At 51.2% G+C, this 60948-nt stretch overlaps 1 protein-coding gene and 1 long non-coding RNA gene across 3 annotated transcripts; one reads left to right on the plus strand and one right to left on the minus strand.

The window, feature by feature from the left end:
- Nucleotides 1–3803: 3803 nt before the first annotated feature.
- On the minus strand, nt 3804–48135 carry LOC141994210 (uncharacterized). Of its 2 annotated transcripts, XR_012641039.1 has the most exons (5): nt 48081–48135; nt 47381–47522; nt 37660–37852; nt 36628–36738; nt 3804–4168 (listed from the first exon to the last, which is right to left on the minus strand). It is a non-coding gene; the product is annotated as an uncharacterized LOC141994210 (long non-coding RNA). The 2 variants fall into 2 exon arrangements; XR_012641038.1 differs by lacking the exons at nt 37660–37852; nt 47381–47522; nt 48081–48135 and adding an exon at nt 6082–6411 and having other exon boundaries at nt 36628–36638.
- LOC141994209 (glycine receptor subunit alpha-4) lies at nt 19534–59803 on the plus strand. The gene is made up of 9 exons (XM_074964402.1): nt 19534–19732; nt 28326–28459; nt 29690–29757; nt 35197–35420; nt 37687–37769; nt 39108–39248; nt 39716–39930; nt 43217–43366; nt 55623–59803. Exons 1-9 carry the CDS (start codon nt 19662–19664, stop codon nt 55911–55913), a joined length of 1377 nt encoding a protein of 458 aa, XP_074820503.1. The 5' UTR covers nt 19534–19661; the 3' UTR covers nt 55914–59803.
- The last annotated feature ends 1145 nt before the right edge of the window (nt 59804–60948 follow it).

The raw sequence follows: 60948 nt of genomic DNA on the forward strand, positions 1-60948 counted from the left end.
GCTGTCCACACCGGCGCTTTTCATCGGTAAAACTTTCGTCGGTCAGGGGTGTATTTTTTTCACATCCCTGACCGACAAAAGTTTTACCGACGAAAGTGCAGTGTAGGAATAGCCTAACGCTTTACATAAGGCTTCCCTTCAGAGCTCTGTCTCAGATCAGACACAAGGGCTGACATTCAGTGCCAGGATCCAGATGGACTGCAGGTCTCTAACTCTTTTATAAGCAAAGTGGGCACAGTTCAGAACTGCTTAATTTTATTCAGCCCCAAAACACTGTAGAGAGTAAATAATGGCAGCAGAGACCCAGAGAAGTAGAGGTGAGGGAGACAAGCTATGCCATTAGATGAGATGTGTGGAACTACCTGGAGAGCAGATAAGGCAGCGACATGGCCATAGCTGCACCAGAGGACAGGAGCTACAGAAGAAAAGGCTCTCATGCCAGCACTAGAGCGGTTGTGGGAAGAGCCTGGGGAGAGATTGTCCAATAAGCAGGCCGGAGCAGGTCCACAGTGGGGCTTAAGAAGAAAAAGAGTGAGTTTGAACTGGATACTAAAATGAATGAGGAGCCAGTGGAGTGGTTTGAGGAGGGTGGTGGGCATGGCTCTGGGTATGGGACAGGAATGGAAAATGCTACAGATGCTGGAGCCTAGCGAGCTGGGGCAGAGCCATTGCCTGGCTCCTTCCAACTCCCACACCGTGGTCAGTCCTGTCCTCACCATCCTTTCAAGGCTGCTCTTTGGTGACTTTCATTGCAACCAGCAACAGTGGGTGCCTACCAAATTCACCACAAGTAACACGACAGCACTGCTCCTCCCTCACACCACTGGGGGCTTTCCCCCAGGCACTGCTCCATGGGCCTTTCCTCAACCCCCACAAAGAGGATGAGCCCAGTCATAAGGACATAGATGTCATGTCAGAAACGGTGACAGGGATGGCCAGGCCTATGGACCAGAGCAGCGGCTGTCAAGTCTAGGGGTTGGAGCCAGAATCAGGAGTCCAGAGCCAGGTTGGAACAAGGCACGAGTAAGGCTGGGAACAGGGCTGGAGCAGGTTGAGGCCTGTGGAGTCTGTCACTATTATCAGGCAGGGGAGGGTTCCAAGCCCTGAAGTGACTGAGCTGCCGTTTCTCATGTGAAGCTTATATACCTGCCCGAGAGTCACCCCACAAGCTCCTGGCTTGTGCATGGCCTAGCACGGGATTGACTCATCACCACATGCAGCTTAATCAGGCTCTAGTTCTAGTGTGACTCATCTCCTTGCAGTAGGACAACACTTCTCACAGGCCTGTACCCCTTGATGGCACCTTGTGATTACCCTCAGCCTCTCCAGGGACAGACTATTCCAGAAGCTAATTGTTGTCCCGGTTAAGAAATTCCCTCTAATGCCCGGCCTACAGGTTTCCATGCACAGTCGCTAGTCTCGCTGCCTTGCTCTGTCATCTCAGCCCCTGTAAACAATCCCACCTCCTCTTTATCCTCACATATTTCAAGAGTTATCTCCAATGTGACCACATTCCCCTGCATTCTCGGGCCACTGGCTTCCTTGCCCACCTCCTCAGAGGCCCCATCTCCTTCTAATGCTTTAATCCTCTTTGTCACCCTTCTTTGGTTTCTCTCCAATTTCTCAAGGCCCATTTCACAACGATATGTCTGACCCCCTCTGCAGCTCTCCCACTGTGGTCCCCATACTACTGCTGTGTCGAGGGGCTGTTATCAGCTCATGTAGTTTATACCAATAACTCTGTACATACCACACAGCCCACAACAACATTTGCTTCTTGAGCAGCTGGCTGACATTGTGAGGTCTCAGCCCACGTGGTACCCTCTCACAGCCCCAAATCCTCAATTGCATTCTGCTGATCAACTCTTAGGATACGGTCAGGTCAGGGATGCTAGTCTGGGGACTCAGAGGAGTCCCCAGCAGCAGGAAGGAGTGCCTTGCCTGCCACAAGTTCCATCTCTCCTCCACTGACAAATACTCTCTCTCTTCCCTGCAGGGACTCCCCACACAACCTGCCTGCATGGTGCCACTCTGGCCTACCCTTTGGGCCAGGATCAGCTTCCATGGGGGTCAGAGAAGCAACAGGGCATCAGAGTGGAGGCATGTGATGAGGGCAAGGAAACAGGCCAAGGAGATGGGAAGCAGCTATGTTGGGGCAATTTGGGGGTGGCTATGGGAGGGTTGCAAAGCCGGGTAACTAGTGGGAGAGGGGAAGGTGAGATCTGCAGCTAAGCAGGGGTCAGTACATCCCTGAAGAGAGGAGCGCTCTTAGGATTAAACTTGACTCTTCCATTTTGCATCTGTGCTGGCCTTAGCTTTTGGCCCCAAGTGTTTTATTCAACACTTATCTAAATTAAATCTCCCCTTTCAGTGTGCCCATCTCACTAGGATCACAGGATCATCCCATAATGGTGCTCTATCCTTCATTCCGTTTGCAGTTCCTCCCAGTTTGCTGTCATCTGCAAATGTGATCCAGATACAATTTACTTTATGATGAGTGCAGTCAGTACCATGTTCTCCCCCACAGATCACTACAAACAAGATTTTTAAGCCCCAGGACTCAGAAAGGCATGTGGATGCATTTGTCCAAGCCTTCACAGAAGTGCAGGAGTTCAGCTGCTTGTACACAAATGCACACAGGGATGTCCAGATATATGCATGCCTATAGATAGTAACAACGAGGAGTCTGGTGGCACCTTAAAGACTAGCAGATTTATTTGGGCATAAGCTTTCGTGGGTAAAAAAACCACTTCTTCAGATGCATAGAGTGAAAATGACAGATACAGGCATAGATTTCTATCTATGCCTGTTTCTGTAATTTTCACTCCATGCATCTATATGGTCATATTTTAATCAGATAATGTCACACTGGTCTCCACTGAAAACTCACATTGGCATATCTGTGTCTCTCAGGGGTGTGAAAAATCCACATCCCTGAGAGACGGAGCTATGCCAACCTAACCCATGGTGCAGACAGCGCTAGGTTGACAGACGAATTCTCCTGTCAACCTAGGTACCACCTCTCAGTGAGGTGGATTAACTCCAACGAGGGGAGACATCATTGTGTATGTGTGTATACAGACAAAGATATATAGATAGGGAACCAGGCTAGAGCATGGCATAAATTGTCCTTATGCCAAAACTCCAGGTTCAATACCATACAGCTGTATTATTTCATAGCTGCAACTGGCTATAAAGACTTTTAAAGAAAACGTATTTGATTGTCTTCTTTTGAAATACACTGTAATGGATTGATTTCCAGGGTCAGTAAACTGTGTCTGCCACAGATTCATGTTCCAGGGCTTAGATGGATGAACTGCAGGTAAGGAGCCAGCATCCAAAAGATCTGAATCAATATTATACGAGGTCAGGGAGTAGGAGTAACCTCTCCTGACTTGGTAATGGTTTGTGAGATTATTGGGCAATTCCTTAGAGCATAGCTACGTTTGCAGATGTAGAGCGCTTTGAGTTAAACCTGCCTTCGGAGAGTGCAGTAGGGAAAGCGCTGCCGTCTGTCCACACTGACAGCTGACAGCGCACTGGCATGGCCACATTTGCGGCACTTGCAGCGGCATTGGGAGCAAGGTGGGGAACGGTACAATCACAGATTTGCATATGTCCTGTTATCGTACTCAGCCTTCCTGTCTGGAGTGCTGTGCAATGAGTGCTGCACTTCAGGATGGCTCTACTGCATGGAGATGGGGGTTGAGTGCAGAGGGTAAGGCTCATAGTTTTCAGGGCTGGGTGGTGAAGCTACAGGTGTTGGAGGCAGTTGGTGGCGGTAAGAACCCGGATGTTGGGGAAAGTGGGTTGGAGGTGACATGGGGGCACAAGGGAAAGAGTTTGGGGTCAAGGGCTGCGGGGAGGAGGGCGGGGACAGTAGTGCTCCGCCTGCATGGCTACGAGGGCCTGGAAAGAGTCCGCTTGGCGCTCCATTATGCTTATCAGCCAATCCGTGCTTTGGTGCCGGAGCACCGCGCTTTGGTGCCGGCGCTCCTCATTCTGCTGGCGGATCCTCCTTTCACTGTCCTGCCACTCCTGCACTTTTCAATGTTCATTACTTGAATGCTGCATTACTTCATGAAACATGTCTTCCTTGCTTCTATGTGGCCTCTTTGGAGTCTTTTGGCTGGTGATAACATGGACGGCTGAGATCTCAAGGTTGCATCTGTAAAGGCAAAATGCAACACTTAACAGAGGCAGCATTGTTCACACCAGACAGAGCAATCATTCCCCCGTACTTAAGGGCAAGCGCAGTCTACACAATAGCATAATTGGCCTGTCCCAAAGCGATCACATATAACCCACGGGAGCCCCAAAATGGTGGTAAGCACAGGCTCAAGCGTGACTGATTGTTTCACGGCTGTACTGTCCTCTGGGTTTCTGTGCCTTGGGGAGAGCCAACAGCAGCAGGGGGCCCCTATACTGAACACTGTCTCCACATTTTCCACACTGCAATGCGGCTTCCACCCTGGCCCATATGCAGCTTGCCTGTGTGCAGCAATGGTCCCCCCACCCCTCATGGCCTCTGTAAAATCTAGGCCTATCCCATGCAGCGTGAATCCCACCAGTCTAGTCTCCCTTGGCCACGGCCTTTGCAGGTCCTAGAGGTCCTCTCTGTCATTACTAGCGCCAGGGTTCATATTTGGCATGTGGCAGGGAGGAGGAGAGGGAGGAAGTCCACAGTAAAAAAAACAGAGACTAATCCTGCATTCCTCCCCACCCTGAAGCCTAAACTGGATTCAGCAGGAGCTCTGGGTGTGCCAGGCCAGGCAGGTGGGGCCAGGGCCTGGAGAGCTTTGGTAATTATCAAGGAGAATCAGGAACCGTAATGTGAGATGGGGCTGGATCCACCTCTGCCTGGGAGTTTTCTCCAGCAGGGCAGCAGCTCTTTGGGCAAAACCTGGTGCTCCAGTACAGCAGGTGTAGGGCCAAGGGCTGTGCAAACCGGAAAATCACTTCCCGAGAGGGGTTTGCTTTTTTCTTCCTGGCATTCCGCTCATCGAAAATGAAACACCCAAATGAGCCCCCAACACCCTCCCTGCTCTTAATCTTTTAAAAGACCGCAACCGAAAGCGAACATACTGCAGCAATCAGCAAATTAAAACAGGGTTATCAAGAATAAAAGGCATCAATTATAAAAGATGCCCTCTGGACAAAGCAATAGGCGAAGGATTACTGGGGCTTTGCACCAGCAGAGGTGGCGACTGGAGCTTCGGATTCCCGACTGGAGAAGGGGCTTTAAGAGGCTCCCTTTGAATGCTGCTGGTGCTGCGGCGTGCACTCGCTGTCTCTCTCCCGCCCCTAATGAGATGCAGTTGTTCGCTGCTTATCCTCACAGTCTGTGGACTTTTTGCTGAAAGAATAACATTGCATGGGTTTCCATCGCTGAATTATTCATCCCACAGCCTAGGCATGACAAACCACTCTCATTAGAAGCACAGGGTGAGACTGTCCTTACACTAGAAGGGAAGGGGGGCGTGGCATAGGACCAAACCACTAGGGCTTTCCACATGGCACATCACACCAGAGGAAGGCACCGGGGTCCCTGGTTCTCCATCGCCTTGTACCCGGTGGAATCATCTGCAACTGGGCAAAGGGGAGAGAAGATGCTCCCATGTCAGAATGGTCCTGATATCCCCTCAATATGCCCCAGACTCCTATGCCATGCCAGCTACAGGGGAATTCAGGCCCAGCAGGCCAGGGTGGGTAGAAGAGGGGATGTGTCCAGAACTAGAACTTGCTCGTGTGGTGAGTTAGGGGAATGGCACGTGGACATTTCCTGCTAAACAGGAGGAAGGTGTGGGGAGGAGGGGGAGGTGCCCCAGGGCTGTGATAAATAGGGGAGATGCCCCAATTCCCTGGGTGGACTCAGGCTACCCCCAGGCCTCTGTCGGCACCAAGAAGCTCATACCACCCCACATGGTACTGGAGTATGAGCAATAAACATCACCCCAGCATCTCCACCTGCCACTGGAAGGATGGGACACCCAGAACCAGGGCCCCCCACAGCAGCAGGTTTGTCAGCAATGTCTGAAACAGCCCTGGTGTGTGATGTCAGGGATCCAGGCTCAGCCATACCTCCGCAGGGAGTGGGGTCCTCACCAGGATGGGGAGCAGTGTGTCAGGGCCCACCGAAGACCTCCCGGGAACAGAGGGGAGCTGCACGACAGAGGGAGAGGTAGCCAGGCAGAGCAAGAACTGCTCAGTAGCAAAGAGCCATGTCCTGACTGTAGCACGTGGAGGGCGTCCAAGTCTTGAGCTCTCGCTTGGATCCTGCCCAGGTTTGGTTTCCTTCTCAGACCCTCCTCCCCTGAGCGGGGCAACAAGCTAGTATAAGCAGCTCTGCTTCCCAGTGCCTGCATGCGGCTCACGCTTTGCTCCCATATAAACAGCAGGATATTTTTAGCCCTGGAAAAGAGCCACAGAATTGGAGAGAGACATTTAATGCAGTTTTGACAAAAGTCTCCTTTCACCTTGCAATCTCCTCTCCAGGCTGACCTGCGCGTCCCAGCGAGGCCCGGTGCTATCTGCATGCGATGGGCAGGGATGTGTCTCCACAACTTCCAGGAAGAGTCCTGCTGGCTGAGGACCTGAGGCAGTTAGCACCCGCTCTGCAAGGCAGATATGCCAGCCAAAGGAGAGCAGTGGGAGGGGAGGGCCTGGGCTTACTGCAGGTTAACACACCCCACTTAGAAGTGAACAACACTTGATGCACCTTTGTAGGCTGCATGATAAAAAAGCTCCCCAGACAGCATCTCTAGCTCTGGCTCAGGAACTGGAGCCTGCATGGGTAGGCCCCAGATCCCGGGCCAGGTAGCTCACAGTGGCTAGGAGCCCTTGGGTTCCCAGAGGGAGGGAGGCACAGGACTAAAGACAAGTGCTGCCCGAGGTGTTTTGCAGCTGGTGGAGCTGGCTAGGATCAGAAACTGATGCCTTGGGCTTAGGAGAAGTGTGTGCCAATGCCCAGGCTAGCACACATGCTCATTGCCCTGTAGAGTGACACTCCTGTCCCTAGGCAGACTCGCTTACACTCCCCCCAGCACCCACCCCACCCACAGACACCCATGCACCACCCACACTTATGTGCCTCCATATGCATCTCCCACTTGCACCTACACACCTAGACACCCACTCACCCGCACACACACTCACACATGTACTTGGGTACACACATATACACTTACCAGGGTCTACACCCTCCCTCCCTCCCATGAATAGACCTTGGCCTGCTCCCGCTCCTACCCACCCGTCCTTGCACACAGCTATCTACACACATGGGACACGTAGTACTTCCATAACCCCCCTCAACACACTGTCACAGACGTGAATTAAATCTCAAGCCTTCCTGCCAGGCAAGGAAGTAGTTTTATCCCCACCTGTTAAACAAGACACAGAGAAGTGAAGTGAATTGCCGAGGGTCACCCCTCAAGTCAGTGGAAGAGCTGGGAAAAGAATCCTGGAGTCCCAACTCCCAGTCCCATGCTCTCACAAATAGACAGTGCTTCCTCTCAGCCGGTCCTCCTTGCCCTTGAACGATCATGCCCACTGCAGCTTTTCTGCAGCAGGGTCTGCTCCAGTATTTGATTGACTATGTTTGCCTTATGCCAGTGTTTCCCAGCCTTCTCAGAGCAGCTTTCCCCTCCCATCTAGCTGGGATCCGTCCCAGTGAGCAACAGAGAAGAGGAGGGTGTTCTTGTGACAGATTTTTGCTACCAATCTGCCTGGGGCCCTCAGTTGATCAGGCTGGGGCCACAGGATCTTTTTGGGGAGGAGATGACAAGGCACACCAAGTGTTTAAATTTTAAAGCTTTATTAATAAAATAATAAAATAACAGCAGAGAGTGTTGGGAACATGCCCATTTCACTCAGGGGAAGAAAGAAAGCATTAATGCCCCAAGCCCTAACCCACTTTCATACCCACACACGCACGACCCACACTGGCCAAGTCTGAGTGTAACATCAGAAGAAGTGGGGGGAAGGGGGGGAAGGTGGATAGGAGTGCTGTCCTGGGCCCAGGCCGTCCAAGGATCTGCTGTGCTCTCCGAGTTGATCCAGCTCTTAGGAGGGTTTTAAGTCCTGGGCTCCTTTGTGGATTTTCCATTTCATTACCTCTGTTCCTGGTCCTCTTTGTGCTAGTCCAAACCGGTTTTTTGTGGTCTCTTTCCCTTTCCCAAAACACCCGGTTTCAGGGCCGTGAGACTGTTCTGTTTGTTCCTGGCTGGCCTTTGCCATTTTGCTCCTTTTCCCAGCCCCTGCATTTTGTTTAACAACTTTCCTTTTTCACGGCTGGTTGGGGGGGTTGGACTTCCCACTTTTCTGTCTTGGCAGGTAGTAGCTGGCCTTGGACTGGAATCAGCTTCTTATCTTCGGACTGAGCTTGCTAGCTGCAGTGTTGAATTAACCCATTCTCTGCTTTCGTCTTTCTCTCCCCACTCTCAGCCTCTCGTACCTGCAAAGGAAACTTCCACTCCCCACTCATACACCTCTGACCCTCCCCAAAATGCTTTGCGATGCGAGCAACAGCATTAGCAATATACAATGCTGATCTGCCTTCCCAGGGGACTCCTTGAGGGAGGGGGCTGTCGGGGTGTGACATTCTCACCCACTCCCCCGCCGTCTAGAACCCCTGCCTTCTTCAGAGAGAAAACAGAGACCTCAGAGCAAAAGCCAAGGGGGGACAGAGTGTGTGTGAGAGAGAGAGACAACGTCTCCTAGGACTTTGCCGTCATCACTGTGCTTGCTACACGACTTCTCCACATAGGATCTCATCACAGCAGAGGGGACAGAACTCACATGCTCCTGCCTCAGCTTCTACCACCCTATAGGAGGATCTCTAGTAGCTCCTAGGAGTGTAGAGCTCATGACACACAGCTGAGCAGTTTGAAGCAAGAAAGAGGTTGGTGGCCCTGCCGTGGCACTCGGCGACTGGCAAATTCTCCCTTTCCACAGAATTTTCTGCTTTTAATTTGTTTCAGTGCAGCTGTTCATTTTATTTCCCTCAGTTGTGTTTAATATCCCAGCAACCATTCAGACTCTCCTCCCGCTTCCCAACACTGTTTTCCCAGCCGGGAACATTCCCCAGCAGCAAACTGAAGAGCAAGAAAGTCACACTTGTTTGGGTTTGGGGGGAAAAAACAAACCCAGTGTGATAGGTTAGCGCTCCACAGCTGGAGTGAAACAATGGCAGAGATGCAGCCATGGCCCCTGAGAGGCTGTCTCAGAAGATATCATAACTAAGTAGATAAACGGGGCAGTTGAAATCCCCCGCCTCCAGCTCTGCCTGGGCAAGGAGATACAACAATCTCTTCCAATCCAGAGGAGCCCCTGTATCTGGCCCGCAGTCTTCACAAAAATCTCTGGGCTCTTGTGACTGTCCTAGAGCTCACCTGTGGTAGGCCCATTGACTGAGACATTGAAAGGGGCTGGTTCTTCAGAAAGTCCAAGCCTCTGTCATGGGGTGCACCCACCGCTAGTGGCACCTCCTCCTGGCCATTCTGGGGATCAGCTCTGGCTAGGGGTTGTGCCCTCCTCCGGCAGCATCTCTCCTGTCATCCTCTCACCATCTGCCACTAAAGGGGCTTCCTCTTTGTGACTCAGCCCTCCAGCCAGATCACCACCATTTTCTTTCCAGGGGAGTATATCCAATTCCCTCTATTCAAAATGGCAGTCTTCTCTTTACTGCTCTGACCATGCCACTCCTCCAGTGACTGGTAGGGGGACCCAGGGCCACCCGCTACTCCAGGTCCCGGCTCAGGGGTCCTCTCATCAGCAGCAAAGGTCTGACTTACCCCATGCCTTGCTGCTTTTCCCCTGAGCCTTGCCTCTCTCTCTGGCTCTCCCCCTTGTCTGTATTTGCCCCGGAGTAACTGTAGGCTACTTGCCTCTAGCCCCAGACTTCCCCCCCTTCTCCCAGGGTGTGACTACAGGCTCCTTCTCTGCCACCTCCTCTGCTGCCAGCTTCCTGGCTTATATAGGCCCTGCCTGTTTCTGCCCAGATGAGCCTCTTCTAATTAAATCCCTGCTCCCTGTCTCCTTCCCCAGATTCAGCCTGGGCAGTTAATTGGCCCCGTTAGCCACTCCACGCCTTGTGTGGGGTGGACACCCCATCACAGCATCCTCCCTCCGAAAACTAGATTCTGGCAAGGTGTCTCCAGCTGGGCACCCAAAATCACTAGCCACTTTTGAGCACCGCACCTAGCACAATGGTACCCTGACCTTGACTGCGGTCTCTGAATTCTACTGTAATACAGAGAAGAAGAAATAATCAATATCTGGGCCTGCTGGTGGAGCAAGAGGATGGGGAGGAAGGCCAGAGTGAATTAACGTGGAGAACGAATGCCTCTGACTACCAGCCTCCAGTGGGCCTTGTGGAATGAGCCAACCCGGAGACCCATTGGTGGAGCAGCGTGGCTAAGCTAGGACTGGGCGGCAGGGAATGATGTTCTTGGTAAATGGCATTATTAGGCTAATGTTGTGGGAAGACTGCTGAATTTTACATAGTGTATCTGGCTCCTGGCTAAATATAACTGGATGGGCTAATCTAAAATAATTGGAGGCTTTGCCTTTTTAGCCGAAGATCTCTTTTCTTATACCTGTGAGAAAGTTCAAGGCTTCATCTTCCATGTCTATGAAATCTCAGTGTTGCTAAGGAGCTGTAGTGAGAGTTGGGGGGACAGGATATGATTTTAAGCAATACATTGAAAGAGGAATTTTTAGGTTTAAAAGTTATGCATATTTGAGATTATATAACTGTACTGCACGCACGTTTAATAAAAGGTGATGGACCATTCCTTCTCAAGAAGAGATGGGTTAGTGGTTTATTGATCAGATTAGGAGTCAGGACTCCTGGATTCTACTTCTGGCTCTTCCACCATCTCTCTGTGTGATCCTGAACAAAGTCATTTAATCATGCTGTGCCTCGGTTTCCCCATCTGTAAGATGGGGGATGATACCAACTTCACAGTGACATTGCGAAGCCCCATTCATTAATGAATGTGTGCAAAGCACTGCAAGATCCTCAGATCCTCTCGGAAGGCAAAGTAGCAATTACTCTGTATGTAAGCACTTACTCATCAGTATGTTACACTAGGATTATTTATTATTACCCATGCTGGGACGTTAAGGTGCACGCAGCATATCTGTGCTGTTTCTTCAGAGAAAACCCAGAGACCAGCACAAATCTGAGAAACCAGGAAAATAAATAAGAAATAAACGCCCCAGCACAGTACATGCAGAGAGCAAAGGGAAAGAGAAACAAACAAATAAACCCACAACCAGCCTCTAAGACTTCTTTTTCTGCAACATTAATTTTACACCCGTGACCCGACTGGATTGCTCAGATGTGTGCTTACTGGGAAGTCGCTTGCTATTATCTAACCCAGGGATTCCCTTGCATGGGGTGAGAAAAGACAGCAAATGGCTCTGTGCTTAAGGCTGCATTAGTGTGCTACAGTGTGAGCACAGGGGAGACACTGAGCTTGAGTTTCCCCTAACTTGCACCTTGTACAGTATTGTGCATTTACACTTGGGCAAAGTGAGTGTAGTGAGGGCATAAAATGCTCCCACCGTGATACCACTACACTGCCCACAAGAGGACATGTGTAAATGACCACAAGAGGCAAAACAAAGGAGAATCAGACCCCTGGATTCTACCCCAGACTCTGCCACCGACTCACTGTGTGACCTTGGAATGTCATTTCACCTCTCTGCCTCAGTTTCCCCACTTGTAAAATGAGGCTAAACGTATCCCCCTTCACTGTGGGGAGAGTCTGGAAGATGTTGTAAGACTTACAGATGTCAGTAAAGTGCACCAGATCCTCTGCTGAGAGGCACTAGAGAAGGGCAAAGGTTTGTTTTACTGCTTTTAAGATGGGATCTGTTGGGAGACACAGGGCATTGAGACCTGTGTTTCACATCACACTGCAGCAGTTCTGAAGGATAATTACAAACCTAAAGGAACAGTAAGAATAAAGTCCTCCTTTGCCACTGGCTACTAGACCAGTCTTGTATGGCTCAGAACAGCCCTGGGCCTGTTCTGTTCCTCCTGTGGTGTAAATCAGGTCAGTGGGGTAATGCAGGTGTAAACCCACACAAGTCTGAGCAGCATCCTGACCAAGAGCTGTAATGAGGTCATCGTATCCATGGCAGCATGATGTTCAGCTTGGGACTTGTTGACACAAACCCACTTTTCCTCTTTCCTTTTTAAAATAATGTCATGATTTATTAGAGACTGTCAGCACGGCAGAGTTAGGTAATTAGAGTTCAGCCCGAGTGGCTAAGTGGCTGAAGCCCACCACCCTTCCAGCCTGTCATGAATGACAGGGGAAGGGAAATAATTGGGGACCTATGCCCTTTTTTCCTCTCCTGTGATGTAAATCTGTTGGTTTTCTTTAGAAATATGCATAATATCAAGTTGGTTTTTCCAGTTTTGGAGGAGAAGTCCCATGAGGATTATGAAACAGCAGAGGGAGCTTTCATAGCCTTGGGGTAGAGTGAAGGCACTGAACCTTTCACAAAGAGGTTCTTTCCTCCTAATGGTTCATTAGGAGTTTGGGTTAAAATAATTAACCAGATCAACTCAAAACAGCATTTTAAATACTGCCTCAGAATCCTTCCCCCTCTCACTGACACAGGTTTCCAGCTCTTGTTTCTGGTAATAAAGTCTCAGTCCTCCAATAAAACAGAGAGAAGGGAGAGGTCTAGTGATTAGGGCACTAACCTAGCAGATGAGTGACCCAGGTTCAGTTCTCTGCTCTGTCCGGGTATGCCTCAGTTCCCCATCTGTAAAATGGGAATAATGGTTCTTCCTGTTGCCACAGGGATGTGGTACTGGTAAATATGTTAACTATTGTGAGGTGCTCAGCTCCTATGGTAGCAAGAGCCATATACATACTTTGGACAGGAAAGTCTACATACTTCTAATGTGAAATACAGCCCTTCCAAAAACAAGATCTTCTGAGCCTCCTTTATACATTGCAAAGAAGCAAACCAAGTCCCCAGCCAACTCTCACCTGTCATTGCACGGAAATGCCCTTGCAATTGGTTACTATTGTTTCAATAGAGATTCACATGCAGCGTGAATTGTTGCTGGGGGGATTTGACCCCTCAGGTGGCTGGTGCTCTGGAACCACAATCTTTTCAGCAATTGCGTCTGTGAGTCCTAATTAGAGATGAGCTCCTGCTACATAACTGGGATTTGAGTCTGGATTTGGGACACCCCAAAGTTCAGCCCCAGGAGTCTGGTTCTGGCCCCATCTCTAATGTTAATCTAAGCCTGAATGAAAGAGACTGAGCTTTAGCGTCTCTCTTACTGAGCACCTGATGCAAAATTCATTGAAGTCCGTGGAAAGACCCTCATTGATTTCCATGGGTTTTGACTCACATCCTGAATAGGGGATTCTGCGAAACTGGCCATTGGATTCAGCAGGAACACCCCTGAAGGGTAGTAGCATCTGGCCAATGCAGTGTGTGTCACAGCTGGCTCTTAGGAGCACTGCAGCTACTTGTTATCCCAGGATGGACTCCGAATCATTTAGCACAGGGGCAATGGCTGCTCCCTAGCTAACCTTCTCCAAGAGTCAGCATCCTGCTAATAAGGGGTTAATCAAGACTCCTCAGTGGCTATGACTGCCCAGTGTCAGAGTGGCAGGAGAATATCACTGCATGGCAGGCAATGGGTTCACCTGCTCGGAGTGACCCTGTAAAAGGGGGCTGGGCGGGTACAGAGAAGAGAGTTGTGGGGTTGGTTGTTAGACTCCCTGATGAAGGAAATTGTCCCATGCCTGCGACTCTGACATTTAATTAAAATAAGCCAACACTCTCCTGAAGCATCTGTCTCTGCCACTGATTAATGGCATAGCCATTATCCCGTCTGTGGTTTGCCTCATCATTTTGCCCTCTCTGGGGCCATTCCAAATGCACTCTGGTGCCATGTGACTTAGAATAAGGGTCTCTGTGAACTTTCTCCACAGCCTGAGCCATCTGAAAGAGCTGCATTGTAAATTGCTCTTACATTCTCTCCTCTCTAAGCTCAGCTCCCTCAGGCTGGGAACACTCTAATTGAAGCCATTTGAAATTCTCACTGCGTGCTGCTGTCAACCTCTGCAATTCTCAAAGCACCTACCCCTCCCACTCCAACCCTTTTGATCCAGCCATGTGCATCCAAGCTCCAGAGGTGGCTGCACTTCAGTGGTGGGCAAGGCTTAACTCTGGGGCTGTCCTTGCCTGATACTTCAACACCATTTATTTTAGAGATGGAGCCCTAAGTGTAAATGTGAATTTGGAATCAGATCAGAATCCCCAAAATTCAAAGGGTCTGTGGATTCATGCATCCAGTTAAATCTATTATAGGACAAAGGCTGAATCACAACATTCCCCAAAGTGTGTGTGCATGTGCATGCACAGAGCAAAGCTGGGATCTGGTACTGGAATTTTCCCCCCCTCTGGTTGGGACTAACATTTACAGCTTAGACAGCTTGTTTAAAAGCCATAACAAATCTGTGATCATCTAGGACTTCATGATTCTCACTATTCTGCACATGTAGAACTTCATAGCAGCAGCAGGAACAGAAGTCAGCACCTCCTTCTCGAAAAGCACTTGAACTACAGGAGAATCTCCATCAGCTAGTAGCAATATAGGGCCTATGACACACATCAGAGCAGTTCCCATTCCACCCAGTGGAGGGCAATAGTGACATATACATGTTGCTTCCTTTGAGAGAGTCAGGGAATTGCTCTTAATACTAGATATCAAAAGCAGTTTGCAGCCTAAAAATAGCAGGATGGCCAATGAGAATTTATGTCAGAGGAGAAAACAAAATGCACCCATGAAGTGTATTTCCAACCTGAAATGCACATGATACCTGTCTCCTGTGCATTCTGCTCAGAGGCAGTATGGAAACATTGCTAGCAGCAGCATGTTCTGACAAGAGCAGGAAACATAGAGAACAACAATACCCTGGGGTGGAGATGGCCTGGGGCTGAGCTCCCTGTCTATTCAGCATCCCACACCAGAACTCCCCCACCTCAGAGCTCTCTCAATTTCTGTCTTGGTCTGTAACTGGCATGGCTGACCCCCCTTATGGAAAGGTTAGATGGAGAGATATAAGGGTCTCTTAATTTGCCTAACTTTTACTCTGTCCTCCATCCATTGCAGCCCGTGGGAGTTCTTCCTTAGTAAAGGTTTGGGGATAGTTTATTCAATGAGCTGGCTTTTCGGGATCCCCCTGGATCTAAGGTGTTACATCAATGTAAAATTGGTATCATCCCACCTTGGCAACAGCCAGTGTTTCCCCTTCAAATTAATTCTCCCTCTAAGCTCAGAAAAGCCTGAGAAATCCCTACTGTTCGGACACCCGGCCCAGCCCGCACAAGACCTGAGTCCTGAAGCTGATCGCTCAGGCTGAGCATTTCCAACCTAGGTCTAGCACCTAAATCCTCTTTCCCTACAAAAATGACCTGTGGCTGAGAATGGGTGTCTTCCCCTCAACTGGGCTGGAAAGTGGTTTGGCTGCTATTGTGATCAGTTAACCCATTTCAGAAAGCAAGGGGACCGAGCAAGCTTCCTGCAGTGGGTGTGGAAAACAGCGTGAGTCTGACTACACTAAGGCCAAACTGCTTCCAGCCTGGTTGGGAAGGGGGAAGAAACAGGATGCGGGATCTGCAACCACAGGTCATTCAGCCCCTCGCCCAGCAAGGCCCAGCTCCTGACTGGGGTAATGCGTGCCATCCCCATACAAAGAGTAGCATTTGCCCGAGTGCACTGAGGGAGTTAGGCAGCTAGATACCTTCAAAAATCTGCCCCTAAGTGCTCAGTAAGGGGCCACTCCTGCCAGGCGTTTAGTCCCTCCTGGGAGCTGAGTCTCTTGACCCCCAAGCACACAAGCGTGGAAATCCCTCAGAGGGCTGCACCGCTGTTGGGCACTGAGCGCTGTCCAAGTGCTGAAGCCTAGTTCAGTGTGAAAGCTGCTCTCCACTGGCCCTAAACCCTATTCCGCAGCCTGGCTGGGAGAACCGCATCACCTTGAACAGAGAAAATTACCTGCAAGGAAAACCACAGCAGAAGGAGACAGCCTGCTCCTCAGAGACACGCCGGAGGCTTTGCCCTCCCTGTTAGCACATTCAGTAACAGGACTGAGCGGCTCTATGAAATCAGCTAAACTCCCTGTAATTTCCCCCAGGTGAAATAAACACACTGCCAGCACAGAGTGGCTCTACCCTCAGGGTCTCCCTGGAATCACTGCTTGCATAAAACATGCACCCGTCCTTTTAAATAAACCTGAGAGGAGCATGGGGCCAGGCCCCCAGCAGCCTGGGACCACAGAGCAGGGTTGAGGGCTAAGGGGAGCTTTCTAGGGAACTACTTGCAGCCATATATTGAGATCACATCCAACCACCTCCTCCCTGCCATAACACCACCACCACCACATTGATTGTGAAGCAATGGTTCACTCGGCAGCACAGTTTAAGTGCCCTGCCAACCTTTCCTCCAGAAATCATGGGTTTTCATCATTTAGCCACTTTAAACCGTGTTAGCTGAGCACTCGGTACACTTACCTGCCTGGATTAAAGAGATATACTCCAAAAAAAAAAAAAAATGGGTGAAGCCAAAAAAATATCCAGCCTAACAAAGGAGGTGGTTTAAATGGGCACTGTTTTGTTGAAAACAGTGTTGCTAGGCTGGTTTACACCGGCTAAGGATCTGGCCCCAGGGGGATTTTTTTTTGGTAGGGGTGACAGGGGCCTGTGCAGGAATAAAAAAATTGACAGCTTTTGGAGGGACATGTTCTGTGCCCCCCACAGCCCTGGGGCCTGAGGAGTTCTGTGCCCCTGCCGATTATGGGAGGGATGGGCCCATGCTTGCCCTGCCTTGTGCACGCCCTGAGGTGTGATGCTCTCTTCCTCCTGCCCCCATCAGCACCTTTCATCCTCATGTTGTGTTGACTCTCCCCTTATTAAAAGAATATGACAAATATCCTACCGTGATAGTCTGGAATTCTGCCCATTGGCAATAGTGTTATTAGGGGGGATGGGTCTTGCAGACTATTGCTCCAGTATTTTTTTTTTTAAATAAGGCTGTCTCCAAAAAAGGATGGCTCCCATTCTGCACAAAACGACAACAGTACAGCAAGGATCCCAAACCCTGCAGTTCACTAGAGCGATACTGCCAGTGCTTGGAGCTATTCCTGGAGAATTTTGTTATTAAGGAATACAGCTCCATTCAGAGCACTGGCCACTGTGAGTGCTTGAGTAGCAGCAAGCCGTCTCCCTCCCGGGGGCCAGAACATTGCTTGTTCAGCCCTCCACGCCCCGGCTGGGCCTGGGGACTACAGGGAGAAAGGCAGGGCCCTGGCTGTTCCAGGTGCTTGTTGTCTGCAGAATGCTAGGAGCTTCAATCGCACAGCTGGGCTGTGCGCGGGGTGTCCTTTACTGTTTACAAGGAAAGGGCTAAAAGTTAGGAATCAGGGACCACTGGGGAGCAGCAGCTGCCCTGGTGGAGAGCAGATCATTTTTACTGTCCAAGAAGATCATCCACGCTGGATGCTACACCTGGCCTGATTAAGTCCCACGGATACTGACTGGAGCAGGGGCAGGGTTTGTAGCACTTCCAGCCTATCTCCTAACCTCCAAAAGCCCCAGCAGCATTTCGGTGGCTGTTAGAGTTCCCTTTTAATTCCCATGGCCCTTGCTGGCAAGGCATTGGACTTTGAGTCCACGGAGCTGGGTACGGTGCTTGTCTCTGTCCCAGGCTTCCTGTGCGACCTTGGGCAAATCATGTTCCTCTCTTCGTGCCTCAGTTTCCCAATCTGTAAAATGGGGATAATACTACTTCCTTTCCCCTACCCTTTGTCTGCCATGTATATTTAGACTGTAAACTCTCGGGGGCAGGAACTGTATTTTACTAAGTGTTTGTGCAGCACCTAGTATGGTGGGGCTTCTTAGCGCTTCTGTAATGCAAACAATTATAGGAGACTTGCCCAGGATAGATGTCAAGTCAGCGGATGCAATGGGACTAGAAGCCAAGCAGCCTGCCTCTGAGTCAAGTGACCCTTGCCAACGGACTACACTTCTCCCCTTTTCACTGGAAAAAAAAACCTCACAGGAAACTATAGACAAAGATCTACATTTTCGGTATCTATCGCTCATTTTTCCTCATTAAAAAACCCCAAAACTCAGCAGGGAGCTTTCAAAATCCCTGATTTGGCTTTTTTTAAGAAAGAGAAGCCAATACAGACAGAGCACCGTGCTTTCGAAATCTGTGACCATCTGGACTCATGGGATGGAAATTGTGACATTTGAAAGGGAAGATGCTAGAAGGCTTTATGGATCGGAGCCAATTCCCAGTCAGGACCCTGGAGATATTTCCACTGACTTCAGTGGGCTTTGGATCAGGCTGACCTTGGATTTCATTTATCCAGGGCCAGAGTGGATTTTCTGTGGTGTCTAGAATTCCCAGTGGAACTTTAATGAAATAACTCAACAATGAGAACTGGGCAAGCCAAGGAAACAGCGGCACAGAGGTGAAGTGACTTGCCCAAAGTCATATAAAAGGTTAGGACCAGAACCCAAGGACCAAATTCTCCCACAGAGATCTGGGGTATATGTGGTGTCACTGAGAGCAGGATCTGACCCTAGATTATCTGACAGCCGGTCTTGTGCTGTAGCCAGAAGGCAATCATTCCCTCCAAGGCCAAACCACGCTGCTGGGCTGGCCTTACTAGGGAGACTGAAGGAAAATGCTGATGACAGGAAAGTGCCAGGAAATCCGAGGCGGGGAGGGGGGAAGGAACTGAAAGGGAAGGAGAAGGGGGCTGCAGGTGAAAGTCCTGTGTCCCAGGGGCTCTGCGGTAGAGCACAGCGGCTCTAGTCCAGCACAGGCTGGACCCCGGGGGGGGTTAGATTGATGTCATCAGCTGCCTTGGGTGTGGGGCCAGCCTTGCATTGTGCAGTTCTCCACTGAGCACTCCCAGAAAGAGGGCTGGGGGGGAGGCCGAGCCCACAGCTCAAGGCGGAGAGCGGGCAGAGATCCTTCAGAACTAGGCTACAGCGAGGGCTGCTTAAAGCACTTGCGGGACTGGCCTCGCCGGCAGCGGGAAGACGCCCAGCTCCTCCGCCCTGGCTTTCTCCAAGCTGGGAGAGCGAGCGGCGTTGGCACTTGCGGTAGGATTCCGGCTCAGCCAGAGGGAAGCTGCTAGGTGGGAGTCCCCCGGATCAAACAGCTGCCGGCTGGATCGGACCCCCCTGCTCCCCCCAGAGCGCCTCCCCAGCACAGCTGAGCTGCTCTGCACCCTGCTCCCCGCGGCTGGGGGCTGCGCCTTTCTACCTCTGCTCCCACAATACGGGCAGGGGGGTCTCCTCTCAACCTGCCCACCGAGAGTCTCCAGGCTCCGGACCGCAGCCCACAGCGCCCCCCCACCCCCCACCCCCACCCAGCGCAGCCTGCTAGGAGCCCTGGGCTGGCAGCTTTGGGTTCAGGGGAAGACTTCCAGCCGCTAGTAGCGAGGCAGGGGTGGGGGAAGCAGGAGAGGAGACTCCAGCGGAGGAGGGGGAGGACATGTCTGTGATGAGGCAGAGGGGGTGCGCTCTCCGTCTCGGGCTCCCTGCGTCCCCTAGCAGCTCCTCTTCGCACCCAGAGAAGGGGGGTTCAGCTTGGCCGAGGAATGAAAACTCTCGCCCTAGGCACCGTCTCCTTCTTCGTCTTCTGCCTTTTGCAAGAGCACATCCCGCCCAGGTGAGGAGCAGGGTCGGGGGCAGGGCAGGGGAACATGCACGAGCCTCGGGGACCAGCAGGTTTGGTGGTCTGACTTGCGGGCGGGGGGTCCGTACCTGCAAATACCACCGAGGACAGGAATTGCCCAGTGTAGCCCCGGGGAAGGAGAGGGGCGTGGGATGTGGAACTTAGCCCTCTCCAGGGTGCTGGAGTCTGGGGGCCACGCCACTCGGTCTCCCCCTGGGGCTCCTAACGGGGCCGACCCACTAGCCTTTGGCCAGCAGGGACAAGGGGCGCATGGCGCTGCACAGTGGAGGTGGAAGCGGTGCCGGGTCCCAGCCCGCTCGCAGACAAGGACTAAAGGAGGTTCTGTAGGCAGGCAGGCAGCGGAGGGGGCGGGGGGGGGAGGCCTGCCTTTAAAAGAACCCCGCTGGGTGCAAGGAAGGGTGAGCTCGGGCGGCGGGGCGGGGGCAGGGCACTGCCAGGGAGACGCAGGGCGAGTCTCCAGCGCAGCATTGAGAAGCTCTGTCCACACGGTGCAGGGCAGGAGCCGGAGCCGCTCGGCTGCCCGCGAGCTGCGGGACAGACACCAGGCACCTCTTAGAAGCCCTGGGGAGGGCTGGGTGAGGCTGCCTGGGGCCCACAGGAAGGCTAGAGAGACTCATAACTGAGCATCCCCCTAAGGATCGCCCTGCCCCGGGGTTTGACTGCCCGGTGTTAGCGGGCAGCGCCGGGGGCCGTAACCGGGCGTCGGGCAGGGGTGTGCCCGCAGGGTGGTGGTTTCCCTGTCCTCTGAGCCTTCCCTGTAACAGGGAGACCTGCTAGCCTTTGGGCACAGGGAGTCTGAGCCCCGCCTGCCTTCCAGCCCTGGCCTCGGGTTTGCTCTCAGCACCCAGCTATTCTCCCACAAGTGCCATTAGCCGGAGACACAGGAACTGGGGCTGCAGCCAGCAATTCCAGACCCCACCAGCCTCCTGCTAACTCTCCCATGCCCCATGCCCCCAACACAACCTGGGGCTGCGTGCTCCACTAAACCCTCTGGCAGCAACCCACGAGGGGAAGGATCTGAGGTGATGCTGAGAGGCTCAAGAAACCCTCCCAGGCAATAGGTGCTGGAGCTAGGGGTGGTGCACACCCCCTGGCTTGAAGTGGTTTCCATCATACAGAGGTTTACGGTTTGGTTCAATGGCTCTCAGCACCCCCACGATACAAATTGTTCCAACACCCCTGCTCCCCGGGGCCCAGGCAATGCTCTAAAGAGAACAGGCCACACTGCGGGGCAGGGATAGAATGACCAGATAGCAAGTGTGAAAAATTGGGATGGGGGTGGGGGGTAACTGGCACCTATATAAGAAAAAGCCACAAATATCGGGACAATCCCCATAAAATTGGGACATCTGGTCACCCTAGGCAGGGAGGGAGCGATTCATAGCTCTGAGTGCACAGGGGAAGTAGGACAGGGTTGGCTGGGAAGCGACTGCCAAACAGGGGGGTTGTAACCAAAGGCCCCCCTCCCCCATGGCAGATCTGTTGGCACAAGGTAGCTGCAAAAACAACACAGGGGCCTACCCTGGAATTCCTCTTTCATAAGGGATGCTCCCAGGTGACTGGGACACACCACCCCTTCCCAGTCCATGGTGTAGTGGGAGTGGCAAGGAAAGGAAGCATGGCTAGGTTGCCTATATGTTTCAGATGTTATGGGGACGGGGGAAGGGGATGGACAGAACACAGCCTCTTGAGTCATGGAGAGTTCAGTACAAGTTGCAGCAAACTTTGTGTCACCTTTTTCCTCTTCTCTCAACTGATGCACTGAGAGAAACTTGGAGACAACTGGGAACCTAGGCCTGAGGATCTGGTAAGCACAAAGCCAGCGCCAGGGTTTATAACCGAGCATCAGGGGTATGTAATGGTCTGGGAGGTGAATGCTCAGCACTAAGGTTTATGACTGAGGGGGGGAGGCACTGCCCATTGCTCATTGACTGCAAACCAAACGTTTGTCTCCAGGACAGTATGCGGTGCTCAGCAGTGTTTGTAGAATGGGCATGTAGCTGGCTCCAGAGGCAATGGCCTGTTCCCTGCAGCTCCCTATTGCACATGCAACAGCACTAATGGAGCGATCCTTCCACTTGCACTGTGGAGGGGGGAGAATCTTTCATCCTCCTCTAAAGTGAGGGCTCAGGTCACTGGTCTGTCCGGCAAAGGCCTGACTTAACTCTTTGCTGACCTGGTTTCTGGAAGACAGCGGGTTTCCTGTCACTGGGCTGTCCCACTCCCCACAGATTCTCTCCCAGCCTTTTGGTCTCACCCAAGCTGCTCATGCAACAGCAAACTAATATGAAAAGAGATGTTGTCAGGTGCACATAGGAATTAAGCAACATAACTTGATAGGCAGGGTTTTTCCTGGGTGACTCTAGCCCAGGCTGTGTCTTTTGGGTGACTATAGCACAAGCAGGGGTTACTAATTGCCTTGGGCGGTGCTATGAGGCAACCGATTGACTTTTATTTTCCCAGAGACCCAGCATGCAGCGTTTTACTGCTCTTAGGAAACGGGATTTGCAGCTGCAAGTAGGGGCAGCAGCGTCACATGTGCCTAGATCTGGCACAATAGCAAGCAAGGATGTAGCATCGGTAAGAGCTAGTGCCAGAGCTCCCTTGGGCCCAGAGTTTTAAAGCCATTTCTTGTGTGTTACAGCACGCCCTGCAATGTGTTTAGTCAATGTCTTTTATTTTGTTCCTTCCAATGATCATTACAGACTGAGGGAGGGAGAGAAACTGACAAGCAAATGTAGATTCATAAATATATACCCTTTGAGATCAGTTTGAATAAGTCTCCATCATCCATAGAAACAGTTCAGGAAATAATTCATGTCAGATTCTCCTATGATTTCAGTGCCTGGGGTAAATGTTCACACCGTGCTGTTTCACTCCTGCAGGCCCATTTAATCAGTGAGCATCACTTAATCAGGCAGGAAACTACCGTACAGCACTTAAGGGGAAATATCATTGAAGAGACTATGCATTGACAGAGATCAATCACCAGTACTGGGGTTTAGAACGGGGTAAGGGAGCTGAGTGCCCAGTACTGGCACTAACTCTTCTATAATTAACGTAGAGAAGCATTTTCTGTGTAAAGAACGTGCTATAGAATCCCCATACCTACTCGGTTTGCCTTGACGTTTGCCGTGCCTCATGGGGGCAGACAGTAGGTTCATGATCCAAATTTGGCATCATTTGAGCAAGACATTCCTGAGATACAGCCTCCTCCCAAAAAGAAAGGCATATCTTCATGTTGGTTGATTCTATCAACATTTTTTTTGCACACACCCGGGAGGGCGGGGGGTGTTTGAAATCTTGTCTCTGATCATGTCCTCAGTTGATCAATATTTACCCCAGCTAGCGCATGGCACCCACTGACCCTGCAGGGAAGCAGTACTGAAAACATCATTCAGCAGAGTTACTCTCCAGATAGGATCAAGCCTAATGCTCAAAAGCCAAGTGGATACACAGCATATGTGCAGACAGACAGCCCACAGGCTTGCTAGACAGCCAGTTTTCACACTGTGGCCACGGAACCTGCGCTACCCCAGAGCACTATAAGTCTGAATACACCCTGGGCAGAAATCTGAAGGCGAAATGTGGTAGGTTGCTACAATCTGCTTTGGAGCCATCATCTCAGGCTGCGTTCGTCTCCCTGCAGTGTTCTCATTCAGCTGAGCACAACTTATTGAGCTGATGGGGCCACTTCACGCTTCTCTGAACCTCCAGTGCTGCAGCTGGATGTGTAGAGCCACTTCCCTCCAAACTCCCTGTGTCCTTGCTAAGAAGTTCCCCTTTCAGGATTCCCCTGTGCTGGCGATCTGCATTAGCAAAGCAGTTGCTGATGATTAATTTCATGCAACATTATAGCAGAGCAGCTGCTCTACTACAGTTACGGCTGAAAAGATTTTTCTGTTTAAAGGTAGATTCTTCTAAATGCTCTAAAACTGCATGTATAGCTGGATTGGACTGACATTTGCTGCGCCTCCTGGGGGTGCAGGGTAAGGTTAGTGTTCTAAATTTGAGGTCATTTCCCAAGATACAGGGGGTGAAACAAAACAAACATAAACATAAACAAAAATAGCCTCTCAAGGTTCAGAGATTCTACCAATGTTTTTTGCACATATCTGAGGCTCCAACCATGCATCGTATTACCCCCCTACCCCCAAAACTCAGTTATAAACCCTGAAGTATGACCATAAGCCCCATTCCACTATAACAAAAGGTACAGGAGTGGGGAGAAGCATTCAGAAATCATGTAGCATCCTTTACCTAGCCACAATAACATCTCAACTGCAAACCTATATGCTCACTGCAGCTGCATACACCATCACTAACTCCTACAAACAAAAATTCTCTTTCATTAAAACAAAAATCAAACCTAGGAAATTCAATGATGTCAGACTTCATAAGTGCAGAATTCAGGTTGCCCAGTGGTATCTGCTGCCCTTCCCAAATGTCGAGTTCAGCAAAACTCAAACAGCTGATAGCTAGGAAATGCAGAGTTAAGGTACACACCCACTCAACCTTTACTCGGCCCTCTTCGCCTCAATACACCGCTAACTCATTCACATTCTGCCTTTGCACTGGAGCAAACAAGCTACAGTACCTACAGTGGATCTCCACTCAGACACTTCCCCTACTTCACAGGGATAACCCCATATCTACTAACTTTTACAGCCCTCCACCATCAGGCACACAATGCCATCTAACAGCACTTTCATTTACCCTTCATTAGACCTACAGACCACCCTCGTCTCCCACCCAACTCCTTGCCATGGGGATTGTTACTGACACAGCCTACGCAACACAGTGCTGAAGTTAGCCATACTGGATTTCTCAAGTACACATGAGCCTTTTCCCTACAATCACACACCCAGGGGTCAGGGAGAGGGGTCACATCCGTGCTTAATTTGTAATGAAAGAGGTGCCGGGTCTCAAACAATTTTTTTATTTTCATAACTGATGCAGCAAGCCCAGAGGTGCCAGAGCTATGAGCTGCCAAGCCCAGAGGTGCCGGGGCTCAGCCCTGGCACAAATTAAGCACCGAATCACAGCCCTCCCTCCCAGGGAACACAATCCCCAGATTGCCTCACATCACAGTCACAGCTCTGTCAAGCCGCTCCCAGCAATCCTTCCACCATCCAGTACAGCTACCCTGAGCAGACTGCATACAGATAATTCCAAGTGACTACGGCCAGCTCCCAGGGGACAGAATTCAGGTACTGTGCGGGTGAACCTTAACTCTTCATTTCCTGGTTCTCAAGAGTTTGTGTTTTACAGAACTCAAAACAAAACCAAGACACCTCTGGGCAACCTGAACTCTGCATTAGTGACGTGTCTGGTCATTGACTAACTGTGTGTCAGAGATGGGAGGGTCCAGCGCTGGGGTTTATAACAGAGGCTATGTCCACAGTTGCAGCAGAGCTAGGGGGTGTGAGTCCTCGCTCGAGGAGACAGGCTCACACACTAGCCCTCCTCGAGCTAGTGCACTAAAAACAGTAGCGTAGCCACCGTGGCAAGGGCAGCAGGGAGGGCAGCACAGGCTAGCAGGGCCAAGTATGTACCCACAGGGTTCAGGCCAGTTTGGCACAGGGCAGCTAGCCCCTCCCACCACTCACTGCTGCCGGTACTGCCATGACTACATTACAATTTTAGCACACTAGCGCGATGAGCGCTAGCACGAGCTGGGGAATCACACCCCTAGCTCATAGTGCAGACATAGTCGGAGTGTCTAGGAGCAGAGTGCCTGGCGCTGGGGGTTCAGGACACCAGTGGAAGTTCAGAGCCTAAGTAGCCTTGAGGATCTGGCCCCCCAGCTGCACCAGGAAGGAGATGAGGAGGGAATGATACTTTACTGGCCCATCACAAAAGAGGACATTCCCCAGGCAGGTGGATGTGCAGCAGGATCTTGCAAGGCTGCTGAAGGGGCAGGTAGATTGGATGGAGAATCCCAGCTACAGTTTAACCCCAGACATCGGCCTCCCTTGAGCGGGGAGGTGCTGCTATTTCCAAAGGGACAATCATTAGGAAAGGGAAGAAAGCAGGAAGGCAGCAAACTCCCCCCTGCCACCCCAGTGTATTTGTATGTGGGCGTGGCCTCTTCATCCTTCCATTCACACCCACCCGGTCACCCACAGCCCACCACTGGAGCCGCTCCGCCAGCAGCCAGGCGGACGGAGCTGGTCTGTAACCCTCCCTCCTTTGCAGGGCGAACGCACTGACAGCAGCAGCAGGAGAGCCGTCCCTCTAATCAGTGACTTTACCTCCTGACAGCTGATTGACCGAGAACTAGACAGGAGGCGACACCTCTATCCATCACCCTCCTACTTCCTGGCTTTCCTCAGCCCCTAGTCACTTTAAGCCCTTGCTGCAAGTGGGCTGGACACAGAGCGCCCCCACCATTGCTGCACCACCCCTCCTCAATGATCTGTGCATTGGGGGAACTCACCTCTCCCTGCTCTGGTCCAGGCCCAGCCAGAAGCAGCAAAGAGTCCCCGCACCAGACCACTTATCAGCAGGGTTAGGAGGCATTTCACAGCCCTGGGGGAGTGAAAGGACCCACTGCACATGACCCCAGCAGAGCCAGTGTCATAGAGCTGGGGTCCTGTTGGTGTCAAACTACATGGCCATTGGGGGAGGTGCTCACATGCTACAGAAGGCGTCAATGCCTACATAGACAGCAAGGCAGACAAGCTTTACTTGCACTTACTGCTTTATTGTCAACCAGTCCATCCTTGTGCCCTGGGAGGCAGGTTAATATGGCAGAGATACTGGATACGTACTAATGGGAAAGCTGAGACATAGGGTGACATTCTGGCCCTGGTTGAAGTTAATGGGAGTTTTGCCATTGACTTCACTGGAGGCTGGATTTCACCCACAGAGAAAGGTTAAATCCTAGAATCAGACATATAGGGCTGGAAGAGACCAGGAGACATCATCAACTCCAGCCCCCTGCGCTGAGGCAGGACCAAGTAAACCTAGACCAGCCCTGACAGGAGTTTGTTTAATTTGTTCTTAAAATACTTCCAATGCTGGGGATTGTACACCTCGGACAGCTATCCCACTGCTTATCTATCCTTAGAGTCAGAAAGGCTTTCCTAGAATCTAACCTAAGCCTCCCGTGCTGCAGATTAAGCCAGTTACTTCAGGTCCTACTTTCAGTGGACATGAACAATTGATCAACACCCTCTTCAGAACAGCCCTTAACACATTTGAATGCTGTTATCAGGCTCCCTCCCCTGTCAGTCTTTTCTCAAGACAAAATGTGCCCAGTTTTTGTAACATATAGTCATAGGTCAGGTTTTCTAACCTTTTATCATTTTTATTGCTCTCCTCTGGACTCTAATTTGTTCACATCTTTCCTAAAGCATGGTCCCCAGAACTGGACACAGCCCTCCGGCTGAGGCCTCATCCGTGCCCGGGTCTCAGATACGATACTCCTGTTAATATACCCCAAAAGGATATTTGCCTTTTTCCTAACAGCATCACACCGTTGGCTCTCATTCAATTTGTGATCCACCATAATCCCCAGATCCTCTTTTAGCAGTACACCAACTAGCCAGTTATTCCCCAGGTTGTAGTTGTGCATTTGATTTTTCCTTCCTAAGTGCAGTACTCTGCACTCGTCTGCATCAATTTTCATTATGTTAAGTCCAGACTCTAAATGATTTGCCTGAGATCAGAGAGCATATGTCAGACCAAGGAGTAGAACTCCAGAGGCCTGGCTCCCAGTCTGGTGTTCAGGCCAGCATTATTACAGCAGTTGTGTGAGGCACTGTACAAACACATAAAGAGACAGGCCCTGCCCTAAAGATCTCAGGCCAAGAGCCAACTCCAGCTACTTACATGAGAGGCACAGAGCCAGCGTGCACAGAATGGGGTACCCACCCTGACACAAGATGACCACAAGCCCACAACCATGGACCAGCAGGACCCTGGGCCCACGCATAGGTAAGCAAGCTGATGCTGCCAGTGGAAGGCATCTGTGGTGTGTGAAGCCAGGCAGGACAGAGGCCCACCGCTTATTCTGTCCCTGCTGCAAAGCTTGTGCTTCACCTGGCACCAAGGGCTATATGCTGCAGCTGCTCTCCCCCAGGTCAGACACGCCTCACAGAGAGGCCCAGACACTGTTATAGGTAAGAGGAGAAAGAATAGCTCCAGCAATGAGCGAACGCCTCCCTGCCGCCGGCAGTGCAATTCCCCTGCTGCATGTGACTCTTTAGCACTGGTTATGTACAGTATTTTGAACACACCGCAAGGGGGAACAGCTGCTTGTCCAATTCCTCAATATTTACAATACTCCCGTCCAATCCTGACATTGACAATAACCATGGTAGCAGGTTGTGAGCTTCCCAAAGCAGTGCCTTGGCAGCACCAGCCAGGATCACAGCAAGCTTCTTCAGCCCAGAGCCCTGTCTGTGCCAAGCAGGTCTCTGGCTCTACGAGCTCCACCACAGCAGGGCCTTGAAGACTCCTGCTCCCCAGCCCTCCACACAGCACTGAGGCAGATGCTGAGGCATTCCTGGCCCAAGAGGGAGGATCCCAGCCTGCTAACCTCCATCCTTTCCCCCTTCAGGCTGGTTTCAGGGAAAGAGGAGATTCAATCCACTTCCAGAGGCTCTACCCAGCCTATGTCACCCTCTGATTTCCTGGACAAGCTCATGGGAAAAACGTCAGGATATGACGCCCGGATTCGACCTAACTTCAAAGGTAAAAATGGGGCACAAATAAGGCTTAAAAATCCCACAGCAACTGAAACCTAGAGTCTCTCAGACAGCACTGACTAAAACCAGGGACAGTGTGAGCACGGGATTCGGTGCAGGACCCCTGGCAATGCCCCTCCACCCTGACCTGCCACCCCCGTGATTTTCCAGCCTTGGGAACCTGCCACAACTCAGCCAACACCCCTCTGTGCTGTCCTGCCTTCCCCTGCTATTCCAGCCTGGCGAACCCGCCACAGCTCTGCCCTTGCCCCTCCATTCTGACCTGAAGCCACCCACTATTTCAGTCCTGGGTCCCCCCAATACTGTTTTTTATTGGTATGATTACAGCATTGCCTGGAGCCCCATTGTGCTCGGGGCTGTACACACACACACACAGCCACTGCCCCACAGAGCTCACAGTCTAGAAGACAGGACAGACAAAGAGATGGAGGGGAAGCACACACCCAGAGAGGGAAGCAACTTACCCAAATGGCAGAGCAGGGACCAGAACGGAGGGATCCTGAACTCCCAGCCCACTGCCCTCACGTCTGTCTATATGTTTTCAAGGAGGTGAAGAACCAGCCAGATTTTTGTCTGCATGGCCATTTCTCCAGCCCCTGGAGAAACCCACAGATACAGAGTTTGTAAGTGTAAATCAGGGATCGGCAACCTTTGGCATGTGGCCCGCCAGGGTAAGCCTCCTGGCGGGCCGGGCCGGTTTGTGTACCTGCCACGTCCACAGGTTCGGCTGATCGTGGCTCCCACTGGCTGCAGTTCACCATTCCAGGCCAATGGGGGCTGCGGGAAGCAGCGCGGGCCGAGGGATGGGCTGGCCGCCGCTTCCTGCAGCCCCCATTGGCCTGGAGCAGCGAACCACGGCCAGTGGGAGCCGCGATCGGCCGAACCTGCGGACGTGGCTGGTACACAAACCGGCCCGGCCCACGAGGGGGCTTACCCAGATGTGCTGCGTGCCAAAGTTTGCCAATCCCTGGTGTAAATGAACCCATGGGGGGGTCTGGAATCCCCCATCCCTTTAGATTGCGTGTGTGCATGCACGTGTACAGGGGTTATCTGTGTGTGCATGACTGTATATCTATCTAGGCAAATGCCTGTGCGTTTACCGGGGGCAAGTGACTGTTGGGGTAAAGATGGGGAGCAACTGGCTGGTTTACATCTTCTCTTCCCCTCCGACCACCTGCTCTAAGGAGGGCTCACACCTTATCTGGTTTTTCCTCAGGCGTGCCTGTCAACGTGACATGCAACATCTTCATCAACAGCTTCGGCTCCGTCACAGAAACCACCATGGTAAGACTTCACCATCTGTCCCACCCTCCTTCCCAGCCCCTTCCACTCCCCCAGAAGCCTCCGGAGGGAACAACTGGGGAATTTGGCCCTCTTTGCTATGCATGCACCAGGCCCTTGAAATGGGCCAACTCCAGGAGATCTGGGGTCAGATCCAGCCCACCTGAAGGTTTGTTCAGACCCACCTATAGCGTTAATCCTGTAGCTAACATGGAGATATGTTGCCCATGGTACTGGGAGACTTATGGGGAAGTGGTGGGAATCTTGTGGGACAAGGGGCTAACCAGTGGGGGGCCTTGGGGGAAGGGTGTGAGAATGGAATAGGAATCACTTTGTGGTGGGGAGAGGTGGATGGCAGGAACCTCGTGAGAAGCTGGAGCCTTCTAGGGTCCAGAGAGGGATGCAGGAAAGAGATTAGTATTCGCTCCCTTCCCCAGGCAAGTTTTGTTGTTCCCCAGGTTTGTGCAAGGCTGCTCTGAGCTGGTTCCTGTAGGAATGTTTCATCCCCAATGGGGTGGGGTAGCCCTGCCTGGCACAATACATTCAGTCCCGCTCTGAGGAGCGGCGATGTCCAGCCAGGTACCTATGCTGCCTTCCCCACTTGAGGTGGGCTTCCTTAAGACATGCCAAGCAGCAGGGGCCAGAAGCCCTGTCCTTTGGCCAGACCCACTGTCAGTCTTGTAGATGAGACTGAACTGAAAGGCCATGGTTGCTCCTGGCCACTGAGGACCCTAGGGTACCTTCTGCCAGCAGAGGGGATGAACCATATGCAGCGGGGCCAACTCCCAAGGTCCTACAACCATGAGTCAGACTCCCCCAAAATCATGAGACTAAAAACCCCTCATGATGTTTGGGCCAGAGCTGATATTGTGGTTTTTGGTCTGTTCTTTGTTGTCTCTCCCTCTCTCCACCTCAGTGTGCGCAACTGTTAACGCTGCCAACTCCCCCTCTCCACCGCCCCAGTTGCGGAGTTAAGCGAGTAGCAACCCAAATGGAACTCAGAGCAGTGTGAGGTGCAGCAGGCTGCACGGGGATGGCAGAGAAAGCGGTGCTCCTGGTCAGAACAAACAGATCTTTGCTTTAGGAGAGCTGAATGGGCATGAGCAAACTCTGGCATGTGACCCTGAGAGAAGAGGGCTGCAGGGCCTGAACTGAAGTCAGAGCGGCTGAAATTTTATTACATATGTTATCATAGGAGGCCCAGGCTAAGCCTCAGGCAGGAGGGAGTGGATCATCCCACCCTGTGGCTAGAGGCCTGCAATCTAAGTACAGTGCCCTCACAGAAACGGGGAGGATGGTTTCAGAGGTATGATTAGTACAGGAACTGTGACTTCTTTGCTGGTGGGGGGGGGGGGGGAAGAGAAAAGAGGGAATCCTAGGACAGTGGTGAATTTACAGTAAGTGCCAACAGCTGTGAAAGCGAGTACTGTCAGAGGAAAAAAGCATTTCCGAGAAATGGATCTTTAAAACCCTAGACAGTTTAGACACAGGCCTGGCTTACCCATCTTCCATAGGAAGACTCTGGCAGATTTGAAACAGTCCCAAATCCTCTCACAAGGCCTGTCTCTGGTCACGAATTCCTGCCAATTCTTGGCTTGAACATGAGACACCAACCTAATCAGGGCTGTCCCTTTCTGGTTCCAAGTACTTTGAGCCAGGTCACTTGGTCTGCTCTTCCCAGCTACAAGAGGATTTGTTACCAGGGCCGGCTCACAACATTTTGGTACCTGAGGCTGGGAGCTCAAATACAACCCCCATACCCCCTCACTTGGGCCCAAACTTTGAAAGGTCTCAATTCTTCCTGTTCTACTCCTCTCACGGTACTGCTCTGCTACCTACCCCAATAAAGTAAAACTTAAAATGCCTTGTTCAAAAATTTTAAGTAACACTGAACTTTTAAACACCCAAACAGCAAATGTAACTTTTCTTGGCTACATAGTAAACAATGGCATTTTTATCTGTTTGAATAATCAAAGTGGTGCTTTCCATGTCTTCTTGGTTGCAAGGATTTGAACTGCTTCCTGCTGAAGGTCCACAGTCTGGGCCAGCTCATGCTCTATTGAGATGGCAGCAAGGCCAACCAGCCTCTCCTGTGTCATTGTGGAGCGTAGATGTCTTTTTATTAACTTCAGCGTGGAGAAGCTGCATTCTCCAGTGGCAACTGTTACAGGAAGTGTTAGAGAAGTATGTGCAGAGCAACAAAAGCATTTCAAAAGAGGGTGGTCATCTTATTTGTGCACATATATTCCAGAACAGCCTTTGGAGTTCATCCTGCTGAAATGTATCTTGAAAGGGCTTTCAGTTCATCACCTAAATCACTCACATCAATATCGCGCATGTCATCATGTGTTAACACTGTCTCTGGTGCCCTGCATTGCTGGTGTAGGTCTTCTTCAGCTACAGTGAGGAGTTTTGGAATATCATACAACAACATCCCAAATATACTGCTGTGTTCCTTGAGCTGCATGAAACATTCAACTGACTATATTGCACGATCTAGCACCTGGTTAAAGAATTCAACTTTGAATTGTTGTTTGGGGGTCTCTTATGGGATTATCCCGTGCCTCGTAATCAAACTGTCTTCTTCTTCGGTGACTCTTGTATTCCTGAATGGGTGGGAAAATAGCTTCAGTGTGAAGTTCCTCTGCCAACTTCTGTGCACTCTTCAGAACATTTTGAAATCCCCCATCTGACTGGTAAGACTGTAGGCATGACTTTGCTTTATCCAGTTGTTCCATTGCTCTAGATATATCAAGGTCAACACCTTGGAGTCTCTTGCTTACAACATTTATTTCAAACAGTATGTCATGCCACTACATTAAGCCACACAGAAATCTGAAGTTAGGTATGTTTCTGGTGATTCCGTTTCTCTCTGCCACTGTTCTCCCACAAATAGTTCCTGTCATAGCATTATCCTCCATTATGGCAACTATGGCATCATCTATCTTCCCAATTTGGTGTTTGATAGGCTTTATTGCCTGCACTCGACTTTCCAATCATGTGGCACTCAGTGGTTTCAGTGTCAGAGAGGATGTGCCCAGATGTTGCTTCAAAATTTGCCATCGATGAGTTGATGCAGAGAGAAATACACAGATGCTTTGAATTACATTAAAAAATTCAGCAGCCTCACTAGAAGCTGATGCTGCATCACTGACCACCAAGTTCAATGAATGAGAAGTACATGGGAGAAAAAAAGCTCAAGGATTTAACTCTCGGATCTGTGTCTGCACTCCTCTGTTCTTTCCTCTCATGTTGGCACCATTATCATAGCCCTGACCTCTCATGTCAGCTATCGCAATTCCCATATCTTCCAGCTTTTTAAGAAGCACATTTGTCATACCAGCTCCTGTATCATCAATGTCAATAAATTCTAGAAAGTGCTCTGACAGTCACCATTGCAGGGATGTTTTCACTAGATTCTGTTGATGTTACAAAACGCACCATTAAATTAATTTGTTCCGTATAGCTGATGTCAGGTGTGCAGTCCAGAATAATGGAGTAATATCTTGCTGACTTCAGATCTGCCACAATTTTCTGTTTGAATTTTGTTGCCAGTAACTGTATGATCTCATTTTGAATGGTTTTTCCAAGGTAGTGGTGTGTGTGTGTACATTTCTTGGGTGGTGACTCTTCTTAGATGCTCCTGGAGTACAGCATCAATCTCAGCCATCAGCTCCACAATTTTAAGGAAGTTTTCATTGTTTGGCACATACAGCTGATCTGAAGTGCCATGCAGTGCTATGTTTTGGGTAGCAATCATTCTCACAATGGCGATGAGCCTTTTCAGAACATTTTGCCAGTAAGGAGACTCCGATGCAATCTTCTCTTGATGCTGATCATCTATGGTGGCCTTTAAACTTAGTCTCACCTTGAGCGCTTTCCACCTATGGAATGATCTCTGGCAATTTGCTGCCTTCTCATGGATGCCAGATTCTTCCAGTCCTTTGTTCCTGTAGAACCCCATGTGGCTGGAACATTAGACTGGAAGAGTTTGCAACAAAAACAGTATGCAGCACTCTGGGTTTTTGAGTACCTAAGCCATGGCCTTTCCACTTTGTCACCATTGGGGATTTCACACCAGTAATGTGTTGGATGGAAACTTCTATTTTCATTGTCTTTGGGGACCATGAAGTTTTTCCACTTGCCCTGGCCCATGCAGTACAAGGAAGTCCCTCAGGCTACTGCTCAAGTGGGTCCACAGTCCTGGATCATCTAGACTTACGGAACTAAACTCAGCAGCAGCTGTTTCTTGCACTTCCACCACACTGTCCTCTGATCTACATTTTTCTTCAGGAATGTGCATGGTTGCATCCATTTGAGATGGAGATATGGATGCTGCAGTAGCTACCAGGTCACCTGCACTCTGACTAACTGGAAGATCAGGCATCTCTTTACTATTCACATCCTCACTGGGGCTGGAAGGCTCATCGTGAACATTTGTGTCTATGTATCTCAGGAGAGCTCCTTCCTGCTTAGATAGAAACCTTCCTTTCTTTTTCTAAATGTTGCCCCAGAGGGGCGTTTTCTACTTTCACTCATGACTGCTGTTCTGTGCCAGCTATAGTGGCTCTCACTCAGTTGAAGGGGACAAATAAGCAGGCTGGTAGCAGGGCCTGAGTGAGGGAAGATATCAGCGTCTTAAGGGCCTAACTGGCTCCTGCTACTTCAGTTGACTGCCTGTTCTCCTCAAGTGGGTTCAGGAAAGCAGCAGGAAACAGGAAGCTCCCTGAGAAGCTGGTGTTAATCAGTCCAGGCTCCCGGTGGTGCTAGAGAGGTACATAAGAGGCTCCTCTGCCTCTCTCTCCCTGAAGCTCCTTCTGCTTTCTGTTATTCCCTCCCACCTTTTCTCCTGACTGCCTGTTATGTCTCGTGCCCTCCTTCCTCCAGCACAGCACTCCACCATCTCTGTGGATCTGGAGCAGAGAGAATACATATGCACCAGCAGCAAACACAATTTTCTACACTCTGGGTCCTAGTGGCACCCCCATCCCCCAGTCTGGCACCTGAGGCAGCCACCTCAGTTCGCTTCATGATAAGGCCAGCCCTGGTTGTTACCTGAATTATCTTCAGTAACTGGGGATTTGCATTAGTCCCTCTGACTGACATTAGCTCCTGTCAGGAACACAGCCACTAGAAGCGTTCTAGATATCTCAATAGGGTTGTTAAAAATCTGACTGTTCCAGGGTACCATAGCACCTGTCACTGCCTGCTCCCTCTCACCCAACCCTTCCCAAGAACTCCTCTTCGCCCGAGCAGAGGAAGGAGAGCTTTGCCTGCTTCCTGCAGCAGCTCCGATTGACTGCTCTTCCCCAGGAGCCTGGCCCTCTTTCTCCAGCCCCACTCATGACACTAGAGCCAAGTCCCTTGAGGCACGGTGGGTGTTTGATAACAGGGAAGATCCTTCCCCCCAGCTGATTGGGATGGGTGCTCTTCTCCCCTTAGGATTACCGGGTGAATGTCTTCCTGCGCCAGCAGTGGAATGACCCCCGCCTGGCATACAGGGAGTACCCAGACGACTCGCTGGACCTGGACCCCTCCATGCTGGACTCCATCTGGAAGCCAGATTTGTTCTTTGCCAACGAGAAGGGGGCCAACTTCCATGCGGTCACCACCGACAACAAGCTGCTGCGCATCTTCAAGAATGGTAACGTGCTCTACAGCATCAGGTATGCACGGGGCAGGAAGAAATGAGGTGAGCAGGGAAGGCAGAAGAGGAGAAGATTCTGCCTACCTAGGGGGGGAAAAACAAGGCAGGGTCATCCAGGGAAAAAGGGATCAAGAACGAGTCTTAGGATCATAGACACGTGGGGATAGAAGGGATCTCAAGAAGTCATCTAGGCCACCCCCTGTATTGAGGCAGGTCCAAATATACCTAGACCATCCCAGACAGGTGTTCGTCCTCTAACCTGGTCTGCAAAGCTTCCAGTGATGGGGATTCCACAACCACTCTAGGTAACCTGTTCTAGTGCTTAGCTACCCTAGAGTTAAAAAGGTTTTCCCTAATAGACAACCTAAATCCCCCTGGCTGCAAGCCTTCAGTGGGCATGAAGAACAATTGATCACTGTCCTCTTCATAACAGCACTTAACATATCTGAAGACTTATCAGGCCTTCTTTCTGAGTCTAACTTAACAATGTTCAGTTCTTTCAACTTTTCCTCATAGGTCATATTTTCTAAACCTTTTATTATTTTTGTTGCTCTCCCTGGACTCTCTGTAATTTGTCCACATCGTTCCTAAAGTGAGGTGCCCAAAACAGGGGACAATACTCCAGCTGAGGCCCCACCAGTGCCGAGTAGAGCAGAATAATTACCTTCTATCTCTTAGATAGGACATTCTTGTGAATACACCCCAGAATGACAACATTTGCTTTTTTCCCTGCCAGCATCAGATTGAATACGAGTTAACAATTTGTGATCCACTATAAACCCCAGATCCTTTTTTGCAATACTACCACCTAGCCAGTTAGTACCCATTTGATTTTTCTTTCTTAAGTACTTTGCACTTGTCTTTACTGAATTTCATCTTGTAGACTTCAGACCAACTCTCCCATTTATCAAGGTAATTTTGAATTCTAACCCTGTCCTCCAAAGGGCTTGCTACACCTCCCAGTTTGGTGTCATCCAAAGATTTTTATAAGTGTACTCTCCATACCATCATCCAAGTCCTTAATGAAAATACTGAATAGTACCAGACCCAGGATGTACCTCTGGGGAACCCCACCAGATATATCCTCCAAGTTTAACAGCAAGCCATTGATAACTATTGCAAGTATGTTTTTTCAGCCAGGTGTGCATCCACCTTATAGTAATTTCATCAGGACCACATTTCCCTCAACTCTTGATCCACTGACTGGTGTGGAAGGGAGCACTCACCACAGGCATCCCCTGGCCTGGCTGGACACGATGTAGCATCCTTTTCCTCTCCAGCATCCCTTGCCACTGGTCACTCTGGTCCTGTGGTGGTGCCTCATCTTACAACTTGGCCTGCCGGGAGAGTCACATTTCAGTTCTACCCCTTCCAAGATGACAAAGTCTCACAGATAATCCAGTATCTTTGCATCAGGCCCCCAGCTCTCAGCCCTGTGGTCCTTACATACTTCTCTCAGGACTTTAGATCATCCTTATCCTCTTACAGCCAGGGGCTTCAAGCCACCTTCCTAGTGGCTGGTAGGGGAACCCAGGCCTGTCCTCTGCACTGGGTTCCAGTCCAGGGACCCTTGGACAAGCAGCCTAGGTCTGCTTTGTCAGAAGCCTTAAAGCTGCCTCCCTGGACTTCTTCCATTAGCCTTTCTTCAGGCCTTTACCCCAGCCCTTTCCTTGGCACTTGATAACAAGCAGCACCTCCCAGGGCTTCTCCCCAGGGGTCCAGTTCCTGTCCTTTTGTCAGGGTCAGCTGCAGGAACTTGCTCCAATTCTGCATCTTCCAGAGAATAACTGCAAAACTCTGCCTACAGCCCCTTCTGGGGCAGACTTCTCTTTATAGTCCCACCCAGCACTTCCCCAGCAGGGCCTCATCTTTAATTACACCAGGTGCATCCTCCAGATGCCACTCAGGCCTACATTAACCCTTTCATCACCCATGTGAGGTCACTACCCCATCACGCATGGCATGTATACCCCACTGATTTGCTCATGTCCCTCCCAGTGGTGAATAGCCTATTACTATTACCAGCTCAGGGAGTTACTCCTTTAGCTGGAGTGATACAGGCCCATGCCTGTAGTGCTGAAGTTTCCTGACTCAAGCCCCCTGGTGGGGGAGCCATTACACATAGAACTAATAAGAGGTTCCACGCCTGCTGTTAACCATGGGCCAGCAGCACAGCTCTCTCACCCCTGAGTCCCAGGGCTGCTTTGGAAGACAAAGGGTGGGAAGGGCTTACCCAAATGCTGTAGGCTCAGACAAACCTGCTCCATTCTTTCTGCTCCTCCCAGGCTGACGCTGATCCTCTCCTGCCCCATGGATCTCAAGAACTTTCCCATGGACATCCAGACGTGCACCATGCAGCTGGAGAGCTGTGAGTACCCCCTGGATAAGGATGTGACGCGGGATTGAGGGCCTTGTCCTACCATCTCTCCAGGCTGCTCTTGTGGTGGCCGCCTGCAGCAGCATAGGGGAAGGACACTCAGCAGGCTGTGTCCAGCAGTTGTCTTTGTATTTGTCTCCCGTGCTGACCCCCTCCAGAGCTGGCTCCATGTAATCCCACTTCTCCTGCATACTGGGCCCCCTCGGCCCACACACACCTGCAGCCCTTGCCGCTGCTTGTGACTGAGGAAGCTGCCGGGTAACTGAGACAGGAGGTGGGGGTAGGTGCAATGGAGGGAGATGGGGAAAGGGGTGAATGGCGGTGAGGGGGAAGAAGGGGAGGAAAAAGTGGAAAGGAGGGGCAGCAATGAGAAGATGAGCCAAGGAAGGCTATGGGGACACAGCCAAGGGGGGCTGTGGCACAGGAGGGAAAGGGGCGCGATTAGTGGGCAGCTGAGAGACACTGTGTGGGGGAAATTCTGGGGTGAGTGGCCCTCACTTTGGGACTGGGAGACTGCAGGAGTGGGAGGGCAGGGGGGGAGATGATGGGCCTAATACTGTATATGAGCCCCTGGCGGGAGGATCACGGCTGCTAGAAAAGCTCATCCGTAATCTAGTTCCAGGAGAGAGTGAGTGTTCCTGATTCTATGTTTGGGGGAATGATTACAAGTGTCAGAGTGTGTGTGTGGTGTGTGAGATAATGCTGTGCCCATCTTGTGAGTGCTCTGACTGTGCGAATAGCCTGTATATCCCAGGTGTGCTTGTCAATAGGTTTGCATGAGTATGAATTTCTGTGAAGGCATGCATCTCTATGGCATGATGTGCATGCATTTGTGTCAGTGCATGCCTGTCTGTGGTGTCTATTACATGGCATGCATATCTACACATTTGTGGCTATTCCCTTCCAAACAGGAGCACTTCCAAGTCCTTACGCCACTCTAGTCCCAAGGCGTGAATGCATGGACTCACAGCACGCATTGCAGGCAGCATTTCAACACGTCCAGCTATGCAGGGCAGGTCCCACCTCCAAAACAAGGAGCTCACAGAACAGGGCAGAATTCCTCCTTGGGAAGTTCTCAGTTGCACCACAGCCCTTCACAGCTACTGCGGGCTAATGGGCTAACCTCAGTGGGAATGCCCTGTGCCAGCACACTTAATGTACAGACCCAGGGGCAGCAACATGGAGCAGCCTCAAGTCTGCTTCTCCATCATCCTGTTTCTAGAGTTGGCCTGAGGGTTCTCAGAATCGTCTCCCAATTTTCACTCTCTCTGCCCTCGTTCCCTTGCTCCATCCACCCTCACTCTCTCTCATGCTCTCTCTGTTTGCCAGTTGGCTACACCATGAATGACCTGATCTTTGAGTGGCTGGAAGAGCAAGAAGCTGTCCAAGTGGCAGAGGGCTTGACACTCCCACAGTTTATTCTGAGGGATGAAAAGGATTTGGGCTATTGTACAAAGTATTACAACACAGGTAAGCGCGTACACACACACGCACACCCCCCCCAGTAGAAGTCTTTTCCAACAGCCTCAGAGCACAGGTAAACCACCCCGCTAGACTACCCCACACTTAACTCCACTCTGGGGTTTCTGCAAGCAATCAGAGCAGGGAGCGTGGTCCTGATCCCACCCCAGGAACAACAGTTTAGGACTGGAAGTGCGCCTGGAGATTGTCTCCAATTGAAACAGCAGGGGAAGCTGGGAGCGTATCTCCCTGAGTTATCACTTGCCAGACCAGCAGGGCTAATGCCCCAACTCTTACAAAGAGTGTCACGGGGCCGCCAATGGCCACACCTGGCCAATGCCTTGGTTTTGTGTCTCCCCAGAATGCCAGCCCATGTGCCATGAGCTAGGAGGTTCTGACCAGGTCACCACAACCTCTCTTAGGGCTGCCCAGACCTAGTGACCATCTGTGACATTGACCTGTCTCTCTCCTTGCAGGAAAGTTCACCTGCATCGAGGTGAAGTTCCACCTAGAGAGACAAATGGGCTATTACCTGATCCAGATGTACATTCCCAGCCTGTTAATTGTCATCCTCTCCTGGGTCTCCTTTTGGATCAATATGGATGCTGCACCCGCCCGTGTAGGGCTGGGGATCACCACAGTGCTGACCATGACCACCCAGAGCGCGGGCTCCCGGGCCTCTCTGCCAAAGGTCAGTGGGAGGGGGTTATGGATCATGTCAGCATTGCCTGTGCCATCATATCATCTATTCCGTGTTCCAACACCACTGCTCCTCCCACTCCTCCGGTTTCAGCCAGCTGTCATGGAGGGAGATCTGGAGCAAAGCAGGCCCAGGGCCAGCTGTGGGACCTTCTTTCCTTCTATCCCAACTTCCTGAGCACAAGCCATGTACCCCAGTGCTCTCACTCACGTTACTGGATGGTAACTGTATGTCAGGTCCCAGACACACAGAGGTCTCAAATCTTGTGTGGGGCAGAACCCAGTGCAGAAACCAGTAACCAAGAGCCAGATCCTCAGCTGCAGTAGAGTGATGTAGCTCCACTGAAGTCAATGGAGCAACACTGATTTACACCAGCTGAGGAGCTTGCCCCTGTTCTCAGTGTGCTCCGGACCTGCTGAACCTACAGGAGCATGCACTGTGGAGAAAAGTCCCACCTTTCCACCACTGGGCCTCACTGGAGCTTTGCTTCCTCCCCTGTGCTGCAGCAAACTGTCCTTATGCCAGGATCACTCTCAGTCAGGTTGTTAACCTCTCAACAATGTGAATTTAGTAGCAATTGCAAGGATGGAAAAGCAGAACTACGCTGTAATTACAATCGCTGCATTCAAAAATGGAACTGAGAAGCTCAAGCCTGGAATAGCTGGGGGCTGCATGTCAGGAGAGGAGAGGGGCATTGGCAGAATGGGTGTGGGGAGCCCAGGGCTGGAACAGCTGGGGGCTGCATGTCAGGAGAGGAGAGGGGCATTGGCAGAGTGGGTGTGGGGAGCCCAGGGCTGGAACAGCTGGTGGCTGCATGTCAGGAGAGGAGAGGGGCATTGGCAGAGTGGGTGTGGGGAGCCCAGGTCTGGAACAGCTGGGGGCTGCATGTCAGGAGAGAGGGGCATTGGCAGAGTGGGTGTGGGGAGCCCAGGGCTTGAATAGCTGGGGGCTGCATGTCAGGAGAGAGGGGCATTGGCAGAGTGGGTGTGGGGAGCCCAGGGCTTGAATAGCTGGGGGCTGCATGTCAGGAGAGGAGAGGGGCATTGGCAGAGTGGGTGTGGGGAGTCCAGGGCTGGAACAGCAGGAGGCTCTGCAGCTGAGGGTTGAGGTACTCTGGTGGAGCTGAGCACAGGAGCAGTTTGCTCCTCCCCAGCATGCACTGTGCCTCGCGCCAGCCTGTTCTCTGAGTCCCCACGTGACAAGCACTTCGCACTGTCTGGTGCAGTTGAAGGAGGTGTTTCAAATTTTACCTTCCTGCTGCCAGAAAAGATCCCTTTCGGCCAGGCCAGCTCCTGCCAACATGTTCAGCCCATCTGCTCACCACAACTATTTATAGTTTCCTAATTCAGAAGCAAAATGTTTCTTGCTGCTTCCTGCACATCCTAAGGATGATGCTAGGGTCTTTTCAGCTACCAAATGATGCTGTTAGCCAGTAAGCACATGTTCCAAGAGTCCCGCCCTAGATGTTGGTGATGTCCCTGTGACTGCAGGAGCTAGAGGAAGCCCAGCTGCAGCACCCAGGATCCATGAAGGGGAGTGAGGGATGGAGACAGTTTTGGATGCTGACAGGGTAAACCTGGCCCTGAAGAGCTAAACTGAGAGGGAACATTCCCAGGCCTGTCTGTTCTGACTCCAGCAGAAACCACCGTCTTTTAAAGCAAACAAACATCCTCTGGCAGCATTTGCAACCCTGCCATTGACTCACTGAGAGTAAAACCAGTTCTAAACCACTGAATCTGACGTCCTTGAGCGCCAGTGTCCAAGCAGAGAGAAATACACAGAAAGGACAGCCACCATAAGCAGGGTCAGCTCCAGAGGAGTTTTACAAGCCCTCCCTCTTGTGCTATTAAGGGGTCAGGGAAGGAAAAGTCTTTGCTTAACTGTGAGCCAAAGATCACAGCATGCTGGATGCACATTGGGTGCTAAGCTTAGTTGAAAACCTGGCTCCATGTTCTTCCAGAGCGGAGAGTGTCCAGATTTTGTGGGGAATTTAAATGAGGTTTTCTAATTTTTAGCAGGGGAAAGGAGATTGTACTAAGGGTTCTTCTTTCCGCTCAAACAGGGCAAGAGCTAGTTATGAGTTATTCAGTATTCGCATGACAGTAGAAGCCCCGACTGAGAGCAGGGCCCCCTAACGGCAGGTGCTGTACAGACACATAAGAGCCAGTCCCTGCCCCAGAGAGCGAATGCATGGTGCAGTGCATCAGAACACCAGCTTCTCAGCTCCACAGGCTGGAGGGTTTTGTTTAGATCACCAGTAAAGTGAGTTGGGATGTCTTGTCCTGCTGACCATTCACACATCATAAAACTGCATGATTGGCAAGGGAGATTCAAGGCTGGAATAGCAGGGGGCCACAGGTCAGGAGTGAGGGGCATCGGTAGAGCTGTGTGAGGAGTGGGGCAGGACTGGAAGAGAAACAGATTTCCAGCCCAGGACAGAGGTGCCTTGGCAAAGCTAGCTCAGCTCCTGCCAGCCCCATGTATGGGCAACGATGCAACAAGCCCCTGAGTTTAACCAGCTCTTGAATCCACTCTTCGTTCTTAAGAAAAGACTGACTCAGGCCACCAAGCCCCCCTCACGCTCCCAGGCATGAGCAGTGTCTGGGACTGGCATCGTCTACTGTGGCGTTGGTTAAGGGGCTCCCATTCAGTCAGTCCTCAGGAAGGGACAAGAAGCCAGCCTGGGAAGGGCAAGCCCTTGGGTCAGTCAGGGCCAAGGGGGAGCAAGACCTTCCTTGTCTCTTGCAGCACTCGGAAGGACACCATGCCGGGGAGGGCTGCTGGCCAAGCCAGCAGAGCCCCACGGCTGTTCTGCCCAGGGGCCCAGTGAAGCAGCGACAGCGACAACAGGAGGCGAAAGCTGCTTTGGGTTAATAAAAGCAGGAGCCGGGAGGAGGCACATGGGTAGAAAATGCGTCAAGTGCTGCATAATTGATTTTCTTCTTCCCCTCTTTTCATGGCCCCTCGGTCGGCCCCACACAGGGCCGCTCCTTACTGCCTTAGCACAATCATCTCTGGGGTCAGAGATGCGGGGAATGAAAAGAGTGAGAGGCAGAGCGAGGGAAGGACAGAGAGGGTGGGGGAGGGGGAAGTGTGGCTGAAAAAGGGAGGAGAGAGAAGTGAAAGGGGCTGGGCAGGCCCGAGGAGATGGTGAGAGGCTCTGTCTAGCAGAGGGCTGTGGGAGGCCTGGGGCCAGAGGATGGCCATGTCCCCATAGGCAGGAGCAGCCCAGGCCCTGTGCTCTCTGACCAGACTCCCCCTCCATGCCGGTTTGCAGGTCTCCTACGTGAAGGCCATTGACATCTGGATGGCCGTGTGCCTGCTTTTTGTCTTCGCCGCCCTGCTGGAATATGCGGCCGTCAACTTCGTCTCCCGCCAGCACAAGGAGTTCGTGCGCCTGCGCAGGAGGCAGCGGCGCCAGAGGATGGTGAGTCCCCCCAAACCCTCCAGCACACACAACACCCTCAGCATTACCATGGGACTGGCCAGCGGGGATCTCCCCGGCTGGCCCTCCCTGGCCCACGCTCTGCACTCGACCACCCCCGGAGCCCTGAGTGGTTGGAGAGGCCTGCGCCGGGAGTTTAACTAGGCTCTCTCAGTCGTGTCCCAGAGCTTCTGCTCCAGGGAGCCCAGGGGACTGCCCTGTGAGATGCACCCAGGCTTGGGGCACCCAGGAAGTGAGCCTTACGAGACTCACCAGCCTGCAAACCTGCTGCCCAGCAAATTCCCAGCCATCTTAGAATGACAACAGGGAGGCTGGGAGCAGGCAGTGCCTCGTTACGGGGGGCATGGAGCCCAGTTATAACATCGAGCTGCGGGAGACAGTGGCCTGCCAAAGGCCTGATGGCACCTTATTCCTTCCGCCTATGGCCCGTGGGCCCAGGCCTGGCTGGAGGGTTCTGTTACCTGCGAGCTGCCTTGAGCAGAGCCAGCTCTGGGATCGCACAGCCCCGAGACACCTGTAAAATATCCCCGAAGCATCCTGCTGCCCTCAGTATGAGCCTCACGAGGCCCAGTCCTGCTCCCATTAAAGCTAAGAAGAGATTTATCATTGATGTGGCTGGGATCAGATCAGGCCCGAGATGGGGGAGGCCCTGAGGCACAGTGCCGCCAGCTCAGTCACGCTGCCCATCCTAACCCCAGACTCAGTGGGTGGAAACAGGAGGCCTGGCAAAACCTCCTCTAGGGCCTAGCACTCCTGCCAGCAGGAGGCATCAATACACCGAGCAGAGAAAGGACTGTGTGTGTGGTCCCCAGAGATCTCCCCTTGGAGCCCCATCCTGGGCCAGCAGGCTGGGCGGGGGCACAGGATTAATCCAGGGCAGCCGCTTTTCTCCTGCAGGAAATGCCATCACTCTCTGTGCTTTAAGGTGTGGGTGTGTTGTCCCAGGGGCAGGGTTATCAGTATGTTGTCATGGCAACAGAGGATATGCTGCTAATCAACAGTCAGGACATCAAACAGGCTCTAAATAAGTAAAAGCAGCATTGCCGAGCTGGAGCTGCGTGTTGGTTGCCTAGTGACCGAGCCCAGATAGATGGTGCTTGTTAATAGTGGAGCTCTGATCTGAAGTGAAGGGCCCCTGCCTGCTTGCACTAGAGGCTGGGGAGTGCCCATATGCCAGGCCCATATGCTGCTGCTCATGACCGGCAAGCGACCCCGGCCAAGGCAGAAAACCAGCCTCCCCAAGTCTCTGCACCAACTGGCCGTGGATTGCGACAGCTGAGTGGGGCCTGGGCTCAGACACCAGCCCTCACCGAAGCTCCTCTTCCTCCAGCCGAGCCAGCTGCCCGGGCCATGAGGCAATCTGCTCAGGTGGAGGTTGTGCCAACACCCCATCATCAGCAGGAGCCTCCCTGCTGCCTTCCAGGGGGCTCCAAGGCAGGGAGCAAAAGGCGGATAGAAATAAAACGGGCCAAAGTGTTCCCTGGAAGAAACAGACGAGGCCTGATTTCCATGAGATTGGCAAGCCCAGGCAGCCAGCTCCAGGGCTGGCACGTTGCAGCCCTCCTATTCAATTTGTAATTAAGTTGTGCTTCTCACTTTCCACTGTGCTCATTACATTCAGAGGAGCTGGGTGGGTGCCCTCCGGTGGATAACGTAACTACTGCAGATCCTGATTATTCAGAAGGAAAGGCTCAGTGGAGCCTGGTGAATAAGGGGCCTGATTCTTCCCTGCCTCTGACCAGAAGGGGAGCGTGTGACAGCCACCTGGCCCAGGTGTGAATGCACGACCCAAGCTGCAGGGCAGAATCAGGCCTGCAGAGCCTGACTGCAGGCCATCAGCCCCACTCCCTCATTCCATCCTGAAAGGGGACACGCGTCCGTATCTTCTGTTGCGGTTAATGTGAGATCAGGGTGCTCAGCACCTGCCAAAATCAGACCCTCAGTCTGGACATGTTCCGGGCACATCCGTATTGCGTGTGGGCACAGTGCTGTTATCCCACCTCTCCAGACACCCGTGCTAGGGGCGCTGTGCTGCCTAAGATACATTCCTCCATAACCCGCCACTTCACTCTCCCCAGCACTGCATCACCGGGTGGGCACCCTTCACCCTTGCCCATTATACCGCACCTCCTTTTCCCTGGCACTACGGCCTTTGCTCAAAGCTTCTGTGCATGTGTGCTGGCTGGTGGAGCCACCAATCATCCATTGTCCTGCTTTTGTTTGGTCTGCACTATTGGATTCCAAAAGGGCCTGAGCAGCCAGACGCCCAGCCTGGAGCCCTTGCAGCTGCTGAACACCCTGCGCAGCCACGAGCCCACCTACAGAACACTCTCTCAGTTCTGCAGCTCCAGCTCCAGGGTAAAAGCAAACCAACCACCCCCCGTGAGAAACCTCCCTGGCTCAGCCCATTCTGTCCCCTTCTTTTATGTTAACCTCCCCCAACCCCACCAAGCTCACGCCTGCACCCTCACCCACGGAAAAATGGGGTAGGCCTTTCCAGTGGGGATAGCTGCATCCGTGGCCTGGCCTGGCGCCACAGCAAAGTTATCCTGCAGGGATGCTCAAAGGCTTGGAAGATGAGAGCCACAAACGTACTTGCGGGGAGTGGGGGGTGTTCAGATTTAAAGGGAGTGAAACAATCTCACTGTTCAGGGCAGGGGTACATAGTGACTAGGACACGGCAGGAATTTCTGGGTTCCAATCCCAGCTCTGTCACTGTCTGACCTGGGGCAAAGCATTCTGCCATTATGTGCCTCAGTTTCCCTCTCTGTAAAATAGGGGTAATGATAAGTCCTCAGGCAGGGGGTGACTGATGTATAGAAGATGCGTTGCTGATCTATGAAGCAACACTGTCACATTCCTTGACATGCACCTTCTCCAAAGCATTTTTGCAAACATCCCTCAGAGGGACTAAGACGTGAAGGGTCTTGCCTGAAGCCCCACAGTGAAACAATGGCAGAGCCGGGTCTAAAATTCAGGCATTCTGACCCCCAATCCTGTGTCTAGTCATCTCCCCGTCTTCCTTTTGAGGCTTCTACTCCGCATCTCTCCTCAGAAGGGCAATCTCCTGTCCTGCATGCCAGTCACTGCTTCTTACAGATTCCCCATGGGCAGACAAAGCAGCTCTCTAGGGACCATGGAAGTGTCCAGTCAGAGCAGGGGTGGGCAAACTACGGCCCACAGGCTACATCTGGTCCATCAAACCATTTAATGCGGCCCTCAGCTCCAGTCGGGAGTGGGGCGGGGGCTTGCCCCACTCCACATGGCTCCCAGGAAGCAGCTGGCATGACCCCCCTCTGGCTTCTACATAATAAGCGAAGGCATAGCCAGGTGGCTCTGCGCGCTGCCCCGTCCACAGGTACTGCCCCCGCAGCTCCCATTGGCCGTGGTTCCTGACCAAAGGGAGCAGCAGGGCGGCAACTGCAGACAGGGAAGCGTGCAGAGCCGCCTTGCCACGCCTTGGAGCCGGAGGGAGGACAAGCTTCCAGGAGCTGCTTGCACCCCTGAGCTCCCCCCTGCACTCCAATCCCCTGCCACAGCCCTAATCCCCCTCCTGCCCTCTGAACCCCTCGATCCCAGCCCAGAGCCCCCTCTTGTACCCCAAGCCCCTTATCCCCAGCCCCACTCTAGAGCCTACATCCCCATCCAGAGCCCTCATACTCTTCCTCTGTACTCCAACCCCCTTCCCCAGCTCTGACCCCTTCCCAACCTCCGAACCCCTTGGTCCCAGCCTGGAGCCCCCTCTTACACCCCAAACCCCTCAACTCCAGCCCTCACCCACCCACCCCGCACCCCAACCTGGAGCCCCCATCCACACCCTGAACTCCCCATTTCTGGCCCCATCCCAGAGCCTGCACCCCCAGCCGGAGTCCTCACCCCTTCCCACACCCCTACCCCCAATTTTGTGAGCATTCATGGCCCGCCATACAATTTCCACAACCCGATGTGCCCCTCAGGCCCAAAAGTTTGCCCACCCCTGAGTCAGAGCTTTCTTACCAGTGATCCTGGGAATTTCTTCCAAACGCACTCCCAGGAGCGGCAGCAGCTCGCCTGAGCCTTCGTGCCTGAGGACAGTGACTACAGCTGGACAGGCCAGTGCACTGGGAGAGGGGTGGCGTAAGAAGACCTTGGAGAACCCCTGGGCAGAGAAACTCTGGTCATAAACACACAAAGTCCAGCACAGTGAGGACATGCATATGGTGTTCAGAAAGGTGCGACAGGTGAAGGCAGGTGAGTGCAGGGCAAGCAAACAGTGTTCTAACCTGAATGCTAAATTCAGTGAGAACAGGGATCGGTGCAGGTCAGAGTGGTGAGGGTGGAAACAAGACTAATAAACTCAGTACAGGTCCAAGCGGTGAGAGTGTATTTGGGTGTGCACTCAGGCCTGTCACACTCGGGGCAGCTCAGAGTGGAGAGAGTGTATTTGGGCGTGCAATCAGGACTGTCACACTCGGGGCAGCTCAGAATGGCTTCCTGTATTTTTGTTAGTGCTGCTCTTGGACTCCCCAACATCCTCAAAGGAACCTTCTGAAGAGTTTCACTGTCAGGCAAAATAAAATGCCCATGTTTGCTACTAACAACGCACTGCAACCCTGCATGTCTCCTCCCCTGCTGGTCTCCCTTTGTGATCTCTCGCAGCCCCCCTAGGCATCCTGTTGCAGACCCCCACCAGTCCCAGAAAGTCCAGCTGTCTTACCAGTCATCCGTGCACACCTCCGAGCTGCCTCAGCCCCACTCATCTCCCTCGGCACAGCCAGCTTCCTGTACCACCTCCCTACTCTGAATTCACAGCTCCATAATTCAAAAGGGATAATAGAAGCCAACTTAGATTGGATGTTCCTGGTTTCCCTTCTGCATAATTACTCACCGGCATATTTTGTGCCATCAGCGTGTATGCAATCCTTCCACTTAAAGCGCCATTAAAGACAAGAGGAGACATTCTGCTCTGTCTCCCCAGTGTAAATCCGGGACAAACCTACTGAACCCAGTGATTTTCCCCAGCCTCGCAAAGAGCAGAACTGGGCCCAGCTGCCTGCTCCAAGGAGTTTCCATCGTAAGGGCCAATCTGTGCTCCAGACTGGCAGCATTACAGTGCTGTTACCGGGTCCCCTGGCACAGCTGTGTCTGGAGTGTAGTTGGGGCCCTAACTGAAGCTGTTTAAAGCACAGCTCCATTCTGAACAGGGTCTGCGCAGAACTGACACCTTCTTACTCAGCCGTTCTCAGCCCCTGGGCTGTAGGAGAGCCAGAGCTGCTGACAGAGCCACTATCATAAGTGTGTGCTGAGTGTTACTGCTGTTAACACTGCAGAACCTGCATAGCTAAGGCCTGCCTGTGCTGACAGGGAGTCCTGATTTCAGCCTTTGCTGGCCAGGCACCAGCGTGGTTGCAGTGGTACAAACCCCAAGCGTAGGCAGGGTGAAGTGCTGTCAGCTCCCATTTTCCCAAGTGCATCTTAACCTGGCTTCCAGCTCCACTGGTTCCAGCAGCTTTACCTGGCTACCCTAGGGGTTTGCATTGGGGAGGCTAGGCTGGTGGCCAGGTATCAATGGCTGGAACTGAGGCAAACCCCCAAGTGTAGACAAAGCTGGGGACAGAGAGAGCTGGAGTCTGTTCCTTCTTGTGCCTTGTTGATAGGATTGTGTCCTACATTCCAGTGACAAGGCCAGTCTGCGGCAGATGCCGGGGGGGGGGGAGTTTGCACACATCTCACCAAGGGCCTAATTTGAAGAGAGTTGGGATTGCACAGGTGTAACAGAGTAAAGTCTTCCTGGCTCATGGGACACACTAGACCAGGGGTTCTCAAACTGGGAGTCGGGACCCCTCAGGGGGTCATGACGTTATTACATTGGGGGGGTCATGAGCTGTCAGCCTCCACCCCAAACCCCACTTTGCCTCCAGCATTTATAATGATGTTAAATATATAAGAAGTGTTTTTAATTTATAAGGGGGGGGGGCACTCAGAGGCTTGCTATGTGAAAGGGGTCACCAGTACAAAAGTTTGAGAACCACTGCATTAGACTACAATGCCTTTTGCACAGAGCCACTTGTTAGAGTGGAACCTTTGCTGAAGCCAGAAAGAAATGATTGCTTTTTGCACAGCCCTCCAGCCAGAGGCAGCCGCCTGCTTTTCCCCATGGCAGTCTATGGATGGGGATTGGCACAAAGGTGGCATTATGTCGTCGCTTTTAACAGCAGTGCTGTCATGAGGAGACCTCGTAACAGAGCCCCCGGCTTAAAGTCACCTTTGCCCGCCCACCCCCAGGACTGAGAGTTCTGTGGAGCACTTCCTGGAGATGCAACAGAGAACCTCAGCCTGTGTTTCTAGCCCTTACGGCCAGGAAGAAAACTCTCCAGATGCAAATGGAACCAGTGCAGCAGTCTGCCTGAGTCTGCAGACAGCCTGAAAGAATAACTCTCTGAGAGGTGAACTGCACCTTTCCTCTCAAGGGGGCATTCAATTTAAAATCTGACACATGGTGCGAATTTCAGTGACAGCATAGTTCCACTGCTGATTGTCTTAACACCCAGCTAGAGTGCCTATCCCAGAAACCCAGACTACCTCCCAGACTCGCTGTCTGCTGCCAGCTTGTTATGCAGCTGCCATGCAAAGTTCTGCAGCACGCTGGACATTTACAATTTGAGGGCAGCATAAAACAAACAGAAGGTCATCTCAGATTAAATAACCAAGAGGACTCCCTAGTGATTGCATTATTCATGTCTAGGTGAATCCAACCCTCACTCAAGTACTATACCTGGAACTGCCACCGAAACTCGAGTTGGCCGCACCAGAGTGCCACAGAATGGAAGCACCTGGCTGCAGAATGTAGCTCAAGCTTGCTGCCAACACAGGGCTTTACTCAAGAGTTGCTCCCTCTTCTGGATGAAACTGGCAAAGCAGGATTTCAGCCTGGGAGGGAATTCCACTCCGAATGTCAAGTTTAACATCTCTTGATTTCAGTCTCTCTTCCGCACAGCCAGCCGACTCTCCGGTCCAGTGACAGAGCCTTGTCTAGGGATTTTCCCCAATTCCACCCACCAGCAGAGGTGCACCAGTACAAACCCCACACAGAGAGAGCTTGGCCTATCAGCTGCAGTTTGCGCCAGTGCAGCTCAGCTGGCTGTCAGGCTGCTCCACGGGTGCAAAGAGGAGGTTTGCTTACCTACACTAGACATTTGCTCTATGGCAGCTGCGTCATGGCTGCTATTAATGGCAGCTCTTGGGACACAGCCTCAGTCTAGGCAAGGCCTAATATAACTGCAGGTCAGGGTTCAGTCTTGGGGTTTGGTGATCCTCCTCCCAAAAGCACCAAACTTCTCCAGCCAACAGGGGCGAGTCAAACCGCGTCTACTTCTGCAGTGTAAGAAAAAGCTGAGGTAACATTCCAGCTCCTAAAGGATCAGTGAAGGGCACAACCCTCTGTCTGGCTTGGAAGTTCACCTTTAGCAACCCTGCTGTGCGCGCCATTCTTCCAAGCGCTCTCTCTGCTTTCCTGGATTTTGCAGCTAGCGGTAAATCTAAAGAAAGAGCTAAATAAATCTCTTCAATGAAAGAAAACTAATATCAATAATTTACCAGCTCCCTGTTCTCCCCCCTGGGAGAGACTTGCTTAGTAGGCAGGTTACCTGTTAAAGAGCCAAGTCAGTGCTCTTTCTGCATGAGAGCCCCCAAGCTGGCTGCTCTCCACCCCAGAAACTAACATTGGGGAGGAGTTTGGTCCCTGCTCATTCATGCAATGAGATGAGTGGGTCTGTGCTGAGGACCCTGGTGAAAGTGAGAAATAAGCACGATGATGATGAATAATCATGCTTTACCATTTCTGTAGCTTCTTTCATCCGAGGATCAGACAGCCCCTTACCGACACCTTTTTCATGATTGTCTGTAGGACAATAGTGTTCAGAGACCCCCAACTGAGATCAGAACCCCATTGTATCAGTCATTCTGAACAGAACGGGACAGTCTCAGCCCTGAAGAACTTACAACCTAAACAGACAAGAGAGTGGGTAGGAGAAAGAGTTACAACATACAAACAGAAGCTTGGGGAGTGAGGTACAGACATCAAATGACTTGTCCAAGGTCTGTGGCGGAGCCATATGTTGATCCCAAGTCACCTGAGTTCCAGCCCCATAGTTTAACCTCAAGATCATATTTCTTTCCAAAATAATCGCTGGCATAGTTGGGAGCAAGTCCATTGAAGGGCTGATGGATCCTGTTGATGCCAGGACTAAATTTGGCCCACTAAATATTTCAGCCTTGGAACTCCTCATTGAGGTAGATTATTCTGGCCCTGGCCTCTATGGGATGATAATACAGTGTAAGCAGACAGGGTTAGAAACAGCAGCCCAGAGTTCACCTACAGCGCCCCAGCAGCCTGGGCATCAATTCTGGGGCCCTGAGCACTGCCTGCAATCATATTATAATATGGCTGCTTATGTCTTTAAGTCTTGTTCTATAGACACACAACAATGGGTGTCGTTCGCTACATGTCCTCACAATGTATAGAGATAGTGGGGCCCACCCACCCATCCCAAGCGGATGCTGATCAGACCTTTACACCACCTGCCACTGTATCCCTGCATCGTGGAGTCATCGGTAGTAACCCAGAGTTAAGGGGTTGTTAACATTTTTTGTATTACAGTCCCTCTCTTTCACACTCCAGTGATTGCAGTGAGTCTCCATAAACATGGAAAACATAACATATATATATATATAATGATGGGGTCTAAATTAGCTGTTACCACTCAAGAAAGAGATCTTGGAGTCATTGTGGATAGATCTCTGAAAACATCCACTCAATGTGCAGCAGCAGTCAAAAAAAGTGAACAGAATGCTGGGAATCATTAAGAGAGGGATAGATGATAAGACCAAAAATATCCGATTGCTTCTATATAAATCCATGGCGCACCCACATCTTGAATACTGTGTGGAGATGTGGTCGCCCCATCTCAAAAAAGATATATTGGAATTGGAAAAGGTTCTGAAAAGGGCAACAAAAATTATCAGGAGTATGGACTTTTCACCTTGGAAAAGAGATGACTAAGGGGGAATATGATAGAGGTCTATAAAATCATGACTGGTGTGGGGAAAGTAAGAAAGAAAGTGTTATTTGCTCCTTCTCATAACACACAAACTAGGGGCCACCAAATGAAATGAATAGGCAGCAGGTTTAAAACAAACAAAAGGAAGTATTTTTTTCACACAACACACAGTCAACCTGTGGAACTCCTTGCCAGAGGACGTTGTGAAGGCCAAGACTATAACAGGGTTCAAAGAAGAACTAGATAAATTAATGGAGGATAGGTCCATCAATGGCTATTAGCCAGGATGGGCAGCATTGGTGTCCCTAGCCTCTGTTTGCCAGAAGCTGGGAATGGGCGACAGGGGATGGATCACTTCATGATTACCTGTTCTGTTCATTCCCTCTGGAGCACCTGGCATTGGCCACTGTTGGAAGACAGGATACTGGGCTAGATGGACCTTTGGTCTGACACAGTATGGCCGTTCTTATGTTCTCCAGCCCTGGCCTGGTAACTCTTCCAAGGATAATGTCTCCAGGCAGGGACACTTTGGCTTCCCGGACGCTGCTGCCATGGCTCTCAAGCACCCCAAGCAGCAAACAGTGGGGGCGTCGGCATCTGCATCAAGGCAATGGTGCATCAGGGGCTCGCAGCGGGGCTGCTGCCTCAGTGCGCTGGGAAGTCCTTCAAGCACTGATATGGAGGCCCTGACCTCCCCCACCACAATCCTCTTCCCCATTTGCCCTCTGGTTACTCCTATTGCTCTGCTCACCCATCATACAGCAGCAGCATGGGGGAGTCCCAAGCGGGTGGCAAGGGGCTATGCAGGAGAAATATGGGGGCAGGTGAGGATGTGGGGGAGCAGGGTTGTGTGGAGACAGCATGGGGAAGGCCTGGAGTAAGAGAAGCTGAGGGGAGAGGCGCAATAGTTTCAGCTCTTACATCACCCGTGTACCATGCAATGCACTGGCCTCCTCCCTCCACCTCCACATTCAACCTTCCCCCGATCAGCTACTGCTAAAACCCAGCGCGCGTCCTCCTCACACCCCTGATGACTGCTATTACAAACACGCTGTTCCTCCCATCAGCCACAACACCCTGAAACACACCCATCCACTGGAACCCTGCCACCATGCATGCAAGCCATTTCCTTCCACTACGCCTCCTCAACCTCCTGAGCAATTTGAGAAGAGCCATTCCCGGCTCTGCCGCCCGACCCGAGGTGCAGGCTGCACGCTGTGTGCACAGAGGTGGGAACGTTGTGGGTAAAATAATTCAGAGTTTACCAGGGCTGGATAAGCACTTAACTGTGATTTCCTGGCTTTTCTATGCTGGTATATACACGTAACTGGTTCCTGCTCCAGATCTTTGGGGGAAGTACACTATGTGGAACGGATGAATAATTAATTAATATTAAACTGGAGTAATAGCAATAGGATGAAATTTAATAGTGAGAAGTGCAAGGCCATGCATTTCGGGATTAATAACAAAAATTTTTGTTATAAACTGGGGACGCATCACTTGGAAGTAACAGAGGAGGAGAAGGACCTCGGAGTATTGGTTGATCACAGGATGACTATGAGCCACCAATGTGATATTGCTGTGAAAAAAGCTAATGCGGTCTTGGGATGCATCAGGCGAGGTATTTCCAGTAGAGATAAGGAATACTGTTATACAAGGCACTGGTGAGACCTCATCTGGAATATTGTGTGCAGTTCTGGTCTCCCATGTTTAAGAAAGATTAATTCAAACTGGAACAGGTACAGAGAAGGGCTACTAGGATGATTCGAGGAATGGAAAGTCTGTCTTATGAAAGGAGACTCAAAGAGCTTGATTTGTTTAACCTAACCAAAAGAAGGCTGAGAGGAGATATGATTGCGCTCTATAAATATATCAGAGGGATAAATACCACAGAGGGAGAGGAATTATTTAAGATCAGTACCAATGTGGACACAAGAACAAATGGATATAAACTGGCCATCAGGAATTTTAGACTTGAAATTAGACGAAGGTTTCTAACCATCAGAGGAGTGAAGTTCTGGAACAGCCTTCCAAGGGAAGCAGTGGGGGCAAAAGACATATCTGGCTTCAAGACTAAGCTTGATAAGTTTATGGAAGGGATGATATGATGGGATAGCCTAATTTTGGCAATTAACTGATCTTCAACTATTCGCAGTAGATATGCCCAATGGCCTGTGATGGGATGTTAGATGGGGTGGGATCTGAGTTACTACAGAGAATTCTTTCTTGGGTGTCTGGCTGGTGAGTCTTGCCCACATGCTCATCGCCATATTCGGGGTCGGTTTAACTGATCGCCATATTCAGGGTCGGGAAGGAATTTTCCTCCAGGGCAGATTGGCAGAGGCCCTGGGGGTTTTTCGCCTTCCTCTGCAGAATGGGGCACAGGTCACTTGCTGGAGGATTCTCTGTACCTTGAAGTCTTTAAACCATGATTTGAGGACTTCAGTAGTTCAGACATAGGTTAGGGGTTTGTTACAGGAGTGGGTGGGTGAGATTCTGTAGCCTGTGTTGTGCAGGTCAGACTAGACAATCATAATGGTCCCTTCTGACCTTAAAGTCTATGATTATCTTAGCTCAGTAGTTCTCAACCTATTTACCATTGTAGGCTGCATATGCAGCTCTCTCCATTTATGTGGGCCACATCCACATGATATATATATATACACACTACCTGTATGGCCCTGAGGATGTCACAGCTGTGTGCTGATGGGTCCACAAGTGACCCGCAGGTTGAGAACCACTGTCTTAGCTACTCACACATCACTGCCTATGGGACAGATGCATGGAAAGCACAGCCCTGGCCCAGCAAAGGCATGCGTGAGTGTGAATCCCTGGGCCCATGCACAATCCCATTGGCTACAGTGGGACTTCCTGCTATGGGATCTGCTAGCCTGACCCTTCTACCTGCACAATCCAGGCTTATAAATGTGTGTGACAGTATTTGGTATTTCTAAATTTGATATATCCATGTGCTGGTATAGATAGTGTGTATATGTAGGACTATATATACACACACACACACACATCTCCATACAGTATACAGATACACTGTATATAATCAAAACAAGCCATGTGTATATATACACTCCCTGTATAGACACACTCCTGCAACACCATCTCTCACTGTCTGGTGTCTAACTGTGGCCAGTGACACTGAATTCACATGCCATTCCCTTCCCCTCTCATCTGCATCTCTCCAGGAGGAAGAGGTCGTCCGTGAGAGCCGCTTCTACTTCCGTGGCTACGGCCTAGGCCACTGCCTGCACGTGAAGGATGGCAGCACCGTGGAGGGTCCCAGCATCTACGGCCCCGCTCCACCGACACCCTTCCTGAGGGAGGGAGAGGCAATCCTCAGGCGCTATGTCGACAGGGCCAAGCGGATCGACACTATCTCCCGAGCCGTCTTCCCCTTCACCTTCCTGGTGTTTAACATCTTCTACTGGGTGATCTACAAAGTGCTGCGGTCCGAGGACATCCACCAGGCACCCTGATGTGACATGGCGCCAGGCAGGGGAGACCCTACGTCTTCCCGGTCTCATGTGCGCACTGCTGTGTGGGCTAGAACCTTCCACCAGCACCAGTCAGGACACTAGTAGCTTTGCCAGGACCTTGTTTCTCTCTGACTCAGAACTTCTAGTACCAGCTGAGAAACTTGGGCACACTCTGCATGGTGTTAGGGGGCACTATGCTGCCCGTAAGGACCTGGCCGTGCTCCATCCACCCATACCCTAGCATGGCGTTGGGTTCGCTGTGCTGCTTGAGGCACTGGCCTTTATCATCTAGACATGCTCCATCTCCCAGCAAGGAGTTGGGGGAGTGCTCCACTGCAGCTGTCCATAACCAAGATAAGCTCATCGTCCAACTCCCCAGTATGGCTTTAGAGGGTGCTATGATGCTGGAGCTGCTGCCCTCCAAAACAGAGACATGTTCCATCCACCAATACATAATCAGCATGGTAACATGGGATGATGTATGGCTGGGAGCATGTCAGTCTAAAATGGGACACTCCATCTTTCCAGTACCCCCACCAGCACAGAGCTGGGGGTGCTAGGCTACTGTGTGGCACAACTTGGACAGGTGCCATCTCACAACACCCCAGCAAAGTGACAGAGGGTATTTGCTGCTGGAGGTGCTGTCCTCCTTAACCCAGATATAGCCCACCTTGCTAATGCCCTACCTTGGCAATGCCCTGCTACTGGGGGTGCTGTCCTTCTCCATAATCCGCTTTGGAAATGTGGACAACAGTCAATTCATGGTCAGACTGGATGGAAGTCACCATAATGGTGCTCCCAACACAGCCTCAGCATGGTGCTAGGATGCACTGTGCTGCTAGAAGGGTTGTGTACCATCCTCCAGCTGCCAACAACCTAGCATGGTGATGAAGGGGGCTGTGCTGCCACTGTGGTTATTGATGAGATCTTGAGCTCTTCTTAAACTGGCAAAGCCCATCCAGCCATGCAAACCAGGCCAGGCAGCAGTGGACACCATAGGGTAATCAACTCTTCCTCTGATATTTACGTTCTTGGCCTTCTCATCTCCTCGCTCTTACCCTTGATTCTTTATGGCCATGGGGTAGAGGCGCTTGCTGGGAGGCACCCCTTTTGATGAGCATGTCAAGTGCAAGACACCCAGCCTTCGCTGAGACTCTGAGGAGACTGGTCAGAAGGCTGGGGCATGAAAATGGTAGTAAGGCAGAGAGCACTGGAGCCAGGTCTGGAGATGGTTCACTGTAAAGGAAAAGGCTTCAAGGGTCTGTCTAGGGGGCTATGTTTATGTTCTTGACTTACTCTGTGAAGAAACATTCCCAGTTCTCCTCATGATCCAGCCAGTCCACTCCCCTTCTCTTCTCTTGCCGAAGTGAGCAGAGCCACCCGAGCTTGCACGTTAGGCAGAGCTCCAACGCAGATTTCAGGTGTAGGAGTGAAAGGAGAGGTTTTTAAAAGGTCAGAATAAATAAGGGCCCAATTCTGAGAGTGATAAGCACCCCTAAATCCCACTAGTTAAACTGGAACTTAATGGTGCTCAGAACCAAATAGGAGGTGCTTAGTAACTGGCAAGGTCGGACCCAAAGTTGATCTCCCTCAAAAGGTTTTGTTGGGCAGCAGCGTTCTCTTAGGTGCTGTTGGCCTTCTTGTCTGATACCAGAGGGTAATGAGTCTGGGGATGGCTAGTGTCCCTGGATCAGCACCTTTGATCTCGCCTGTGGAGTTGCCTCCAGCTGCAGTGGGAGCAGGATAAAGTCCTGCTGGGACAGGAAGGGGTGAACGTGTTTTCACCCATAACAGGGGCAGAAGGAGGAAGTATTGGCCCTCGCCAATCTCCTTCCATTCCCCACCTGTTTTCCCTTTCCAACACCACTAGGCTCTCTGAATCATTTTAAACTGGGTCAAATTCATCGCTGTTGTAATTCTATTGAAGTCAGTGGAGTTGCATCAAGGTTGTTTTGTCAAGTAACTTAGGCCTGAATCTTAAGGATTCGAATAATCTGGGGAAGAGCAGACCTGAAATATTTTAGAAAAATCCACTGCTCTGCCCCAAGAAATAAAAGCAATAGGCAACATTATTTAGGTCCTACAAAAAAAACCCAAAAAATGTTTGTGCCATCATTCTCCCTCTCTGGCATTTTGGGTTCGCCTGTTCCCTCTGCTCACATGTAACTAACCCAGACAGTGCCCAAAGCAGGGCTCACCTCCTCAGAGATGCTGGTGCTCATGCTGTACAGCCATGTCTGGGGCTTCCACTCCACACGCAAGGTGGGGCAAGGGAGGGAACTAGTGTTTGCCAGGTGGACAAGGACAGCCTTGTCAGGAGAAGTGGGATGGTCACTGGTCTAGAAGCCTGTTACAGGCAAGTGCAAGCCACAGCACAGTGAGCAGCGTGTGTCCCTTTAAATCTCTGCATGCCTGAGGCCAAGCGCCAGGCTGCAGAAAGGGGGAAAGGTCTTGGCGAATCTCACAGTGCCTCTTATTGTAGATCTGGTCCAGATGGGCAAACAGCACAAATCCGCCTTGTTGAGAAACTTTACAGACAATGCCCCAGAGACAGTAACGGAGCTGAACAAGGGAGCCTCTTTGACTGGAGCCAGGCCCCCAGTCAGCTGGTGCCAGACCACCACCTCAGCCCCAGCACATACAGACTCAAAGCCAAAAGACTGGAGAGCAGCCTTGCTGACCAGGAAAACAAGGGGCAGAGTGCAGGTCACAACAGCTCTATCTGCTGTAATAATACCCCAGAAAAAGGTCTAGTGCCCTCAGCTCCCTACTGCAGTCACATCATGTGCCCAGATACCACAGTGATGGGCAACCTTATACAAATCTAGAGACACAGAGAATTCTTAGTCTTTTCTCAGGCCTTACCCCCACCGACATCAGTTGCCCAAGTAACACTGGAGTAAGAACGTCAGCATTTAACCCAACAAGGGTGTTCAGCACCTCACGAGATTGGACTTGCATAGCGCTTTTTGTCGTCCACAAATTTTACAAACATTCACTAATGAATTAAATCTCGCCTTGCCCCTTTGGGATCAGTGGGTAGGTGGATATTGCTGTTCCCATTTTAGGCATGGAAATGGAGGCAGAAAGGTGAAGTGACTTGTTCAAAGGAGTCAATGTAACAGCCGGGTTTCCCCTCCAAGTGGCCAAACTATTGTAGAACCCTATTTGGCCACAAATCAATTAAACTGTGTTGTTCCACCCATGTTGATAGGGCCTAGTAACGTCCCCATAAGTCATACGGGCTTACTAGATACTTCTCTCCCTCTGTTTTGTTGTTGATTCTGAGTCCTGGTTGGTAGGTTTGGCCTGAACACAACCCGACATGACTATTTAGACTTGCTTTTGGACAGATCAGGTCTTTGAGGCCACTGGAAGTGATCCTCCAGCTGGTATAAAGTCACTTCCTCTATACTGCAAAACTGCTAACTGTTCTCTCCTGGCACTGAGGAGCCTTGAAGCACCAGAGGTGCATACATTGTATGGCATCTGGAGAAGTGTCAAGTTTTGAAATGAGGGATTTTTAAACAGCATTGATCTTCCTACACAAATAAAATGTATCTGGGGTTTTCATTAATATTGCCAGTGTTATTTATAGAGGAAGGGATTTAGTTTAACACTGCAACAACACCTGTCAGTCTTGACCTGCTGCCACCTCCCACATGCCTCCTACTCCTGTCAAAGAGGAGACCATTCTTGCCTGTTCTTGCTTTCGCCATTGCTGGTCCCCAGTGTGAAGCAGAGGGTCACAATAGCATCTTCAACAGCACAAGGGCTATTTAGTCTCCTTTGTCATTCAAACCTGTGCATCCCTTGTTTGCTCTTTTTCACCAACAGATCTGAACTCTGCTGTTGCAGAGAAACCACCCTCTCCTGGGATCTGAAGGAATTCAGTCTCCACAGTCATTTCAGCCTTGACACAAGTTGCATACACCCCTCAACCTGCGCCAGAGAAACCACTGTTTCCTTGGCCTGTATGCAATGAATTTGATGGGACTCCACGGACACCTCTTTTCCTATAGGCTTGGAGGCACCAGCCATAATGAAGTACAGTCTAATATTTGATCACATGAAGTTCCTGAATATAGGTCACTCACAGGTTAAAAATCAACACTTTTAGAATTCAAACACACTTTTTGCTAATACCATAAAGATTTTGGGAGAATAATTAATATGTAAATGAATTTACTATACAAGAACAAAAAAAGGGTTAATATTTACTAACAGGTACTAGTCTAAATTAAATAAGCAAACACTCATTTGTTACAAAAAAAAAAAAAGAGACTTATTTACACTGACCATCCCTGTTCCTCAGAGGGGACACTTGACTAGAAGTGCATTGCATATTCATTATTGTTTTCCTATGGTGTTAATAGTGTTGTGGATATCAAGGACCCTGGGCTGGTTGCAGAGGTTCATTTTCAGTCATCTCTATTGAAATGAAATTGCAGAATCTCCTTCTCAGCAGTGATGAGAGGACAAGCTAGTGCAGGGGCTGCATGTCAAAGGAAAGGGTCTGAAGTGAGGGATCTCATTAGTTAAACCTTCCCAGGTGCTCCTGCACAAGGAGTGCCATAGACACAAGGCTTGGTGTCAGGCCCGGACTCAGAGAGGAGCTGAGAGAATTAGGTAGTGCTGCCCTCTACTAGTGTCTTCTGACTTCCTTAAGGAAAATCCAGGCCCTTGGGGGCTGACTGGCTCTGGGGACTGGAGCCTTTCACCTTATCTGCTGCATCTGCACTGAGCTGTCTTTGAAACCTCCCACCATTGCTCTAGCACTGGGATCACTAGTGTAGATCAGCCACAGGCTCTCTTTTCTTTTCTTTTCTTTTTTTTTAAATAAAAGAGCTGTGTCATTGACCTAACTCTGCTCAAAGCTGTGGTTACACAGTCAGTGGCTGATCCACGCTAGTGCTCCTGCTGTTCCGAACACTGTTAGAACCAAATCTGTGTTAGACCAGCAGTGGGAGACTGCCAAACAGAGTTCAGTATAGATCAAGTAATGGCCAGGGGTCACTTGCTCAGACCCAGCTTG

Source organism: Natator depressus, chromosome 9, assembly GCF_965152275.1.
Source record: "Natator depressus isolate rNatDep1 chromosome 9, rNatDep2.hap1, whole genome shotgun sequence".
NCBI classification, from domain to species: domain Eukaryota; kingdom Metazoa; phylum Chordata; order Testudines; family Cheloniidae; genus Natator; species Natator depressus.

Excerpts from the sequence above, each read along its gene's own strand:
- LOC141994209 (XM_074964402.1), top strand. The coding sequence starts at position 19,662 with ATGAAAACTCTCGCCCTAGGCACCGTCTCCTTCTTCGTCTTCTGCCTT. Across the intron at positions 19,733-28,325 it reads CAAGAGCACATCCCGCCCAG|GCTGGTTTCAGGGAAAGAGG; the intron begins GTGAGGAGCAGG and ends TTCCCCCTTCAG. Across the intron at positions 39,931-43,216 it reads CCCGGGCCTCTCTGCCAAAG|GTCTCCTACGTGAAGGCCAT; the intron begins GTCAGTGGGAGG and ends GCCGGTTTGCAG.